At 43.1% G+C, this 72089-nt stretch overlaps 2 protein-coding genes and 1 pseudogene across 6 annotated transcripts in view; all 3 read left to right on the forward strand.

The window, feature by feature from the left end:
• LILRA1 (leukocyte immunoglobulin like receptor A1) overlaps nt 1–4329 on the forward strand; it is an 8475-nt gene extending 4146 nt beyond the window's left edge. Inside the window, 4 exon segments of the mRNA XM_054463771.2 lie at nt 1440–1490; nt 2708–2746; nt 2895–3002; nt 3005–4329. Of these exon segments, the coding sequence (XP_054319746.2) occupies nt 1440–1490; nt 2708–2746; nt 2895–3002; nt 3005–3087 (281 nt within the window). The 3' untranslated portion in view covers nt 3088–4329.
• Nucleotides 4330–19177: 14848 nt separating this feature from the next.
• Nucleotides 19178–40455, forward strand: LILRB1 (leukocyte immunoglobulin like receptor B1). 5 transcript variants are annotated; one of them, XM_054463770.2, is made up of 17 exons: nt 19178–19613; nt 33169–33233; nt 33406–33522; nt 33914–33995; nt 34156–34191; nt 34376–34663; nt 34811–35113; nt 35341–35637; nt 35893–36195; nt 36515–36565; nt 36854–36904; nt 37520–37633; nt 38018–38060; nt 38140–38177; nt 38429–38481; nt 39366–39524; nt 39604–40455. In XM_054463770.2, exons 3-17 carry the CDS (start codon nt 33520–33522, stop codon nt 39748–39750), a joined length of 1968 nt encoding a protein of 655 aa, XP_054319745.2. In that variant the 5' UTR covers nt 19178–19613; nt 33169–33233; nt 33406–33519; the 3' UTR covers nt 39751–40455. The 5 variants fall into 5 exon arrangements, with proteins under 5 accessions (XP_054319745.2, XP_054319741.2, XP_054319742.2 ...); XM_054463766.2 differs by having other exon boundaries at nt 19179–19613; nt 37985–38060; XM_054463767.2 differs by having other exon boundaries at nt 19180–19613; nt 37985–38060; nt 39369–39524.
• A 9977-nt stretch (nt 40456–50432) lies between these two features.
• LOC129021280 (U6 spliceosomal RNA) lies at nt 50433–50532 on the forward strand (annotated as a pseudogene).
• The last annotated feature ends 21557 nt before the right edge of the window (nt 50533–72089 follow it).

Genomic DNA, 72089 nt, shown 5'->3' on the forward strand with positions numbered 1-72089 from the left:
CTGTGATGAGCGTGAAGTCCACCCCGAGTAGAAATGAGTGATACACAACATGTGCTGTGAATAATTCCCTAACTTGCCAGGGAGCAAGTGCATGGCCCCTCCTTAGTCTCAGGGGTGCCCTGAGCTTGAGCCCACCAGGTGAGCACAGGAGGAGCTGTGTGAGCGGCACCCACAGCTGGGGTGCTTCTCTCTAAAGGAGCATGCTTGGGGTGGACTCAACCCTCACCACAGTCAGATCCCACCAAGGCTCTGTGCTCAGGGCACCCGGAGACTAAGGAGGGACCATGCACCTGCTCCCTGGATGAGTTAGGGAATGATTCATAGCGCGTCTTGTATGTCACTCATTTCTACTCTGTATTTTCTATACGCCTTTGTCCATTGTTGCTCTCTCCTTTACTAAAACTTTTAAAGCAATACTTCAGTATATAAATTTATATTTTTTATTTCAATTATATGAACCTATTATTTAAAAATATGTAATTCTACTTCGCCTTCATTGGGCCTTGATTTAATTTATGTATTCAATGTAGACATCCATTTTTCATTAACCTCAAGTATTACTCCCATACATATTAAAAATTGAGGTTTCCTTAATGAACTTCAGAAGTGTTTGGATGTTTCAAAGCACAATTGCCCGAGGGAAACTGACCGGGCGGCTCCCTGTAGCATGGGAAACCTGGGGGAGGTCAGCAGGGGCTACAGTGCAGCTCAGCCCTGGGCCTGGGTGGGTTCATGTCCAATCTTGTCCAATCACTGGATGAGTCTAACATCTAACTAAACGTCTTTTATATGAAAAAAGTGCTTTAAATTGTTAACTTAGATTTAAATTAGAACGGGGCAATTTGGTAATGAGTTAATATGAAATAAAATGAATATACCCAAACCAGTAGCTTTCTCATGAGTACTTATCTCTTGTTTTAAAAAATGTAAAGGAATCAAATACTTCACTTATAAATTGTTAAAGGTGTTGAATAATTCTTTAAATTAGTATGAATATAATTAAAAAAAATTTTTTTTGACGTGGAGTTTTGCTCTTGTTGCCCAGTCTGGAGTGCAGTGGTGCGATCTTGGCTCACTGCAACCTCCGTCTTCTGGTTTCAAGCAATTCTCCTGCTTCAGCCTCCCGAGTAGCTGGGATTACAGGCGCCCGCCACCATGCCCTGATAATTTTTGTATTTTTAGTAGAGACGGGGTTTCACCATGTTGGCCAGCTGGTCTTGACCTCCTGACATCGTGATCCGCCCTCCTCAGCCTCCCAAAATGCTGGGATTACAGGCGTGAGCCACTGTGCCTGGACTGAATATAACTTTTTAAATGTCTACCCAGGACACCCATCTCTCCTTGACAGGGAGGTTATATAAGTTATATATAACCTTATATAGAATTTATTATATAAGTTACATCTGAATATGTCTCTTCTCCTCTGTTTTGATTCTCAGGAGCAGCTGAGACCCTCAGCCCACCACAAAACAAGTCCGACTCCAAGGCTGGTGAGTGAGGAGATGCTCACGGTGATGACGCTGGACATAGAGGGTCAGGTCCTGTCAAGGGGAGCTGGGTGTCCTGGGTAGACATTTAAAAAAATTACACTCATTCTAATTTAAAGAATTCTTCAAAACCTTTAACGATTTATAAGTGAAATATTTCATTCCTTTACATTTTTAAAATAAGAGATAACTATCCATGAGAAAGCTACTGCTCTGAGTATATTCATTGTATTTCATGCTAACTCACTACTAAATTGCTCTGTTCTAACTGCTTTTCAATGGATCTCCTCTAATTTACTAATACAATTTGTATAAACCATAAGACAATGGGAAATTTTACTTCTTTATTTCTAAATTATGTGCCAATATTTCTCACTTTAAATGTCAATATGTATGTAACTACATCTTAAATAAATATCTGAAGTTTTACATATATACATAGTTATGTGCGGTTATGTAAGATACATTTGAATATGTGTGTAAGTATATCCAAATTCATTTGATGTATATTCATGCATATGCTTAATATATTTGATGTGGTAGGTGTTTACATGTTTGTTCCTGGTCTAGATTCACCTAGATTCACACTTCATAAAAACAAATACTGATTTATGAACCTTGAGAGACACCTCCATTTAGCATATATATTTGTATGTGTGTGTGAATATGGGCATGTGTATCGCATTCTAGGTGTTACTGCCTATATGAGGAATTAGTTAACTAGAGATTAAATGGAAGATGAAACCCCAGGTGAACTGGCTGAGGCTGTGTGAAGACGAAGCACCCCCAGACTTTTACCCCTTTGTGCTTCTGACACAGGGGAGCCCCTGCAGACCAACCTCTCATGCATGGAGCCTGGGTCCTCAGCTGGTGGATAAGTGAAACTCTCATCTCTGGGGGAATTGGCTTATGTGCTCCTGTGTCCCTGGCTGCACAGACAGCGCACAGGGCTCAGTGACTTCTGTATTCCCTTGCAGATCCTGAGCTCCCAGAGTGCAGGAAAACGCCCTCCCCAAATGGCTCAGGAGCAAGGTTTGGATGTGTAGAAGACAAGAAATCTGAAATAATTCAATAAGGAGACTGGAGGGAACCCTGCTACACAGGAAGGGTTTATTGAGGAACTCCCTAGAACTCATGTCAGGAGACACAGGGGGAGATAAGAATGCACAGCCCAGGGGAGAGGCTGGCTCAGGGCTCTTCCCCTCTGTTTTTATTCTCAGGAGCAGCTAACACTCTCAGCCCATCACAAAACAAGACTGGTGAGTGAAGATATGCTCTCATTTATGGTGCTGGGCACAAGGGTTGGGTCCTGCCAAGGGTAAGGAGGTGCTCTGGGTGGGCATCCAGGGGTCCTGGGTGATGTTGATCTGCCCTGACCTCTGTGGTCTCTTTGCCCACCATCCCCAGCTTCACACCCCCAGGATCACACAGTGGAGAATCTCATCCGCATGGGCTTGGCTGGCTTGGTCCTGGTGGTCCTCGGGATTCTGCTATTTGAGGCTCGGCACAGCCAGAGAAGCCTCCAAGATGCAGCCAGGAGGTGAACAGGAGAGAGAAGAATGTACCCTTCAGAGTGGTGGAGCCTCGGGAACAGATCTGATGATGCCAGGAGGTTCCAGGAGACAATTCAGGGCCGATGCTATCTGGACTGTCTGCCAATCATTTTTAGAGGGAAGAATCAGTGTTGGATTGCAGAGACATTTTCTGGAGTGATCCATGGAGGACCATTAACATGTGATACCTTTCCTCTCTATTAATGTCGACTTCCCTTGGTTGGATCCTCTTCTTTTCCCACCCCCAGACATGAGGCTACATCCCACATGGCAGCGTTGGGTCCACACCTCTGCACACCTGTGTGCTCTGGTCCATGGCGTGTAACACAGTCTTCTTTATTCCTCATTGCCACACTCCCTGGTGTGCTTTACTGAGGCTCCATCTCTTCAATTCAGAGTTCTAAACGTGCTTCAGTAACTAAATCAGTGGGAGAGTATCGGATTTCAACCAGGAAAAGATAAATCCACCCTGATGCCCTGACACCCTCTCTGAACCCTACGAGCCGTTCCCTCCTTCTCAGATGCCACCTGTGTAACTTCTCCTCAGATCATTGTGTAACCATCACTGCCATCCTGTTCCACACACTGTTATCACCCTACACCCATTCAGCAGCCACTCCCCATTCCCTCTTCCCTCCAGTACCTGCTAACCACAAGTGTGCTTTCTGTCTCTACTGATTTGCCTATTCTGGCTGAAAACATTTCAATCTGCCTTTGACCTGTGAGCTCCTCACTTCCAGATTTCCTGCCTTTCCAGGCAGAACCAAAGTACACCATGTCAAAAGCAATGATATGCATTTGCAGTGTGTTGGTGATCCATGAAAGGAAAATCAGGGAAGTAGGATAGAAATCCAGCTGCAGACAAGACCTCAGGTCAATGAATCTTGACAAGCAGTTGAGCTGTTTCTTTCTACTCAACTGTGACAGTCAGACAAAACTATGCAAATTGACTGGGGTTGATTCTTTTCTGAATTGTCCCAAACAGCAAGAAGACTTGAGTCCTAGCATTAAAGAGTTCAACATGTCTAGGTCCAAGACCACTGTTGTGTTTGAAGGATGTAGAACCCTGCTGCGTAGGATGGAATGTTTGGAGGGAGGATCCTGAAAAACATGAGGGATCAAATAGTCCTGAACTTTCTAGGACAAAGGGAGCAGCTATTTGCCATCTACCCTCTAGAATAAAGAAATCTTATCATTCACCATCTACCCACTAGAATAAAGAAATCTTATTGTTTGCCATCTACCCTCTAAAATAAAGAAATCTTATTATTCATCATCTACCCTCTAGAATAAAGAAGTCTTATCATTCACCATCTACCCTCTAGAATAAAGAAATCTTATCATTCATCATCTACCCTCTAGAATAAAGAATTGTTATCATTTGCCATCTACCCTCTAGAATAAAGGAATCTTATCGTTTGCCATCTAACCTCTAAAATAAAGAAATCTTATCATTCATCATCTACCCTCTAGAATAAAGAAGGTGGGTGCAGCGCACCAGCATGGCACATGTATACATATGTAACTTACCTGCACGTTGTGCACATGTACCATAGAGCCTAAAGTATAATAATAATAATAATAATAATAAAAAGAAAAAAAAAGAAATCTTATCATTCACCATCTATCCTCTAGGATAAAGAAATCTTATCATTCATCATCTACCCTCTAGAATAAAGAAATCTTATCATTCATCATCTACCCTCTAGAATCAAGAAATCTTATTGTTTGCCATCTACCCCCTAAAATAAAGAAATCTTATCATTCATCATCTACCCTCTAGAATAAAGAAATCTTATCATTCATCATCTACCCTCTAGAATCAAGAAATGTTATCATTCACCATCTACCCTCTAGAATAAAGAAATCTTATCATTCCTCATCTACCCTCTAGAATAAAGAGATCTTATCATTCCCCATCTACCCTCTAGAATAAAGAAATCTTACCATTCGCCATCTACCAAAGAAATCTTATCATTCATCATCTACCCTCTAGAATAAAGAAATGTTCTCATTCACCATCTACCCTCTAAAATAAAGAAATCTTATTAAGGACATTTTCGAATCCTTAACAGAATATGAATGATTACAATATTATGTTTTACCTATACAGCATCTTCCAAGTTCTAGTTTGATTCTGCCAGGCCAAACATTTGAGCCAGATTTCGGCAAGATCAAGGAGACTCTGGCATCTGTCGCTGATTACCTTCCCGCCATACCCGGCCACCAGCCTTTCCCATAGACCCCACGTGTGTCTCCAGACTCTCGGGTATGAATCATGTGAACCCACTGGCCTCTGCCTTCTACATGACTGACAAGCACTATGAAATTTGCATAAATATGAATAGAAAATATACTGTCCCCACATCCCCTAAAATAAAACTGAGTCCTCACCCATGGGCTTTTGCTGGATTATACTAACAAAAGGCAGGTCTTACAACACACATTCCATAGACTCACATCTCAGAGAAGATTCCTTCCGCAGACTCAGGGTCCTGAACACACTGCTCCACTCTCAGGGCTCGGAGACGCTCTGCATGTGGGTCTTCACCCCATCCAGGAGCCCTAATTCCTTCTTCCTTAGTTTTTCATACAGTGATTTTTCCCAGTACTGCTGTCAACTTTCCTCTGCCAGAAATTCCTTGCTGGATCCACGGCAATCTCCTCAGGTCTTCTATTTCATAAAATGGAAACGGAATTCTTCACGTGCCTTAAAAAGTAAAATAATTATCCAAACAGTATAAAATACAAACACCCATCTAGCAAAATATTTCTTAGTACATCATGAATTCAAATATATATCATTCATCTACCCTTTTTATTGTTTTTATTGTTAACTGCAAACTAAATAACAATCATATCTGGGAATAAAATGTATAAGATAGCCTTTTAGAAAGATTTGGAGATTTTTCCTTCCTTGTCCAGTAAATACTTAACATTTTATGCGCAATGTATGCCATAAATATGGGCATTCCCCGCTTTGAGGTATGTGTTCCTTAATATACACACATATATACACTCACACACATGTATATACTGCACAGTAGCATCTACACATACTATATATCCACACATAATGTATTTGTATGCAATATGTAAATATATATACACATAACACCTAGAGTAAGTGTATGTATACAATATATCCGAATATATATATGAATTCTTTTTCCATACAAACTGTATAACATTTCTTTACACATCTACACACATATATACCGTGTGTGTATATATATAGTGCTTATGTACATAATAGGTAAATATATACACAAATTAACATATATATGTATACATACATATGAGAATTTGTTTTTCTATATACAAACCCTATAACATATATAACTAGAAAGTTTTACCATATGTATGTAATTCAGATTGAACATTAAGTTATATACTCATTCATTTTTTTCTTAACCTCTCAGTTCTTGATAAATATTTCTTTGAATTGCCAAACATATATAAATTTATGTTGTATATATTTCAATAACCCATGGCTAGGTGAATGAAAGTTTACAATTATTTTATCATTTTTTATACCTTCTCTCTTTTTATTTTTATTTTTTAACACAGATGAGTCTCACTATGTTGCCCAGGCTGGTCTTGAACTCCTGGGCTCAAGTGATCTTCCCACCTTGGTCTCCCAAAGTGCTGGATTACAGGCGTGAGCCACCGTGCCCAGCACTTAATACCTTCATTAAAACATAAAACTTTACTTTTTTCAAAAAAGTTTTGTATTATGTTACATTTTGTGGAATATTAATATTTCCAATAGATAATTTTAACAGCATATCTTTCTTCCCTTACTGATTTTAAATTATGATTTTATATTAGATGATACTATTGTGTCTCATGTCTAATGTGTTATTGGGGGTGTTGGGCTATTTAACTCATCCAGAGTAGGTGAATTACTCTTTAACATATGGGGTAAAAAATGAATAATTTGGAATAATTTCACGAATTTAGTTAAGTATTCAATTATATATTTTTGAATGAGGATTAATTTATCCTTGTCCTTTAGAAAAGACATGTACTCGTATATGTGTGTGTGGTTACATTCATGTGTGTGTGTGTGCATGCGATTTTCAAATACTTGCCCGTTTCCCACTTTTCATCACTGTGGCATCTCATATCTTACATTTTGGATTCACTGATCTTCTGTCTGGATAACATCATTTAAAATTGCTTTCGGTTTTAAATTGAGTATGAAAATGGTAATATCTAGTAAGTTGCAGCTCAGAAAATGCTTATTTTTCCTCCCACTCTCTCTATCAAAACAGATGAAAACATTTCTATATTAATTAAAAGGTAAGATATAACACCTGGAAGAGAAAGCACATCTGATGATTGAGGGATCCACCCTCCAATCCCTCCTCAGCCCTCACACAGGGGAAGCCCAACCTGAGGGGCTTCACAGGTCCATCTTGCCCTGAGCCTTCTTCTGCTTAGGAATTGGTCCCCTGCTGACCCCTTTACCTTTTAGGTATTCACTTGAGTAAGCATAGAATCCCTCAGTTGCAGTTAATCCCTTGAGAGTACTTTTTCAACATTTCCTTGCCTTTCATTTTTCTATTGGGAAGTCAGATCCCAATGATCATGCTATTCTACTGACATGTTGAGTTGAAAATCACAGGTCACAAAAATGCATTTTAAACTATGCAATTTATGCTAGACAATTTCAATCTAGCATATATACTTTTTAATCTACTTCTGGTATTTTTCAATTTATCATGGTAGGTCAAGATTTACATTTCATGTTTAAATGTTTGCATCTTAGCACTTAATTAGTCTTTCCTCATCTCTGTCAAATGTTCAACTCTTTAAATCGTGAGCTGTTGCCAGACATCATTCTCTCTTCTTTCCTTCTGACACGTACAATAGATATGAGGTTCTCCCTTCTCACAATATTCCCCCAAATATGGTGAATTTTCTCTTTTGGTGTCTCCATAGTGCATTCTGGAAAATTCTCTTGATTTTGTTTTCCAATTTAATAAATGTCTCTTCAGCTGTATCTTGACCTTGATAGAATAAATATTTTCAGTGTGCTTCTTCAACTGAATTTTCACCTCTAGGATTTCTAACTCATTTCTCTCATGCTCATTTTTTGCCAGTATAATCCATATTCTTGTCTCCAAACTTTAATTTCCTCTTGTACTTTTTTCAGATATTTAAACATGTTTAATTGAAAACGTGTCTCATCCGTTCCTAGTATTCTATTTCTTTGCACATAATAATCCTTATCAACAAGTGTGTAGACTGATGATCATAGCACTTTTTATCATTAGAAGGATGACTCTTGGTTGTCTATTTTTGTTGGACACTCACCTCCCACACACCTGAGCTACCATGGAGGGATCCTCTCAAGGCTGTTTTTAGTAATCCAGGTCTGAAAATGGAGGATTGTTGCAGCTAGTCATGACACATGGCATTCATTTCCCAAACATAGTGTCTGCTCAGGTTGCTCCCAGAAGGAAAAAAATCCATGTGAAACTCACACTCACGGCCGGGCATGGTGGCTCATGCTTGTAATCCCAGCACTTTAGGAGGTCGAAGTGGGTGGATCACTTGATGCCAGGAGTTCGAGACCAGCCTGGCCAACATGACAAACCCCCATCTCTACTAAAAATACAAAAAAATTAGCCAGGCATGGTGGCGGGCACCTGTAATTGCAGCTACTCGGAAGGCTGAAGCAGGAGAATCACTTGATCAGGAGAATCAGGCAGGAGAATCACTTGGGAGGTGGAGGTTACAGTCAGTGGAGATCGTGCCACTGCACTCTAGCCTGGGCAACAAGAGCAAAACTCCATCTCAAAAAAAAAAGAAACTCATACCCACACGTGATACAGATGCCCACGTGTAAGAACTCTGCAGTGAATGAATTTGTTTCACACACACCCAGGGGAGTTGGCTCAGTGGTGGCCATGGGCCTGGGTCAGTAAACAGACATATTCCATCACAGCTTTCAGCCTTGCCCAGAGCCCTGGCCCTTCTCTGCCTGTGAGAACCCAGGGCCCCTTTTCTGTTCTGCACAGAAATGGAAACTTCCTCCCTAATGACCCCTAATGGCACCAGACACAGATGCCCTCTCTGTTTCATGTGTATCCTTCTCCTTCTGATGAGCTTTCATTTCCCATTTTCTGCACATGACTGTGATAACCGGGGTGCTGACGAAATATTATGAGAAGCATCTCTCAAGGGCAGGAACAAAGGGGCTCTCCTTAGTGGAAACATCAATCTCAGGCCTTGATGGTGGGCGCCAGCAACCCCTCATGCCCCCACCCCTCCTGTCTTCAACTGCTCTGGAAATGACCCATGGCTGAGCCCCCTGCAGCCCTCAGGCTCCAACGACCCAGCTCCCCTGTGATGAATGGGGTTCATGACAGGCTCCAAATGAGGAAACCAAGGCTCAGAGATGGGAGGTTACTGCCCAAGGTCACACAGGCAGGGGGTGACACATGAATATTTAAATAAAGACAAGATTTCCCCTCAAATCAGAGTGCTAACCCCATGTATTGTCCTAAAACCTTGAACTCAGGAGCACAGGATGGGAACAGGAGTGTTTGAAAGAAGACGGGGGCACCAGGAAGGCAGAGTCAGGTCAATGTTGTTTCCAGGGAGACAGGGGTGGATGCTGTTGTGATGAGTGAATGAGAAGTTCGTGAAGGGAACGTTTTTGCATAAAGAAAATCCACACTCCAGTTCTGGGAAAAGGGTCATGATTCCTTCCCTTGTCTCTGTGTATTTCCCCTTTCTGTTCATCGCCACAATAAAGCTCAACTGAAACTGCACAGCCAGATGTGAGATGAGTCTCTGCTAATGTGAGTCTGCCCTGCAGCCTGAATTCGCATCTTTCCTGAAGCTTCTCCAGGACTGGTGAGAAGACTGGCCGTGGTAGGTTCCCCACAAGGGTGTGTTTATGGGTGACCTGAAGGAGAGAGTGAGACCCCATGAGGAGGCTCTGAGAGGAAGGAAGAACCCTCCGTTGCCTTCACCTGGAAGGGACCAACTCAGGAAGGCACCACGTCTATTTGCAGCTACGTCCCGGCCTTCAATGAGACGAGGACATGTCAGTCAGACAGTGAAAGGAGATCAGAAGAGATCCCATTGTGTCTGAAATATCAGCAGAAAACCTGGTACCTGTCTCAGGCCAAGCCCTAGGAAAACAAGAGCCAGGCTCGTGGCAGGGTCCGGGACAGTACACTACCCATGGAGATGCTGGTGGGAAAATCCTGTGAGGGAGAGAACCCTTCCTTTGTGTGTGTGTTCTGTGGACACCATGATCTTATTCACCCACACAGCCGGGGCCAGTAGGAGGAGACATCATGACTCTCACCTACATGGCCATGGTCTACTCCACTGAGATTTGACAAGGGGAATGGGAGATTCTAGCAGGAGAGGGACCCTGCCCCACAGGTAGGCCCTGGTCCAGTAGGAGACCCCAGGGGATTAGGGAGGATCTCAGGAAGGAGAGGAACTGCCCAGGTTTCAAGGGCAAATCTCTCCCAGGGAACTCTCTTCCAGGGCTGAGCCTGGGCCCCAGGAGCTGCATGCAGGCAGGTGAGTCTGTCCCCAGCTGTCCCAGGTCCCCCCTCCTCACCGGGGACAGGGGCCCACCCCCGGGCAGCTGGGGCTGGAGAACAGCAACTCTGGGCTGACTGAGGGGGATCATGGGGGATCTTGGGCTGAAAGCTGGGATCCAAGGGGTGGTAAATGATATAGGACCCAGTCTCTGATTTCCTTCCAGGGACCCTCCCCAAACCCACGCTCAGGGCTGGACCAGACTCTGTAATAACCTAGAGGAGGCCCATGGCCCTCTGGTGTCAGGAGACCCTAGAGGCTCACGAGTGTGGTCTGGATAAAGAGGAAAGCCCAGTGTTCAGGAGCACACAGAGCTCGCTGAAGCCCAGGACAGGGCGAGTCCTCCGTCTCACTCAGGACAGAGCACCATGCAGGGGAATATTGCTGTGAGTATTTCAGTCCTGCTGGCAGGTGAGCACTCGGAGACCCCTGGAGCTGGTGGTAACAGTGAGGGGACACTCAGGGGCCCCAGCCCCAGGCTCTGCCCTCAGGAAGGGGGTCTGCTCTTCGGGGCTTCTTGCCTCTCAGATCCCAGGCCTGGGGGATGATGTGGGAGGTGTGAGCCCCATTTAACACGATGCCTCCTTCTCTCCTAGAATTCCACTAATAAAGGTCCTATTTGACAGTTCCAACATTGGAAATAAGAGTTCCATCTTCGGCCAGGCACAGTGGCTCACACCTGTAGTCCCAGCACTTTGGGAGGCCGAGGCAGGCAGATCACTTGAGGTCAGAAGTTCAAAAGCAGCCTGGCCAACATGACAATAACTCGTCTCTACTGAAAATACAAAAATTAGCCGAGCGTGTGGTGTGCGCCTGTAATTCCAGCTACTGGGGAGGGTTTGCTTGAATCCACTTAGCACCTGGAAAGCCACAGCACGGACTAGGCTGACCCAGCCCACACCTGGCCCTGCCCATATCCCCACCCTGGTGGGTTAACACAAAGGACAGGGACTTTCGGGAGCTCTATGGCCTCGCCCTTTGCCTGAGACACCGGACAGCCTCCCTTGAGTAACATGAGGAAGGCGAAAAGCCCATGAAGACAAACACGGCAAAATTCATAATTGCAAAGATGTGGAGCGCTTTTGCAACCACTGCCTCCGGGCTGGAGGCCAACTGACACAGTGCAGGACAGCATCTGCAGGCTCAATAACACAGCACCCAGGAAGGAGAACATGCGTGCATGTCCTCAGTTATCACCATTGCCAGCAACCCCCTGGATAACCAAGAGGTCCTGAGTCTGTTCACACGGCTGGTTCATTACTAAAGCTGGTGTTTGAGAAAGCCAAAACCCCAAGGCTATTTATAACCGAGGAAATCTCACATAGTGTATCTCACTCTTGCAAACTTCACCAGCCCGCCCCACTCCCTTGCCCCACCTCAGCATCCCCTGAGCCACTTTGCTTGCACTCGCTCGCCCACAGCCACTGCCCCCAGGGCTTTGCCAGCATGATGTGCTTCTGAGCGGACCTTCTCTCCCCTCCCCAACAGCAGGTGTGTGCACATGCACCTCGCCGTGCCACAGCTGCCAGTGTGAATTCACTCACTCACCCAATGATCCCCGAGCACTGGGATTGCTGTCAGAGCATTCGTGGGTACAGAGATTGCCTGTCCAGTGTCCACCTGCCCTCTACCCTCCCTGCGCCAACACTACCACTCGTGTGAACACACACAGGGAGACCAGCGGATCCACCCCTACTGCAAGCAGCAGCTGCCGCCAGCATGGAAGTGCACACAGAGGGTGCACACAGTCCTGTGAAGCCAGAGCCCTGCCACCGTGCTAATACCACTACCGGTGCAAATGCACACACCAACACCTGCGGGGCTCCCGCCCACCCAATCCAGCCTTGCTGACACCACTGCATTGAACACCGACATGGAGGCCAGCACCCCTGCACCCACCAGCATCCCAGTGCAGCCAACAAATGTGTACATCCCAGAGGAAAAGACCTCATTACATCAGAAACACACTTGCATACAAATGTTGATTGCAGCAAAATTCATAATTGCAAAGATGTGGAATCGACCTAAGTGTCCATCAGCCGATGAGTGAATGTGGTACATATACACAAGAAAATACTATTCAGCCGTTGAACAAAATGAAATAATGCCTTTTGCAGCAACTTGGATGAAGCTGGGGGCCATGACACTAAGTGAACTAGCTCAGCAACGGAAAGCCAAATACCATATGCTCTCACTTTATAAGTGGGAGTTAAGTTATGGGTAATCAAAGACATGTAAAGGGGTGTAATGAACATTGGAGACCCAGAAAGGAGAAAGGGGGTGGAGAGTGAGTAATGAAATACTATGTACCAAGTACAATGTACACTACTTGGGTGACGGGTGTATTAAAATCTCAGGCTTCACCACTATACAATTCATTCATACAACTAGACACCACTTGTACCCCAAAAGCTATTGAAAGAAAATACATTTTTTTAAAAAAACTATAATACAAGGCTACACTAACCAAAACATTATGGTACTGGTACAAAAACAGACACACAGACCAATGAAACAGAATAAAGCCACACACTTACAACCATCTGATATTTAACAAAGCCAACAAAAATAGGCAATGGGGAAAAGACTCCCTATTCAAAAAATAATCCTGTGATAACTGGCTAGCCATATGCAAAACAATGAAACTGGACAGACCCCTACATATCACCATATACAAAAATTAAATCAAGGTGGAATATTTTAATGTAAGATTTCAATCTATAAGAATCCTAGAAGAAAACATGGTGAAACCCAGTCTCTAATAAAAATACAAAAAAGAAAAAAAAATAGCCTGGCATGGTGACAGGTGCCTATAATCCCAGCTACTTGGGAGGCTGAGGCAGGAGAATCGCTTGAACCTGGGGGGTAAAGTTGCAGTGAGCCGAGATGGCACCACTGCACGCCAGCCTTGGCAGCAGAGCCAGACTCCGTCTCAAAAAAAAAAATAGGAAACATCTTCCTTAATACAGGCATTGGCAAAGTGTTTACAGCTAAATCCTCAAAAGCAATTAAACGAAAACAAAAATCGATGAGTGGGACCTAATTAACCTACAGATCCAGCGAAGGTCTAATATTCAGAATCTAGAAGCAACTTACACAAATCAAGCACAAAACAAACAGCCCCATTAAAAAGTGGGCAAAGGACATGAACAGACACTTTTCTAAAGAAGACACACATACGCCCAAGATGCATATGAAAAAATCTTCGATATGACTAATCCTTAGGGAGATGCAAATTAAAACTACAATGAGATACCCACACCACTCAGAATAGTTATTACTAAAAAGTCAAAAAATAACAGATGCTGGTAAGGCTGCAACGAAAACAGAACAAGTGTTGGTGAGAATGTAAATTAGTCATCCACCGTGGACAGCAGTTGGGAATTTCTCAAAGAACTAAGAGGTGAACTACCATTCGGCCTAGCAAACCCATTGGTAGGTATATGCCCAAAGGAAAATAAATTATTCTACCAAAAAGGCAGATGCACCTATATGTTCATTGCAGCACCATTCCCAATAACAAAGATGTGGAATAAACCCAGGTGTCCATCCAACAATGGATTGGATATATGGACCATAGAATACTACACAGCAATCAAAATGGAAGTCATGTCCTTTGCAGCAGCATGGATGGAGCTAGAGGTCATTAGCGTAAGTGATGTACTGTGGAAACAGAAAGCCAAACATAGCACGTTCTCATAAACAGGAGCTAAACACTGGGCACATGTGGACATAGATAAGTGTCTGTTCATGTCCTTTGCACACTTTTCAATGGGGCTGTTTGTTTGTTGCTTGCTGATTTGTGTAAGTTGCTTCTAGATTCTGAATATTAGGCCTTCACTGGATCTGTAGGTTAATGAGGTCCCACTCATCAATTTTTGTTTTTGTTTAATTGCTTTCAAGGACTTAGCTGTAAACACTTTGTCAATGCCTATAACAACAGGATGTTTCCTGTGATTTTTTTTTTCTTTGAGACAGAGTCTGGCCCTGGCACCGGAGACACTTAGAGTGGGGAGAGAGGGAGGAGAGCAAGGGCTGAAAAACTGCCTGTTGGGTGCTATGCTCACTACCTGGGTTTACGGATTCATTCGTTCTCCAAACCTCAGCATCACGCAATATACCTTTCTAGCAAACTTGCGTTATGTGCCCCCGCATTCTAAAATAAAAGTTGAAAATAATAATAATAGTATGGAACTAAAAATTAATAGGCAGCATCTTAGCAATATAAACTCAAGTACAAAATGGAAGAGGCCCACGTTTTAGAGATTTTGAAATTTAAAACAACTATAAATGTGGTTCTATATATAGGCATGTAGGGACAACTGGGCTTCATCTGTAAGAACTATAGGTGGAAAGTGGAGACTCGTTACTGGCCTGAGAGGAAGGAGAGAACCCTGAGTCTTGGTGTCTGAGGAGAAGAAGTATGTGTTTCTGTTCCATTCTTGGTCAGAAAAAGATGTTATAAAGAAGAATCTTGGTTCCCTGTCTCTTTTCTCCTGCCAGATAATTGTAATAGTAACTATACATGTGTGTATATATGTGTATATATATATTTGTCTTTATAAAAGCTCACATCTCCCAAGTATCACACAAAACCCTTTTTGTCTTTTTTTCCACACCCCATGGGGAAGTACAAACAGGATGTGATACTCTAATATCACTCACTTTTCTAAAATAAGTAGATTGCAATTTCCCATGAAGTGAAACTATTCCTAGTTCACATTGAGAAAGTACCAGATTCAGTTTCTCATAGGACCAACAATTGTCTGGACCAAGGGAAATTACAAATGGTCTGGTCTTACACTTTTCTCCAGCTACCTGTGATGATCTGTAAGAGTTTGTGGTTGCAGGTAAAAAAAGTATATCACTCGAGGCAGGGTGCGGTGGCTCACGCCTGTAATCCCAGCACTTTGGGAGGCAAAGGCTGGCAGATTATATGAAGTCTGGAGTTTGAGTCCAGCCTGGCCAACATGATGAAACCCTGTTTCTACTAAAAATACAAAAATTAGCTGGGCATGGTGGCAAGCACCTGTAATCCCAGCTACTCGGGAGGCTGAGGCAGGAGAATCACTTGAACCTGGGAGGTAGGAGGTTGCAGTGAGCCGAGACTGCCCCACTACACTCACAGCCTGGGCAACAGCGCGAGACTCCGTCTCAAAAAAAAAAAAAATGTGTATCACTCAAACTGACACCTTCATGGATCTTAGAACCTTGATCATGTTCCCATGAGAATTCCATTCATTCCATTCAAGAAGATCTAACTTTCCTAAATATCTATGCATCCAACACAGCAGCACCCAGATTCATAAAAGAAATTTGTAAAGACCTTCAAAGACACTGAGACTCCCACACAATAATAGTGGGAGACTTTAATACCCCACTTATAATAGTAGACAGATCATCAAGACAGAAAATTGACTAAGATAATCAGGACCTGAACTCAGCACGATAGATATCTACAGAACTCTCCACACCCCCAAACCAGAATTTACATTCTTCTTATCACCACATGGCACATGCTCTAAATTCAATCACATAATTGGAAGCAAAACACTCCTTAGCAAATTCAGTTTGTGACAACTGAAATCGGCACAAACCACTCTCTGACCACAGCATAATCAAATTACAAATCGAGACTAAGAAACTCACTCAAAATCATACAATTACACGGAAATTAAACAACCTGCTCCTGAATGACATCAGGGTAAATAATGAAATTAAGGCAGAAATTAAGAAGTTATTACAAACTAATGAGAGCAAAGATACAACATACCGGAATCTCCGGGACACAGCTAAGGGAGTGTTAAGAGGCAAACGTAGAGCCCTAAATGTCCACATCACATTAGTTGTGATGACCTAACATCCCAACTAAAAGAACTAGAGAACGAAGAGCAAACAAGCCCCAAAGCTAGTAGAATACAAGAAAGAAACAAAATCTGAGCTGAACTGAAGAAGATTGGGACACACACAAAAAATCATTCAAAAGATCAGCAAATCCAGGAGCTGGTTTTTTGAAAAAAATAATAAAATAGACTGCTAGCTAGACTAATTGAAAAAAGAGAAGATTCGAATAAACACAATCACGAATGACATGGGGAATATTACCATTGACCCCAGAGAAATACAAACAACCATCAGAGAATATGATGAACACCTGTATGCACATAAACTAGAAAATCTAAAAGAAATGAGTAAGTTCTCAGACACATGCAGCCTCCCAAGACTGAACCAGGAAGAAATTGAATTCCTCAACAGGCCAATAATGAGCCTGAAATTGGTTCAACATACACAAATCAATAAACAGATTCATCGCATAAACAGAACTAAAACAAAAAAACCACACGATTATATTAATGATGCAGAAAAGCCCTCTGATAAAATTTAACATCACTTCTTGTTAAAATCTCTAATTAAACTAGGTATTGAAGGAACATACTTCAAAATAATAAGAGCCATTTATGACAAGCCCACAGCCAACATCATGCTGAATGGGCAAAAGCTGAAAGCAATCCACTTGAAAACTGGCAGAAGAATGCCCTCTCTCACCACTCCTATTCAACAGTATTGGAAATACTAGGCAGGGCAATCGGGCAAGAGAAAAAAATAAGGCATATTCAAATAGGAAGAGAGGAAGTCAAACTATCTTTGCTGCAGATGACGTGATCCTATATCTAGAAAACATCATAGTCTCAATCCAAAAGCTTCTTAAGCTGATAAACAACATCAGCAAAGACTCAAGATACAAAATAAATGTGCAAAAATCACTAGCATTTATATACCAATAACAGTCAAGTTGAGAGCCAAATCAGGAATGCAATCCCATTTACAGTTTACACACAAACACACACACACACAATACCTAGGAATACAGCTAACGAGGAAGGTGAACAATTTCTTCAAGGAGAACTATAAAACACTGCTCAAAAAATTAGAGATGACACAAACAAATGGAAAAACATTCCATGATCATGAATAGGAAGAATCAATGTCTTAAAAATGGCCATAGTGCTCAAAGCCATTTAGAGATTCATTACTATTTGTATTAAGCTGTCATTGAGATTCTTCACAAAACTAGAAAAATCATATGGAACCAAAAATTTAAAATTTAAAAATTCATATGGAACCCAAAAAGAGCTCAAATAGTCAAGGCAAGCCTAAGCAAAAACAAAAACAGAAAACCAAAGCTGGAGGCATTATGTTACCTGACTTCAAACTATACTACAGGGCTACAGTAACCAAAACAGCATGGTACTGGTACAAAAACAAACACATAGACCAATGGAACAGAGTAGAAAACCCAGAAATAATACCACACACCTACAACTATCTGATCTTTAGGAAACCTGACAAAAAGAGCAATGGGGAAAGGATTCCCTATCCAACAAATGGTGCTGGGATAACTGGCTAGCCATATGCAGACAATTGAAACTGGACCCCTTCCTTACACCATATACAAAAAAATTAACTCAAGATGGATTGATTGATGGATGTAAAACCTAAAACTATAAAAACCTGGAAGACAACCTAGACAATACATTCAGGACACAGGCACGGGCAAAGATTTTATGACTAAAATGCCAAAAGAAATTGCAATAAAAGCAAAAATTGACGAATGAGATCTAATTAAACCAAAGGTTTTCTGCACTGCAAAAGAAACTGTAAACAGAGTAAACTGACAATCTACAGACTGGGAGAAAGTTTTTGCAAACTATGCATCTAACAAAGGTCTACTGTCCAGTATCTTTAAGGAACTTAAACAAATTTACAAGAAGAAAACAAACAACCACATTAAAATGTGGGCAAAGGACATGAACAGATGCTTTTCAAAAGAAGAGATGCATGCGGCCAACAATTATATAAAAAAAGCTCAACATCACTGATCGTGGGAGAAATGCAAATCAAAACCACAATGAGATACCATCTGATACCTGTCAGAATGGCTATTATTAAAAAGTCAAGGGACACATGTTCTCAGGACCTCCTGAGGGCTGATCACTCATATTTGGCTCAGAAAAATCTTTTAATATATTACAGCGTTTGACTTTTTGTCCACAATAATTTGGTGCCTGAACACGTGAGTCCTCAGATAAGACTCAGGACCCCAAAGGAGTTGTCTCAACCTGGAGCTAAGGTACCAGCAGGGGCCCACTGAAAGCCTCCAGGATTTTGAGCTTCTTCTCTGCTGGAAGTGGTAAGTCCTCCTGAGCCCCGACCTCCCTTTTGTTGACGGCCCTTTATTTATTCTGAGCTACTATTTCTTTTTCTTTCTAGGAAGTTGTTGTTTAAGGATCCTACTTCTAGTTGGGAGATACATTCTAAAGGGTCTTCTCCATTGCTTTTCTCCCCAAATTAATCTCGATTTGGCTTGTCTGTTCACATTTGCATGAGGAACTGAACTGTTGTTTTCATAGGGAAATGAGAGACTGTGTTTCCTCAGCTTAAAAAAGAAAGGGCATTTTGCTCCTCCCAGCCGAAATGTGGGAAGTGATGAGGGGAGCTTGTGGGAGTGTCTGGGGGTGGGTGGACCCCACCGTGATGTGAGTGGCCGACAGGGAACACCCAACAAAATGAGCTTTAAAAAGGTTTGTTCAGGAAGCACATATGGGAGCTGGTCACTCCGCATTTTGAGCCCTCCTGGAGGTGCTTAGACCTTCGGAGAGAGAAACTGAGACACATGAGAAGGGAGAAATGACTCAGTGGTGAGACCCTGTGGAGTCCCACCCACAACCAGCACACTGTGACCCACTGCACAAACCTCTAGCCCACAGCTCACTTCCTCCTTTAAGAAGAGAAGAGAAGAGAAAAGAAGAGGAGAGGAGAGGAGAGGAGGAAGAGAAAAGAAAAGAAAAGAAAAAGTGGGAAACAAATAATCTAAGAATGAGGAGAAAGCAAGAAAAGTGACCCCCTTGTGGGCACTCCATTGGTTTTATGGCGCCTCTACTTGCTGGAGTTTGTGTAAAACAAAAATATTATGGTCTTTGTGCACATTTACATCAAGGTAAGAGAGCCCTAATGGCGGCTTGCACACTATAGAGTTCTTAAGTTCTCTCTTCCTCTATTTTCTTTTCTGCCTGCTTTACATCTGCTGTTACTTTTCTACTGAGACAAAAACCACTGTTTAGATCCAAATTTTTTTTTGCAAGCTGGTAAATTTATATTAATATCTCATGGCTAGAGTTTTGAAGTAAAAGCTACAGGATGTCTGTGTGTGTGTGTGTGTGTGTGTGTGTGTGGTGTGTGTGTGTTTAAAAGCCTTTATGATAGATTTCTATAATTTTATGTTTAATTGGCAATGAACCCATTTTAATTTCCCTCTAACACACCAGACTTCTTCCTCTGTACTTTGAGATGTAAGCTTTGCTATCTGATTTTTTTCTCCTAAAAATTGTTTCCTGTAATATGGAAATTTAGGGCTATTTAGCTGACAACTGCCTGGGGTAAGGAAACAGGTTATGAAGAGTTTGAAAGGGTTGGGCGCGGTGGCTCACACTTGTATTCCCAGCACTTTGGGAAGCTGAGGTAGGTGACTCACGTGAGATCAGGAGTTCAAGACCAGCCTGGCCAACATGGTGAATCCCTGTCTCTACTAAAAATGCAAAACTTAGCCAGGCAGTAGTGGCACACTCCTGTAATCCCAGCTACTTGGAAGACTGAGACAGGAGAATCACTTGAGCATGGGAGATGGAGGTTGCAGTGAGCTGAGATCGTGCCACTGCATTCCAGTCTGGATGACAGAGTGAGACCCTGCCTCAAAAAAAAAAAAAAAAAGAAAAAAAAGAGTTTGAAAGTTTGAGATAGAAAAAAAAAGAGGTTTTTTGAATCTATAAGATGTACTTCTATCAGCATGCCTAATGCATCCACGAATCTGTGTGTGGTGTACACAATGTTTCACTACTAAAAATATACAAAAGAGCTCTAATTAATTGGCTTAAAGAAAATAAAAGTGTTTAAATCAAATACTTTATCAGAACAAGATTCTTCTTCAAGTTCACCTGACTTAAGTAAAATCTTTAATAAATAAGCTGGCTTTAAAATTATTGGTAAAATAAGATTGGAAATGTCTTAAGAATTGTTAGCGTTTTTGTTTGCATTTATTGCACAAGTGGTTTTGTGCTTATCCCTGCAGAATAGTATGAGATTTGCCATAAGGGTTATAAAACTATAAACCTGGCCGGGCATGGTGGCTAATGCCTGTAATCCCAGCACTTTGGGAGGCCGAGGCTGGTGGATCACCTGAGGTTGGGAGTTCAAGAGCAGCCTGACACACACAAAACAAAATTATAAACCCAGCCCAAAACAGAATGATCTTTGCTGGTATAATTTTTAATAAATAAGCCATGTAATATTGTTGGTTAAATGAAAACAGCGAACTACTGAGATATTGGTTAAAAAAATTACTTTATATTTAACCATAAGTTCCCTTACTTAGGTAAACACCTGAAATTCATAGTTTATAACATTGGTTAACAGGGAATTAACTTTAAGTGATGACTGTCACAGGGTTCATAAATAATCTAGGTAAACTATTAAATAAATTTATCAGGTAAATGCAATGGAATAAATGCCTATAAACACACTTGTCACATAATTTACAATCTAACGTTATATTAAATAACAGATATTAATTGACTATCTGGGTAATTTATAATTTAAAAATTATAGGAAAACATTTCTTTTTTTTTTTTTTTTTCTTTTGCAGATTAGTTACATATGTATACATGTGCCATGCTGGAAGGAAAACATTTTTTAAAAAACAATTCTTATTAAAAGATAAATATCTGTGTTTAATTCAAAGCTTTTTTAAAAGTCGTGTATAAAACAAGATAAATGGAACCAGGAAATAAGAGATGTAAAGACAGTTATAAATATAAAGAGGGATTTTGGTAAAAAAGATGAAAAGGAAAGTAATTTTACACAAGAAAGTGCCTTATGTAGTGAATTTTTGTCCTGAAATAAAACAACTGATAGTTCAAGAAAGAGGGATATTTAGGACAAAACAGGCAGTTTAAGCATGTTGTAAGTGGTCTCTGTAAGTCACAATAAGACTTTTTTTTGAAAAGGAAAGGTTGTGTAATGTAGTTGGTTATGATTAAAAAATAAATTATAATAGTCATTCTACAGATGGGTCTTTGATATTTAAAAAACACACACTAATACAAAACTAAATAATTGGTTAAAACAAGGTTTTACTAAAATATTAACTTATTCTTAATGCAAAAAGTTTTTAATTTTTAAATTCTATAATCTGTCTTTTTGAAATTCTTCCGATGAATGTATCAAAGTTCGGCTTTTTCTCTTTTGACAGGCCTTAGATGATAGCTCTCTCCTTCACCTTGTGTTGGCTTCTGTAACTTTTATTAATTATCTAAAGAGAGGAATTTTTATTTAAAAACAGAAAAATGAAATATCTTTTAGATCTGCTCTTTTTATTCTGTATGCCCGTTATATCTCTATCTTCATATGTATTATCTGGAAGTGATATTTCACTACCAAACTACATGAAACAGCTCATCAATTGTCTTTTTTTAAAAAAAGTAAGTGCTTATCAGATTGGCAGACACTAGCTAAGATGCCTTTGAATTCACCTAACTTTAATATTTAGTAAAATTAATTTAGTAAATTTAATCTTAAAACTCTCTCCAGTAATTAGAGCTATGTTACGTTAAACCTCGTTTTTTTTTTCACTTGAAATTTGGGTTACTAAATTAAAATAGTAGGAGTATAAAATGTTTTTGGTGACGCATATAAAACACAAGGATATGGGTTTTGAAAAAAAAAAGTAGGTTTTTTTCTAGTTAAGAAACTATTTAAGAGTTGCTTTAAAATGAAGAAAAAATTACGGAGATAAAACTAAATAAAAAGAACAATTTAGCCAGGACAACAAAAGTTAACTCTGAGACCTGTGATTATGAAGAAGATAGCTGATATAGAGGAAGGGCAAAAACAAGTAACTATTAAAAGTAGAGGGTATAATGCAAAGGAATTGTTCTACTTTTTAGATTGTTATCATCAGTTTCTTAAAAATAATCTATATAGTAGATTGTAAAAAATAACCACTTTAAGGGCCAAATTCTTAATTTTTTTTTTTTTTATTTTTTGAGATGGAGTCTCGCTCTGTTGCCCGGGCTGGATGGAGTGCAGTGGCGCGATTTCGGCTCACTGCAAGCTCTGCCTCCCAGGTTCACACCCACATTCTTAATTTTAAATGCTTCAGAATTTAAGAGCTTGTTTGGATTGATGCAGGACCTGTAGCTCACTATTAAACAATCACTAATGAGTATATGAGATCCAAATGCACAGGAGGTTATTCCAGAGAGAACAACCAGCTTAGTGGACCAGACAAACGCCACTGAAAGGTCTGTTGGCCCTGAGAAGGGGACTAGCCAACTCTCCCTATAAAACAAGTGCAGCATCCCAGATGAAGCAGTGAATATGCTTTGTATGCGAGCCAGGTAGGGCTGGCGTATGAAGCATATGAACCAAGTAACTATTAAAATCAATCAACCGTCGGTGGACACTTAGTTTGGTTTCATCTCTATGCTGTTGTGAATAGTGCTGCAACAAACATAGTGAGTGCAGTTGTCTTATTTATTTATTTATTTATTATTTTTTGAGATGGAGTTTCGTTCTTGTTGCCCAGGCTGGAGTGCAATGGTGCCATCTCTGCTCACTGCAACCTCCGGCTCCTGGGTTCAAGCGATTCTCCTGCCTTAGCCTCCCAAGTAGCTGGGATTACAGGTGCTCGCCACCATGCCTAGCTAATTTTTTGTATTTTTAGTAGAGACAGGGTTTCACCATGTTGCCCAGGCTGGTCTCACACTCTCAACCTCAGGTGATCTGCCTGTCTTGGCCTCCCAAAGTGCTGGGATTACAGGCGTGAGCCACCACACCCGACCCAATTGTCTTTTTAATATAATGAGTTTTCCTTTGGCTGGATACCACGTAATGGGATTGCTAAGTGAAATGGTAGTTCTATTTTTAGTTCTTTGAGATAGCTCCATATTATTTTCCATAGAAGTTAAACTCATTTACATTCCTACCAACCATGTATCTCGCTAACATCTGTTGGTTCTGACTTCTTAAAAGTAGCCATTTTGACTGGTGTAAGTTGATACTCAGTATGGTTTTAAGTTGAATTTCTCTGATGATTAAGGATGTTGAGCATTTTTTAATGTGTTTGTTGGCCACTTATATTTGTTGTTTTGAGAAATGTCTGTTGATGGTCTTTACTCAGTTTTCCATAAAGTTGTTTGTGGTTTTTTTTTTCATGTTGAATTCTTTGACTTCCTTGCAGATTCTGGACGTTAGTCTTCTGTTGGAGGCATAATTTGCAAATATTTTCTTCCATTGTGTAGGTTGTCTGTTCATTCTGTTGATTGTTTCTTTTGCTGTGCAGTAGCTTTTAATTTTAATCATGTCTTATTTGTCTATTTGGGGGTTTGTTGCATTTTTAAGGGTCTTTACCATAAGTTCTTTGCCTGGACTAATGTCCAGAAGAGTTTTTCCTAAATTTTGTTTTAGGATTTACATAGTTTCAGGTCTCACATTGAGGTCTTTAATTCGTCTTGAGTTAATTTTTGCACATGGTAGGAGATAAAGGTCCAGTTTTATTCTTTTGCATATGGCTACCCAGTTTTTCCAGCATCCTTTATTGAATAGGGTGTCCTTTCCCCATTGTTTACTTTGTTGACTTTAGCAAAGCTCAGTATGTTGTAGGCATGTATCTTTATTTCTAGTTTCTCTATTCTGTTCCCTTGACGTCTGTGCATATTTTTGTACTAGTAAATGCTGTCTTAGTTACTATGGCCTTATTGTATAACTTGAAATCAGGCAATGTGATGCCTCCTGTTTTGTTCTTTTTGCATAGAATTGCTTTAGCTGTTCAGGCTGGTTTTTGGTTCCAAATGAATTTAAAAATTGCTTTTTCTCTAATTCTGTTAAAGAAATGACATTCGTAATTTGATAGGAATTGTGTTGAATCTGTAGTATGCTTTGGGCAACATGGTCATTTTAACAATATTGATTCTTCCCATTTGTGAGCAAGGAATATTTTTCTATTTGGTTGTGTTGCCTACAAGTCCTTTCATCAGCGTTTTGTCATTCTCTGTGTAGAGGTCTTTCACCTCCTTGATTAAATATACTCCTCAGTGTGTGTTTGTGTTTGTGTGTTCTTAATTTGGTTCTCAGCTTGAATGGTATTGATGTATAGAAAAGCTACTGATTTTTGTAGCTTGATTTTTTATCCAGAGACTTTACTGAAGTCACTTATCAAGTCTACGAGTCTTCTGGAAGAATCTTCAGGGTTTTCTAGGTATATGATCGTGTCATCAGCACACACAGATAATTTCACTTTCTCTTTTCCAATGTGGATGCACTTTCTTTCTTTCTGTTGCCTGATTGCTCTGGCTAGGACTTCCAGTACTGTGTTGAATAGGAGTGGTGAGAGTGGACATCCTTGTCTTGTTCCATTTCTTGGGAAAATGCTTTCACTTCTCCCCATTCAATTTTAATGTTGGCTGTGGGTTTGTCATATAAGGCTCTTATTTTGGGGTATGTTTCTTTCATGCCTAGTCTGTTGAGGGATTTTATCATGAAGAGATATTGGACTTTCTTGAATGCTTTATCTGCATCTATTGAGATGATCATATGCTTTTTGTTCTTAGTTTATGTCATAAGTCACCTTTATTGACTTTGCATGTATTGAGCCATCATTTCATCTCTGGAATCAAGCCAACTTGATCATGATGAATTATGTTTTTGATACACTCTTAGATTCTGTTTGCTAGCATTTTCTTGAGGATTTTTGCACCTATGTTCCTCAGGTTTCTTGGCCTGTAGTTTTATTTTTCTGTTGGATCCTTGTCTGATTTTGCTATCAGGGTGATATTGGTTTCATAGAATGAGTTAGGAAAGAATCCCACCGCCTTGATTTTTTTAGAATACTTTCAGTATGATTGGCACCAGCTCTTCATTGTATGTATGGCAAATTTCAACTGTGAATCCATCTGTTCCTGGGCTTTTTTGCCGGAAGATTTTTAGTATTGATTCTTTTTTGTTACTTGTTGTTTGTCTGTTTAGGGTTTCTATTTTTTGCCTGTGCGATCTTGGGAAGTTTTATGTGTCTAGGAATTCATCCATTTCTCTAGGTTTTCTAGTTTACGTGCATAAAGGTGTTCATAGTAGTCTCTGATGGTCGTTTGTATTTCTGTGGCATTGGTTGTAATGTCAACTTTATCATTTCTGATCATGCTTATTTAAATCTTCTCCTTTTTTTGATTAGTATAGTTAGCCATCTGTCAATTTTACTTATACTTTCAAAAAACCAACTTTTTATTTAACTGATTCTTTGTAATGTTTTTTGTCTCAATCTCATTCTTTATCTGCCCTTTCAGAGTTTCCATTGTTTTCAGCATCCATTGCTAGCTAGTGTGATCCTTTGATGGTGCCACAATATTCAGATTTTTCACGGCGTCAGAATCCTTACACTGATTCCTTCTCTTCTGGAGAGGCCTCCACTTACTCTCTTCGAATTTATTTTCATCTGGATGGGACTCGTTTTGCACATTTTCCCCTGGCCCCACAGGGAGCGTGACTGTAGAGCACGTTGGGAAGGGTCTTTTGGCTTTTTTCCATAGCTTTGGGCGCTTCTGCAGCAGGGTTTGTGTTGGGCTTTGCAGCTCAAATTGCAGGCCAGGAGATGGTGCTTAAGGGTAAGAGCCACCCTCAGCACAAGCAGGTGGATATGGACCTGGTGTGTTTCCTGTGAGGTGCTGACTGTTGTTTCAGGGGGAGGGCTGGACCGTGGAGTGTCAGGTGCCCTGAGCTTTGTGTTCCACAGGGGCAAGGGAACACAGCTGGGCAGAGCTGGAACCCCTGGCTTGCCTACAGATATCCCAGTGATGAGTGCAGGCACTAGTCCTGATGGACACGCCTGGAGCAGCTCCTAGTGAAATACCCTGAGGTCTCTGCGGGAGGTGAAGGAACTACACCCACTTCCAGTCCCACAGGGAGGAAGATTGTCTGTCTCCCTATCACACCCGTGCTCCAGGGCTCATGAGTCTCAGTTCAGACACACACCGTTGTCTCCCCCCAGGCCACAGTGTGGTTGGGAGCCGTGGGAAACACCGGCCTTGCCACTCTCTGCAGGCTTGGTTCCAAGGCAGAGCCTCCTCCCTCAGCCCAGTGCAGACCCTGAGCGGCTGTCTGTTGTCTGACGTGGTAGCTGCTTCATGTAGGTGGGATGTGGGGGTTCTGCCTCTCTGGATGGGAGAGTGGACGTCAGTTGTGGTGCTGTTGCTGGCTGGGTGGGCCCGACCTCAGGCCCTGGGGCGAGTGGTCAGGTACCAACAGGGTAGGAAAGGGCAGGCAGTTCCCGGATCGCAGACCCCCAGGTGGCCGGCTGGACAGCGCGTGTGAGTCCTGAAGGGGCTGGACTGGGTTTCGGCTGCTCCGGGGTTCAGGTGCTGGCTGTGATGGGGAGGGATGGGCTGGTCCCCAGGTCACAGGCAGAACCCTCAGGCGGGACAGGCAGAAGGCTCAGATGGTAGAGCCTGGGGGCAGATCACAGGCCTGTGGGGACTGGGCTCTCAGAAGGGCTGGGGGCTGCAGCCGAAATGTCCAGGTGGGGGCAGGGCGGCTGTGCTGTGGGCCTGTCACTAGGGAGGGCAGGGCCCCTCGGCTGGGGCACTGGAGACTGGCAGCTGTGGGGCACAGGGCCTGCTCACACTTCCCTCCTGAAGAAGCGTCACTCGGTTTTGCTGTTGGGGACACACGAAAGTGCCAGGCCTCCCCACACCCTCCCTAGGCCTGGGGCAGCAGGGGTGGAGGCAGAGGTGGCCGTGACTGCAAAGGGCTTGTCAGGGGCCTCTGAGCATTGGGCTTTCAGAGGAACCGAGCCAGGGCCACGATGTTCAGGTGGGGGCAGGTTGGGTGCACTGGGGCCCTGCAGCTGGCAAGCCCCATTAGCAGGAAGGAAGCCCCATTTAGCAGGAAGCAACAGAGGTGGGGAGCTGTGTGGTGCTCAGCTTGGCTGCTCCTGTGCCCCAGCTGTCATACTTATTCTGGGGCCCACAGAGGTGCCTGGCCCGCTCCCTCCCTGCTAAGGCAGTGGCAGCTGGACCCAGGCAGCTCAGGGGTCAGAAGCCTGTGGGATTCCACGTGGGCTCCGGAGGCGCCTCTGCATCATCTCCAGGAGCTCCCTATGTGCCTCTGCAGGCCACGGGGGTCAGGGGGTCAGGGGCTCTCCCGTGACCAGGATTGTAAAGGGCCAAGACAGGGGTGTGGATCCCAGGGGCCTCATACCCACTCACCCCTTCCCCGTGTTAGGAGCCTCTCACTCACTCACCCCTTCCCCGTGTTAGGAGCCTCTCACTCACTCACCCCTTCCCCGTGTTAGGGAATCTCTCACTCACTCACCCCTTCCCCGTGTTAGGAGCCTCTCACTCACTCACCCCTTCTCCGTGTTAGGGAATCTCTCACTCACTCACCCCTTCCCTCTGTTAAGGAGCCTCTCACTCACTCACCCCTTCCTCGTGTTAGGGAATCTCTCACTCACCCCTTCCCCGTGTTAGGAGCCTCTCACTCACTCACCCCTTCCCCGTGTTAGGGATCCTCTCACTCACTCACCCCTTCCCCGTGTTAGGAGCCTCTCACTCACTTACCCCTTCCCCGTGTTAGGGAATCTCTCACTCACTCATCCTTTCCCTTCCCCGTGTTAGGGATCCTCTTACTCACTCACCCCTTCGCCGTGTTAGGAGCCTCTCACTCACTCACCCCTTCCCCGTATTGGGAGCCTCTCACTCACTCACCCCTTCCCTGTGTTAGGGAATCTCTCTCTCACTCACCCCTTCCCCGTGTTAGGGAATCTCTCACTCACTCACCCCTTCCCCGTGTTAGGAGCCTCTCACTCACTTACCCCTTCCCCGTGTTAGGGAATCTCTCACTCACTCATCCCTTCCCTTTCCCGTGTTAGGGATCCTCTCACTCACTCACCCCTTCACCGTGTTAGGAGCCTCTCACTCACTCACCCCTTCCCCGTATTGGGAGCCTCTCACTCACTCACCTCTTCCCTGTGTTAGGGAATCTCTCACTCACTCATCCCTTCCCTTCCCCGTGTTAGGGAATCTCTCACTCACTCACCCCTTCCCCGTGTTAGGAGCCTCTCCTGGCTCCCACCTTTTCTCTTCTCTTCTCTCCATGTCCTCATGTTTCTCAGGTGAACCCCAGCATCCTCTTGGAAGATCCACCTGACCTGTTGGTATTTATTTGCTATTTTGGATCCTCTTTGTGAGTAGGCACACTCCAGCTCTTTCCACTCAGCAACTTGAACTTCAGCCCACAGTCATTTTCTTGTCACTTTTTACTCTTGGGAAATCCAGTCCCAGTGTGCTTGTCTTTCATTGGAGAATAATTTTCATTTTCTCCAGGAGTTTTAAAATTACTTTTACTCTATTCTAGGTATCTTTTACTCTATCATAGTTAAGACATTGATGTTATTTATGAATTTGTTCACGTTAAACTCATGTTCTTTCTTCATTTCTGTAAAAATGTCAACCATTTTCTTTGCAAGTATTTACTGAATAACATACTCCTTATTTCCTTCATTCTGAAAGTGTGATCCATAGAAAGATATCTGTTTCCTCTTCTCATTCCTTTTCTTGTGTGCATTAATTATGTTTTCTACTTTATTCATTTCTAGTTTTTCTCTGATGACTAGTGAAAACTTTAATAGATATTCCACACCAATACAATGTTCATCATTTCAGCTGTGTCTTGTTCTTGATGCAATTATTTCTAAATGTGTTGAGGTGATTTACTATTTTTCACCTCACAATAGCTTCCTAATTCATTTCTATAATTGCCTGTTTTTTCTGTAATGGACTTTTTGATTTTTATTTCTCTTGGGTGAGTTTTTCTCCCACACACGTGATCTTCCGTACAGTTTCTCCCAGGGCTGACTCAGGAAGGAAAGCTGATGAGGGCATTGCTATAGCCACTCCTGCCCTGAGGTGTCCACGCTCCCAAGCTTAGAATCAGCTCTGTGTTGCGTCCTGCATGGTGGGGCCCATGTGAGCCTCACACTCATGTGCGAGAGATGCCCGGTCCAGCAATGATAAAGCGAGTCTGTGTCATGCACACCTGGGAAGGTGGCTCAGTGCTGAGTGTAGCCCGGGTCACTGAGGGGAGCTATCCCAGGGTCTGTCCACAAACACAGAAGAGGGGAAACAACAGTCTCTCTAAGGTCCCATGGTTTCCTCCACTTTTTGCTTTGTTCTGAGAGAGAGACAAAGGGCCATGACTGCTCTGTGAGTTGGACAGATGCATATTTTCACCTGCAGGCTGGAACCCAAGCTGAGGTCTTGAGCATCCCCAAGTACTGATAAAGCACTTTAGGTTATTTTTAGAAAACACTGAAAAATTAACCCTTTTGCTAAAGAGGTAGAAACAAGCCCTCCCCTGAACCAAATTCCTGAAACTCTCAGGTTAAACTTTGTGAGCCAGTCCCTTCACTGCAGACTCCCAATAGGAAAGTCATCTGTGCAAGGATGAGATTACTTTGGTCAAGCTCAGACCACACAGGGCCAAGAAGGCCTGAAGGAGAGGAGGCTCATGCTTCCAGCTCTCAGGTAAGAACTGTTTCTAAGGACTTTTTAAAAACCCCACAAGAAGCTCTTCCATGTCCTTCACCCATCTCCTGCTTTGACAAGGTTTATCACTAGATAGTCTTTAGGACGTCAGGAATTCAGATAAGATGCTCTCGAGAGAACACTTGCCCAGCAATGGCATCTCCTCCAATGGACTGACAGCAACTCTGGCTTTGAACCTCCGGAACCAGAGAACTCTGTTTCTAAGCAGCTTTGTCAGCCTCTCTCTTGTTGCTGATAAGAACTTCCTTTACCTCTCTATGTCAGAGAGCTCTCTCTACGGTGCTTTTCCTCTACTCTCACACCACAGGAATCATCAACACAGAAGAAGACTTCTAGGACCAGATGTGTGGGATGTTTTTTCCTAGACCCAGTAGCGGACACCAGCTGAGTGTTTAAATGCTTCTTCCCCAGTGCTGTAAAGAAATAGCACTTGAACATAAATTTAATTTACTCAGCAAGGCCATTTTTACTTTCTGCAGCAAGGGTACGCTCGCCAGCAGTTTTGCTGCGAGAGTACACAAAACAAAAGAGACAGGGTCATTTATAACCTGACACATCCACCCTACTGCTCTGTCCAGTTTCCATTGGCTGGAACGGGACCTCACACTCTGTATTTGTCCCGATTGGCTAGTAACTTAGAACTTTTGAAAAGAGGCAAAGGTAGAGGAGAACAAAGGAAGGAGGAAGTAACTTGTGGAATGCTGAGAAAGGTGAAAACACCTTCAAATAAGGAAGAGGAACAGGCTATGACCTAATGCTTGCTTGGACCAGTATAAGCATGCCAGGGCAAATATTTAGGCTAAATTGTGGGGGCTAATAACATAAAGTACATTGATTTATTTATCACAGCTAGCAGATATTTGAGAATGTTAGCACAGGTCTTTGAATAAATTTTGCTTCTAAGAGAAGTTATTATTTATTCCTAATTAAATTGGGGAGGAAAGTCTTCAAAGAAGACCCTCTACTTTACTTTTTACATGAGTGTCCTCTGAGTCAGCTCTGATGCTGTCTACCCAGAGATAGTCCCAGATCCCACAGATTGAAAGTTCAGTCCCCAACATTGCCCCCCTACACCATTCCCAAGTCCAGACCTCCAGAACTTCTGACTGACAGGCTTCAAGTTGGGGATCCTGTGACCACCTCTTTGGGTTTGATTAATTTGCTGTAGCAGCTCACAGAACTCAGGGACACTGACGTTTCCTGGTTGAATACAAAGCACACTGCAGAGGACACAGATGAAAGGACTCATAGGAGGAGGCATGGGGGAAGGGACGTGGGGCTTCCATACCCTCCCTGGGTGTCGCCCTCCAGGAACCTCCGCATGCTCAGCCACCCAGAAACCCATGAAACCCAGTCCTCTTGGGTTTTTATGAAGCTTCATGACGTCACCATTTCCTCCCACAAGGAATAGGCTGAGACCGTGTTCTGGGAGGGTCTTAAGATCCACCATCAGAAAGGCAGGGACATTCGAGTCTTGCCTTGGGCAGGTGAAGGAAGGGCAGGAGGAGGTCAGAGGCCTCCCCTGAGGCCCAGCACAGCCAATGTTATAACAAAAGACTGTAACAAGGGCTATGGGAGTTATGAGCCAGGAACCGCGGGTGAAAACCAGCATATATCACAACATCACACTTTCCTCTCCGGACACACTGTGGCTTGCCATGCCATGCACTCCAGATTGTAATCCTTGCTTCTCACTCCCAAATACACTCAAAATCCGGGCAACCCTGGAGCAACACAGCCTTGAATTCCTGGGGTCTCTTATGTGCACACTTTTTTCAACCAAACGGGCGTCAAAACTATGGCATTTATGGGATGCAAGACTTGCGTATATGAACTGCAGACTTTTCCTATATGCAGGCCGAGCAGAGACAATGTCAGGGCTGGAGGATGAGCAGGTGTTGGTACATGTAGAGGGTACTGAAATGAATTGCCTGTGTATCCCAAGAAACAACTGTACTGAGAGATCATGTTCTTTAGGGGTTTATTTTTGTTTTTATTTTTATTTTAAGTTAAAGCTTTGGGTAGAACACCCAGTGTCTCCTTGTCCATCTGAAGAAGATGCTGCTATGTGGAAGCACATCCTTGAGATCCACAAAGAGACACTGGGCAAGGAGACAAGGGCACCCCACTCTGTGGCAGTCCCCCTAATAAGTGCTCTATGAAGACCCTGGTGTTTAGTGCTTCTTTCTTTGGAATCCCAGCAGCTCTATCACTGGGCGGTTTGGTGTACTCCCTTGAGGGAATTCCCCTAGGCTGCTTGGGTTCCACTCTAGCCTCAGGTGTAGCTAGAGGACGCAGTCTCCCACCTTGGTCTGGAGCCCTGAGCCCCTCACTGTTATTGCAGATCCCGAGGTTCCTCTCCCGGCTCCACTCAGTGGTGGAAACCTCCACCCTAATGAGCCCTTGATGGTCTCGGGACCCTGTGGCATCTCACCTCTGGCCTCTGTTCTTCCTTGTGGATCCATCTACACTTGGGAACTTCCACACCTCTTTTTCTACTCATGACATTGATGCTCTGAGTATTTCAGAAATAGTACATGTACATCTATCCATTAGAGTCGGATGTGAGATCCAGAGTGGACACATCAATCACCTACGTAGACTGTGGAGTCCAACACCAAGATCCTCTCATGTCCCAAACACCTCAGGTCTTACCCTGGTCTGGAAATCAAGCACAAATGAGCCCCTCCCAATGTTCCAGCACCACTGACCCCACAACCACTGTCATGAGTGGGATTTGTGACAACAGTCGGCAAAGGAAGAATCTGAGCCTCAGAGATGGTTCATTACCGCCCGAGGTCACGTAGGCAGTGGATGATAACCAGTCTTTGAATAAATATCAGCTCCTTCCCCCACTCCCCAAATCAAAGCTCAAACATAAGTCATTGTTCCCAAAACGTTGAACAGGGATTGAGGTGCAGAGGGACGGCCAAGGACGCAACGGGCACCGAGAAGGCAGGAAAGACTCAGAGGTTTGTTCTCAGTGGGGTGGGGGTGGACACGGTAGCAAAATATTTTAAAAGGGGGAAGTTGAGAGGGGACTATTTGGTTGAAAGAAAACCCACAATCCAGTGTCAAGAAAGAAGTTAACTTTTCTTCCCTTATTTCCCTGCATTTCTCTTCTGTGCTCACTGCCACATGCAGCTCAGCCTGGACAGCACAGCCAGGTGTCAGGTGCGTCTCTGCTGATCTGAGTCAGCTTGCAGCATGGACCTGGATCTTCCTTGAAGCATCTCCAGGGCTGGAGAGACGACTGCCATGGTAAGGACCCCACAACGCTGAGCTGATGGATGGGCTGAAGGAGAGAGGGAGAGCTTGGGGGAGGCTGTGAGAAGGAAGGAGATGCCTCCGCTACCCTCATCAGGAAGGACAGACACAGGAAGGCACCAGTTTTATTTGCTGCTACATCCCAGCTCTCAGTGGGATGAAAACAAACCAGACAGACAGTGGCTGGGGGTCAGGAAATGGCCCATTACTGTCTGAAATGATGCAGAGGGCCTAGTGACTACCCTCACCTCAGCCCTAAAGGAATGAGAGCCAGGCTTCTGGGGAGGGCAGTTCCACTTCCTGTGTGGCTGCAGATGACAAAACCCCATGACAAGAAGGACCCAGCCTCTGATTGGCCACACCCTGTGTGTCTCTGTCCTGCCAGCACCAAGGGCTCATCCATGCGCAGAGCAGGGCAGTGGGAGGAGACGCCATGACCCCAATCCTCACAGTCCTGATCTGTCTCGGTGAGATTTGAAGAGGGAGGGGAGCTTCTAACCTAGGAGAGACCTGATCCCACAGCAAAACTCTGTCTCTAAGGAGACCCCAGGGGCTCACAAAGATCCCAGGGAGGGGAGGACCTGCTCAGGCTTCAGGGGACAAATCTCTCACAGAGAACTCTTCCAGGGCTGAGTCTGGGCCCCAGGACCCACGTGCAGGCAGGTGAGTCTGTCCCCAGCTCTCCCAGGTCCCTCCTCCTCAATGGGGACAAGAGGCCACCTCTGTGCAGCTGGGGATGTGGAATAGCAGTTCTGATGGGGGCGTCTGGAGGGTCCTGGACTGAGAGCTGGAATCTGTTGGGTTGGGTGGGAAATGAGTTAGAATCCGACGTCTGATTTCCTTCCAGGGCACCTCCCCAAGCCCACCCTCTGGGCTGAGCCAGGCTCTGTGATCACCCAGGGGAGTCCCGTGACCCTCAGGTGTCAGGGGAGCCAGGAGACCCAGGAGTACCATCTATATAGAGAAAAGAAAACAGCACGCTGGATTACACGGATCCCACAGGGGCTTGTGAAGAAGGGCCAGTTCCCCATCCCATCCATCACCTGGGAACACGCAGGGCGGTATGGCTGTTTCTACGGTAGCCACACTGCAGGCTGGTCAGAGCCCAGTGACCCCCTGGAGCTGGTGGTGATAGGTGAGAGGACACTCAGGGGTCCCAGCCACAGGCTCTGCCCTCAGGAAGGGGGTCAGCTCTCAGGGGCGTCTCCCTCTCACAGCCCAGCCCTGGGGATGATGTGGGAGGTGTGAGCCCCATTTAACACGGTGCCTCCTTCTCTCCTAGGAGCCTACATCAAACCCACCCTCTCAGCCCAGCCCAGCCTTGTGGTGACCTCAGGAGGAAGCGTGACCCTCCAGTGTGTCTCACAGGTGGCATTTGGTGGCTTCACTCTGTGTAAGGAAGCAGAAGATGAACACCCACAATGCCTGAACTCTCAGCCCCGTACCCGTGGGTGGTCCTGGGCCATCTTTTCCGTGGGCCCCGTGAGCCCAAGTCGCAGGTGGTCGTACAGGTGCTATGGTTATGAGTCGAGCTCTCCCTATGTGTGGTCTTTACCCAGTGATCTCCTGGAGCTCCTGGTCCCAGGTGAGAAATTCACAGCATTGCCTGGAGTTCCCTGAGTCTCCAGGCAGATGGGGAGGAGCCGCGTCTCAGGGCAGCTCCAGGTGGGATGATGTTGGGGCAAGAGGGCTCAGGGCTCCTGGGGCCAGAGACACAGGAAGATCAGCAGTGGTGAGGCCCCCGGGGAAGAGGGAGGATTTGTGGGGAAGCCTGAGGGTCGGCGTCTGGAAACCATGACCACCTTTTCCCAGGCGTTTCTAAGAAGCCATCACTCTCAGTGCAGCCAGGCCCTGTCTTGGCCCCTGGGGAGAGCCTGACCCTCCAGTGTGGCTCTGATGTCGGCTATGACAGATTCGCTCTGTACAAGGAGGGAGAACGTGACTTACTCCAGCGCCCTGGCCGGCAGCCCCAGGTTGGGCTCTCCCAGGCCAACTTCACCCTGGGCCCTGTGAGCCGCTCCCACGGGGGCCAGTACAGATGCTACGGTGCACGCACCGTCTCCTCCGAGTGGTCGGCCCCCAGTGACCCCCTGGACATCCTGATAGCAGGTGAGGAGCCCAGTGGGTTCAGTCAGGGACCCAGGCTCTGCACAGGCCCTGCCGGGGGAGCCCAGGTGGTGATGGCCGGGATGAGGGGTGGGGGGCCCAAGGGAGGGAGAGACAGACAGAGACAGGGGATGGGTGGGGAGGGGGACACTCAGAGAAAACAAAGGCAGAGAGACTGAGGGTCCCAGATAGAAGCCTGGGGAGGTCTCAGCTCAGAACAAGGTGGGGCAGCCCCTCACCCATCTTTCTTCTCCCCAGGACAGATCCGTGACACACCCTTCATCTCACTGCATCCGGGCCCCACGGTGTCCTCAGGAGAGAATGTGACCCTGCTGTGTCGGTCATGGTGGCAGTTCCACACTTTCCTTCTGACCAAGGCGGGGGCAGCTGATGCCCCCCTCCGTCTAAGATCAATACATGAATATCCTAAGTACCAGGCTGAATTCCCCATGAGTCCTGTGACTTCAGCCCACGCGGGGACCTACAGGTGCTACGGCTCACTCAGCTCCAACCCCTACCTGCTGTCTCACCCCAGTGACCCTCTGGGGTTGGTGGTCTCAGGTGAGGGTCCGGACCATGTCCTCTCTGAGCTCAAAGGCTCAGCTCAGGCCCTGCCCCCAGGAGAGCTCTGGGCTGGAACAGAGTGAGCGGGGGTCTGAGGGATCTCAGCCAGTGGCAGACTCACCCCTCAGAGGGGAGGGGGAGAACGGCTCTCTCTAAGGCATGCCCACCCTTAGCGGCATCGCCAGCATCATGAACAGGAGAGGTGGGTGGAAGGAGAGGCTGGGGAGGCCACAGGGCCCATGTAGAGAAATTTGGTTTGAGGTGGAGACTTCAGGGAAGCCCTGGCTCCTCAGCCTCCTCTCATTCTTTTACCCAGGACCCTCTGGGGGCGCCAGCTCCCCCACAACAGGCCCCACCTCCATACCTGGTGAGTCACTGAGGCTTCTGGACTCAGAGGGAGCACGGCCTCCCCCAGGGCAGCCCTGGGTCTCCCCGAGGATCCCATTCCCCTCAAGGACTCAGGCATGAGCTTCCCTCCAGGGAGCTGGGCAGAGCCAGAGGAGGGGCCACAGGTTCCCAGGGGCTCTGAGGCTGGGCTGGTGAGGGGCGGGGGGTCGAGGCAGAGGGAGATGTTGGAGCCCAGCCTGGGGGAGGAGCAGCCGGGCTGACGTGGGGAGCAGGGAGCCCCAGCCCTCAGTGCCCTGTCCTGACCCAGCAGGCCCTGAGGACCAGCCCGTCACCCCCACGGGGTCGGATCCCCAGAGTGGTGAGGGCTCTGAGTGGGAGGTGGGCGGGGTCCAGGGGAGGCAGGGGTGGGTTCTGTCCTAGGTTCAGGCTCCTCTGGAGGTGGCGATGTGGACGGGCCCCTCCCCTGCCTGGGCCTCAGTTTCTCCAAGTGTAAAGGAGAGGGGCCTGCGGGTGGGAAAGCTCCTTTCAGCTCTGACTCCCAGCTGTGACCTCCTGGGAGAGGAGGCCTCCCAGGGAACCTCCCAGACCGGATTCCGCGGGGGCCTATCCTGTCCCACCTGCAGCAGAGACGGTGACCTGGGGCAGGGGAGCGGAGCAGGGCCGTGGTTCAGGACGGTCAGGCTCTTTCCCTGGAGCTCTGGGGCTCAGCTCTGGTGCAGGGAACAAGGGCTGCAGGTCAGAATCCCGGGCTCCCTTCCCAGTTCTGCCGCTTCCTGGCTGGGGGCCTGGGGCAGGCAATTCCCCTCACTGAGCATCAGTTTTTCATCTGTCAAGTGGGTGGGGTGGATGTTTCTGTGCTGCATGACTGTTGTGGGGGTTGGAGGTGGTGAATAGAAGGTCCAGCAGTCACCTGCGCACAGAAGGAGCTCATTTCAATGACATCACCCCCATTCCTGACATCATTGTGCTCAAGGTCTGGGAAGGCACCTGGGGGTTGTGACCAGTGTATTGGTGGCCTTCGTCCTACTGCTCCTCTTCCTCTTCCTCGTCCTCCGACATCGACGTCAGGGCAAACACTGGACATCGGGTGAGTAAGGAATGGGGGAACCCTGTGGGCCGACCGAGGGTGGGCTCAGGGCACAGCCAAAAAGAATCCAAACCACTGGGCAAATGCAGCTTTGAAAAACTGTTCCAGCATTTCTCACCAGGAGAATGGAGAAAGCACTTAATGTCAGTCCCATCTACAAATGTAAAGTGTCCTCCGGGCTCAGTCCCATCTACAAATGTAAAGTGTCCTCCAGGCTCCATCCATCCTATGAGGCGTTTGGAACATGGAGGCAGGAGTGTTTTCAGGTTTCCTTCCTCACCTTCGAGCTGTGTGTGCGGGGCAGGGGGCTCCAATGTTCCCAGGGCTGAGGCTCTGTCCTTCTTCCCCCAGCCCAGAGAAAGGCTGATTTCCAACATCCTGCAGGGGCTGTGGAGCCAGAGCCCAGAGACAGAGGCCTGCAGAGGAGGTAATTCTGCCCAAAGACCCCAGACTCCCACCCGCCGCTCGCCCATACACTGCCCCTAAAGCTCCCGTTCCTCCCCCAGGTCCAGCCCCGCTGCCGACGCCCAGGAAGAAAACCCCTGTGAGTGAGAGGAAGAGGTGACCAGCCAGGAGGGAGATGGGGGCCCCGAAGTTTCCGTAGCAATGGGGAAAGGGGCGCCGGCTGGAAAGGGTCTGGGGCTCAGGGTGAGATGATCTCACCCCACACTGTGGGACCTCGCAGCCCCTCCCTGCATCTCAGTGGTCCCATCTGGGAGCTGGGCAGGGGCTGGCGGGGCTGAGAGGTCCCAGGGAACCTTCCCAGGAGATGAACCCCTTGCTCTGCCCCAGCAGATGCTACCGTGAAGGACACACAGCCTGAGGATGGGGTGGAGCTGGACACTCGGGTGAGACCCCGCCCCTGTCCCGGGCACCAAAGGCCTCCTGGTGCCAGATCTAATCCTGAAGGACTTCTCTGTCCTCCTTCCCCCGGCTCTCAGCATCGTCACAGTGGACCCCTCCTTGTCCAGCACGCTGCCTCCCGCCTGCTGTGACGTCACTCTCTCCTGGTGTCCTGGGACCTCGTGGGCCTCCTCCTGGGTCCCCTTCCTGCTCCTCATCCTCTGTTTGGCCCTCTGGTTGTTAGAGCGCTCCCCAGGCCTCAGGAGGATGAGGAACAAATGAACCACCTTGGTCCCCTGGGCTCCCCTTCATTCATTCATCCAGCGAGTGTTCCCGGGAACTCACTGTGGATCGGGCTCCCCGTGGGAGCTGCAGACACAGCAGGGAGCAAAGCCGCCCCCGCCTCCTGAGCTCACCTCACGGTGGGAGACAAAATGCAAATAAATGCGCCATGTCCAGGAGTGCAATGTGCTGTAAGGAACATAAACCAGGGAAAGGGCAGAGAGTGTGGGGCAGTGGGGCCAGTCTGAATGGAAGGGCAGGGCTGTCTGCTCAGCTGTCATCTGAGAAGCCTGGACGGAGGGGGCCACACGATCCTCTAATGGACAAGCCCCTACAGGCAGAGGAAACAGCCGTGCAAAGGCCCCGAGGCGGCAGCGAGCCCTTGCAGGAAGGCTGCGTGAGGCTGCAGCCAAATGGGCAAGGTCAGAGTGAGGAGGAGGGGCCAGAACCACAGGGAGGGAGCGGACAGACCCTCCACGGCCTTAGGGCGTCCCTGAGATTCCATCAGGAAAGGGATGTAATCGGATCACCCTGGGAACAGTGAGGAAAATTGACTCCAGGGGGTCAGGGGGACTCAAGGACACCCCCCACCACTGTCTCTCTCCAGCAGAGCCCACACGATGAAGACCCCCAGGCAGTGACGCATGCCCCCGTGAAACACTCCAGACCTAGGAGAGAAATGGCCTCCCCTCCCTCCCCACTGTCTGAGGAATTCCTGGACACAAAGGACACACAGGCAGAAGAGGACAGGCAGATGGACACTGAGGTGGGTCCTTTCCTCTCCAGGCCCCCAGGCCTCCCCGACCCCCACCACGTTCCTTCCCTCTCACTCCCCCCCACTGCAGGCTGCTGCATCTGAAGCCCCCCAGGATGTGACCTACGCCCAGCTGCACAGCTTGACCCTCAGACGGGAGGCAACTGAGCCTCCTCCATCCCAGGAACGGGAACCTCCAGCTGAGCCCAGCGTCTACGCCACCCTGGCCATCCACTAGCCCAGGGGGCACCCAGACTCCACACTCCATGGAGTCTGGAATGCATGGGAGCTGCCCCCAGTGGACACCATTGAACCCCAGTCAGCCTGGATCTATGCCAGGAGACTCTGGGAATTTTAGGGGTCACTCAATTCTGCAGTATAAATAACTAATATGTCTACATTTTTGAAATAAAGCAACAGACTTCTCAATAATCAATGAAGTAGCTGAGGAAACTAAAAGTCAGAAAGTGCATTAAACTGAATCACAATGTAAATATTACACATCAAACGATGAAATTGGAAAACTACAAGCCACAAATGAATGAATTAGAAAAGGAAAAAAAGTAGGAAATGAATGATCTTGGCTTTCCTACAAGAGATTTAGGGCCAGGTGAGGTGGGTCACGCGTGTAATTCCATCACTTTGGGAGGCCGAAGCAGGCAGATCACGAGTTCAGGAGTTCGAGACCATCCTGGCCAACATGGTGAAACCCCGTCTCTCCTAAAAATACAAAAATTAGCGGGGCATGGTGGTGGGCGTGCCTGTAATCTCAGCTATTTGGGAGGCTGAGGCAGGAGAATCGCTTGAACCAGGGAGTCAGAGGTTTCAGTGAGCCAAAATCGCGTCACTGCTCTCCAGCCTGGCGACAGAGGGAGACTCCATCTCAAATTAAAAAAAAAAGAGAGAAAGAAAAAGAGAAAAAAGAAATTTAGAAGAATAACAAGTTATTCCAAATGAAGGCGTAAGAAAGGGAATAATAATAATAATAAGAGGAGTTGTTCATGAGGAAAAACCAAAGCTTGAAAATTCAACAAAGCCAGTGAAGCTCATTCTTGAAAACATTAATTACACTCATGAATTCTAATTACAATGAGCAAGAGAAAGAAAGAGCAGGCACGCATTTCCATATGGGAGTGAAGAAGCAGACAGCCCTGCAGATCCTACACATGTTTTCAGAAACTAACAATGGAACAGGTGGCAAACCTACGCCAATATACTAGAAATTGCAGATTAAATAGATGAAATATTCTAAACTGGAGTTTACATAATGAACATAAGAGTAATCAGAGAATCTGACTCATTTTAGGTGTGTGTGTGTTTATGTGTGTGTGTGAAAAACATTGACTGTAATAAAAATGATCCCATGGTATAAACTGGAGTTCACAAAGCTTCATTGGTGATTTCTTACAAATATTGACACACTAACGAAACACACAAACACACCCAGAGCATCACAAATGTTTCTTGAGAATAGAAAAAGTGGCAATGTGCCCGGGTGCGGTGGCTCACGCTTGTAATCTCAACACATAGGGAGGCAGAGGCAGCAGATTACTTGAGGCTGGGAGTTCAAGACCAGCCTGGCCAACACGGCAAAACCCCATCTCTACTAAAAATACAAAAATTAGTCAGACGTGGTGGCGCACACTGCAGTCCCAGCTACTTGGGAGGCAGAGGCAGGAGAATCACTTGATCTCAGGAGGTGGAGGCTGCAGTGAGCTGAGATCCCACCCCTGCACTCCAGCCTGGTCAACAGAGCCAGACTCTGTCTCAAAAAATTAAAAAAAAAAAAAGTCATCACATATAAAATAGAATTTTCCATTCTATAAAAGGCATGTTTTAAACTCTACAGTTTTTCTGTTTCAAAATAATATTTTTTTAAATTTTATTTTAATGTTTTACTTTATTTAGCAATTTAAAATTCTACATATTTAGGGTGTGCAACATGATATTTTAATATATCCTGTGAAATCGCTAGGTCAAGCTAATTAACATCTGTAACATCACATAGTTATCTTTCTGTTAAGAGAACATTTAAAATCCACTTTCTTACCAACTTTTGTGTATACAATCCATTGTTAGCAACTGTAGTCACCGTATTGTACAACAGATCTGCTAAACTTACTCCTCCTGTCTAACTGAAATGCAGTATCCTTCGATGCAGCTCTCTGATTCCACCCCAGCCCAGCTCCCGGGGACCACCTTCTACTCTCTGCTTCCATGAGTTCAACTGGGGCAATCCACACATAAGTGAGATCAGGCAGCAGGTGTCTTCCCGTGCCTTCTTTATTCCACATAGCATGATGTCCTCTAGGCTCATCCATGTTGTCACAAATGAAACAATTTCCTTCTTCTAGAAGGTGGAATGGTTTATCGCTGTGTATATACTGAGTGCTTCACTTTCTGTATCCATTCGCCTGCTGATGGACACTTGGCCGGGTTCCATGTCTTGGTTATGGTGGCTAAAGCTGTCATGAACATGGGAGGGCGGACATCTCTTCAGCGTACTGATTCCATTTCCTTTAGATACACACCCAGCAGTGAAATTGTTGAAACATAGGGCGGTTCTGATCGTTAACTTCTGAAAATCATCTATAGTGTTTTTGTGGTCATTGCACTCATATTTACATTACCACTAGCAGAGTGCAGGGGTTCTATTTTTTCTACATTCTCACCAACACTTGTTACTCCACTCTTTTTCATAGTAACCATCCTAACAGATGTGAGGTTATAGCTCCTTAAAGTTTATATGTATGTAAGTGTATGTGTATATGTATATATACAAATGTATGTATACATAAACATCCATAAGTACATATGTACGTATGTGCAGATACGTATGTACATATATATGCATGTGTATTTTATGTATATATGTATACACATATATGTACGTATATGTGTAGAAAGTGAAATTTTGCAGTGAGATATCACCTCACAGCTGTTAGATTGCCTATTATCAGAATGGTGAAAGATCAGTGCTGGTGAGGATGGGGAGAAAAGAAAATCCTTACACACCGTTGGTGGACATGCAAATTAACACAGCCATTTTAGAAAACAGTATGGAAGCTCCTCAAAAAACTAAACGTGCAACCACCATATAATCCAGCAAGCCCACTGCTGGGTGTATACCCAGAAGAAACGAAATCGGCCACAGAAGAGATGTCCACACTCCTAAGCTCATTGCAGCACTATTCACAGTTGCCAAGTTACAAAAATAATTCTATATTTTTGAAAAAGGATTCATTTCTCCTTTCCCTGTAGAGAAAATGGGCTCTAATTACACATTAGCTGAGCTCTGAGTACTCACCCATGTATGTATCTATGAGGGTGCATGTTCACATATGTGTGTGTGTGTTTCAGTATGTGGTTTTTCTATTCTGAGTACTCACCCATGTATGTATCTATGAGGGTGCATGTGCACACGTGTGTGTGTGTTTCAGTATGTGGTTTTTCTATTCTGAGTACTCACCCATGTATGTATCTGTGAGGGTGCATGTGCACACGTGTGTGTGTGTTTCAGTATGTGGTTTTCTATTCTGAGTACTCACCCATGTATGTATCTGTGAGGGTGCATGTTCACATATGTGTGTGTGTGTTTCAGTATGTGGTTTTTCCCATTCCGAGTATTTACCCACGTGTGTATCTATGAGGGTGCATGTTCACATGTGTGTGTTTGAGTATGTGGTTTTTCTATTCTGAGTACTCACCCGTGTGTATCTATGAGGGTGCATGTGCACGTGTGTGTGTGTTTTTCAGTATGTGGTTTTTCCCATTTTTCCTCCCTCAAGGATATCACATTGTATGTTTTGGATTCTTTGATCTTCCAATTAAATTACATCATTTAGAATTGCTTTCACTAAGTGTGAAAATAATAAAAATTTTTTTTAAATTGTGGCTCTGGAAATACCTTCCTTTCCCTTTCACTCTGTATCAAGATTTGTAAATTTTTTAAAATTTTTATTCTTATTTTAAGTTCTGGGGTACATGTGCAGGATCTGCAGGTTTGTTACACAGGTAAACATGTGCCATGGTGGTTTGCTGCACCTGTCAACCCATCATCCAGGTATTAAGCCCAGCATGCATTAGCTATTGTTCCTAATCCTCTCCCTGTCCCAACTCACCCTCCTCCAACAGGCCCCAGTGTGTGTTGTTCCCCTCCCTGTGTCCATGTGATCTCATTGTTCAGCTCCCACTTATAAGTGAGAACATGCAGTGTTTGCTTTTCTGTTTCTGCATTGGTTTGCTGAGAATAATGGCTTCCAGCTCCATCCATGTCCCTGCCAAGGACATGATCTTGTTCCTTTTTATGGCTGCATAGTATTCTATGGTGTATATGTATCACATTTTCTTTATCCAGTCTATCGTTGATTCCAGGTCTTTGCTATTATGAATAGTGTTGCAAAAAGCATATGCATGTATGTATCTTTGTAATAGAATGATTTATATTCCTTTGGGTATATACCCAGGGATTGCTGGGTCAAATGGTATTTCTGGTTCTAGATCTTTGAGGAATCACCACAGCATCTTCCACAATGGTTGAACTAATTACGTTCCCACTAACAGTGTAAAAGCATTTCTATTTCTCTGCAACCTCACCAGCATCTGTTTCTCCTTGACTTTTTGATAATCGCCATTCCGACTGGTGTGGGATGGTATCCCATTGAGGTTTTGACTTGCATTTCTCTAATGACCAGTGATGTGGAGCTTTTTTCCATGTTTCCTGGCGACATGAATGTCTTCTTTTGAGAAGTGTCTGCTCATGCCTTTTGCCCACTTATTAATGTTTTATTCTTGTAAATTTGTTTAAGCTCCTTGTGGATTCTGGATGTTAGACCTTTGTCAGATGGACAGATTGCAAAAATTGTCTCCCATTCTGTAGCTTGTCTGTTTGCTCTGATAATGGTTTCTCTTGCTGTGCAGACGCTCTTTAGTTTAATTTGATCCCATTTGTCAATTTTAGCTTTTGTTGCAATTGCTTTTGGTGATTTCATCATGAAGTCTTTGCCCGTGCCTATGTCCTGAATTATATTAAATAAAGCATAAGGGAAAAGATGTAGAAAGGAAAGTCTATGTAATGGTTAAGGCGTCTACTGCCAATCCCTCCCCGTTCCTCAAGATGAAGCCTGACATGCTGGATTTAATGTGTGAGACAAGCTGCCGCCAGGTCATTTGCCTTTGTCTTTAATAATTTGGATTAACATAGAAGTCTTCACCATGAATTTCTGAAGGCATTTCTTTAGTATCTCCTGGTGTTGAATTTGCTGTTGGAAGGTCCAATCCCAGTGAGCATGCAAATCCATTGGAAATAATTTGCATTTTTACAAATAAATAATTTTAGGATTTTTTTTTTTGTTACCAGGCCAGACTTCCTTGTATTTTTTTAATGAGTTAAAAATTATATAATATAAAAATAACATTTAAAAATCCACAATTCAGGCCGGGCACGGTGGCTCATGCCTGTAATCCCAGCACTTTGGGAAGCCGAGACGGGCAGATCACTTGAGGTCAGGAGTTTGAGACCAGCCTGGTCAACATGGCAAAACCCCGTTTTTACTAAAAATACAAAAATTAGCCAGGCATGGTGTCAAGCACCTGTAATCCCAGCTATTCGGGAGGCTGAGACAGGAGAATTGCTTGAACCTGGGAGGCAGAGGTTGCAGTGAGCAGAGATTGCACCACTGCACTCCAGCCTGAGTGACAGAGCAAGACTCTGTCTCACACAAAAACAAAACCAAAAGCAAAAACAAACCCCCACAATTCAGCCTAGGATATGTTTATTAAATTTACATTTGTCTTTTTGCTTAAGATTGCTTTGGTATTCATCCTCTTTTTGGTTCCATATGAATTTTAGGATTGTTTTTTCTAATTCTGTGAAAAAAATGATGTTGATATTTTGATGGGAATTGCATTGAATCTAAATATTGATTTGGGAAGTATGATCATTTTCACAATATTGATTCTTCCAATCCATGAGCATGGGATATATTTCTGTTTTGCTGTGTCATCTACGATTTCTTTCAGCAGCGTTTTGTTGCTCTTCTTGTAGAGATATTTCACTTCCTTGGTTAGGTATATTCTTAGATATTTTTAATTTTTTGCAACTGTTGTACAAGGGATTGAGTTTTGCAGCAACTTGGATGAGCTGGAGGCCATTATTCATGATGCCACATCCAGCTAATTTTTGTATTTTTTGTAGAGATGAGGTTTTGCCATGTTGCCCAGGCTGGTCTTGAACTCCTGGGCCCAAGTGACCCGCCCACCTTGACCTCCCAGAGTGCTGGGACTGCAGGCATAAGCCACGGTGCCCGGCCTATCACAGCACTTTTGATCATTAGGATAATTCCTCCTCCTTGTCATTTTTGGACACATGCTTCCCACATGCCTCATCTTCCAGAGAGCGTTTCCACCAGGGCTGTGCTGGAAATTAAGGCTGGAAAAGGGGAGATGGTTCCATCTGCCAGTGCCACATGAGTCTGCTCAGGGCTGTAACCAGCAGGGATGGTCCAGTGTGAGCCTCAGACTCGCATGTGGGACATATGCCCATGTGTGACAACACTGCAGTGAATCTGTTTCACACACATGGAGGGAGGCGGCTCAGGGCTGACCATGGACCTGAGTCAATGAGCAGAGATATCCCAGTGCCATCCACAAACACAGGGGAGGAGCCACAGCTTCCCACTTCTATCCAAAGCCATGACCCCTCCCTGTCTGTGAGGGCCCTGAGGTTCTCCTCTGTCTCATACAGAGGCAGAAACCTCCGCCTTAGTGACCCCTGACATTGCAAGTCACCAGCAGCCACTCGGCTCTGACCTCTTCTGCTTCTTAAAGTTTCCTGCCTATGACAGGAAGTTTCATTTCTCATTTTCTTCATAGGACCATGGCTACATATTTCAGACACATTATAAGTAGGTTTTCTCAGTGTTAGGAGCAGATGTACGCTGTTGAGCACGTAAGTTGCTCACCGTGACTGTGCAGTCCAACACCAGGATCCACTCATGTTTCAGCCCCTCAAGTATTAACCAGGTCTGGAAATGTATGATGACTGACGCCCTCCCATGACCCAGGCACCACTGGCCCCCAAAATCACTCAGGAGGGGGATTCATTACAACAAGCTCCAAATGAGGAAACCGAGGCTCAGAGATGGAGCTTACTGCCCAAGGTCATGCAGGCAGGGATGAAGGTGAGCAATTCAGAAAAAATTAACTCCCTATCCCACCCCCAAATCAGAGCTCAAGACAAGTACTTGTTCCCAAAACCTTGAAGGCAGACTGAAATGCAGGGGAATGTCCAAGGAAGCGGGGCTGGGGGTGGGAGGGACACCGAGGAGGCAGGAATGACTTAGAGGTTACTTTTAAGAGAGGCGGACCTGAACACTATTAAAAAATAGGAAGAAAAAAAAGAAGGGAAGTCTAAGAAGGAAACTGGAAGAAATAAAACCCATACTCCAAAGACAAAAGAAGAGTCAGCATTTCTTTATTTCTCCTTTTTTTCTCATTGCCGATTGCAGCTCAACTTGAATTTCACAGCCCGATGTGAGATGCATCTCTGCTGATCTGAGCCTGTCCTGCAGCATGGACCTGCAGCTTTCCTGAAGCATCTCCAGGGCTGGACTGCCATGGTAAGGATCCCGCAATGCTGTGTTGATGGACGGGCTGAAGGAGGGAAGGGGACCCCACAGGGAGGCTCTGAGAAGAAGAACAAGCCCCCAGTCACCCTCACTTGGACAGGACAGACTCAGAAAGGTGCTTGGTCTATCGGCTCCTATGTCCTGACCCTTGATGAGATGAGGACAGATGAGGCAAATCGCAGAAAAGGGTCAGGGAGGTACCATTTCTGTATGAAGTATCTGAAGAGAGCCTGGTGCCTTCCCCAACCCAACATCGGGGAAATGAAAGCCAGGCTCCCGGAGAGGGCAGTTCCCCTTCCTGTGGAGCTGATGATGGGACAACCTCGTGATGGAGAACCCAGGCTCCCGGTAGATTTACTCCATCAAGGAACTGTGGCCTCATCCATCTGCACAGCCAGGGCTGTGGGAGGAGACGCCATGACTCCCACCTGCAAACCTCTAATCTGTCTTGATGAAATTGAAAGAGGGAGAAGGGAGACTGTAGCCTGGGAGGAATCCTGCCTCACAACTTGGTCCTGATTGAATAGGAGATCCCAGAGGTTCACAGAGATCCCAAGGTGGGGAGGATCTTCCAGGGTTCAGGAGGCGAATCTCTCTCAGGAAGCTCCGTGACCCCCTCCTTAGTGTCGCTCCTGCGCCTCAGTGGTATTTGGAGAGGATGCCTTAGATTAGAGGGTATTGTGTCTTCCAGCAACAAAACCATACAAAAAACACCTGGACGTTTCACATCAGTGGATAAAGCATATCTTGTGCCAAATCAGGACCAAACTGTGATGAAATTTAGGATTCACACTACAGTTAATCACCTTTGAGGAAAGCATTCCAGGTTGGTGCCTATCTCTGTGATAAACGTCTCCCTTCCTGGCTACAGGTAATGGATTAAAGTAACACTGGCCGAACAGACACTATATTCACCTGATGATTATACTGAAAAATAGCCATAAAATTGTTCCCTCCAAATCCAATTCCCCTTTTGACTTTAGACAATTCTCTAAACAAGATATACAAATGGCCAACAAACATAAAAAACATGTATATGTATGTATATATACATATATATATACACACACACACATACACACACACACACACACACACCCCATGGAATACTTCAGCCATAAAAAGGAACAAAATAATGGCATTCACAGCAACCTGGAGGCAGTTGGAGACCATTATTCTAAGTGAAATAACTCAGGACAGGAAAACCATCATCATATGTTCTCGTAAGTGGGAGCTAAGCTATGAGGATGTAAAGGCATAAGAAGGATATAATGGACTCTGGGGACCCAGGGGGAACAATGGGAGGGGGTGAGGGATAAAAGACTACACATTGGGTACAGTGTACACTGCTCGGGTGATGGGTGTGCCAAAATCTCAAAAATCACCACTAAAAAACTTATGCATGCAACCAAACACCACCTGTTCCCCAAAAACTACTGAAACTTAAAAATAAATAAATAAATAAAAATAAATTCACCACATTAACAATGACAACCGCTGAAGCCCCAGGGGGCGCATGTTACAGGGTGCTCTTTTAGTTTTGGCCATCCATAGGCAGCTTGTGTGTATCAGCTCCATTAGACCCCTGCCTTCCTGCAAGGACAGATGGCTCTCTGTATCCCGGGGTTCTCGCCTTGGTGTACCGGAAGAACCGTATCACATGAGGGCTTGGAGAATGAGTGCAAGGTTTGATTGAGTGGAAATAGCTCTCAGCAGAAGGGAGATGGTTTTCTTCTGGAGTCGGGCCCCTGGCGGCCCGGGATCCTCTCTGACTGTCCCAGCCAAGCTCCATGTCGTTCTGCCAGTCGGTGGCTTGCGGTGTGCTGGTTCCCGTCATTGCGTTCCTCTCGACATCCAGCCATCTGTGTGTTCCTGCACTGATGTGCTCCTCCACTGATGTGCTCCTCCACTGATGTGCTCCTCCACTGATGTGCTCCTCTTGATGTGCAGCCGCCAGTGTCTTCTTTGGCTGATCTGCGCCTCTGGACGTCCAGCTGCTTATGTGTTTGCCTGCTCAGGTCTCGGAGTTTTTTTTTTTTTTTTTTTTTTTATTATACTTTAAGTTTTAGGGTACATGTGCACCATGTGCAGGTTTGTTACATATGTATACATGTGCCATGCTGGTGTGCTGCACCCATTAACTCGTCATTTAGCATTAGGTATATCTCCTAATGCTATCCCTCCCCCCTCCCCCCACCCCACAACAGTCCCCAGAGTGTGATGTTCCCCTTCCTGTGTCCATGTGTTCTCATTGTTCAATTCCCACCTATGAGTGAGAACATGCGGTGTTTGGTTTTTTGTCCTTGCGATAGTTTACTGAGAATGATGATTTCCAATTTCATCCTTTTTTTTTTGAGACGAAGTCTCACTCTTTCGCGAGGCTGGAGTGCAATGGCGCGATCTCGGCTCACTGCAACCTCCGCCTCCCAGGTTCAAGCAATTCTCCTGCCTCAGCCTCCCGAGTAGCTGGTATTGCCGGTGCCTGCCACCATGCCCCGCTAATTTTTTTTTTTTTTTTTGTATTTTTAGTAGAGATGGGGTTTCACCATGCTGGCCAGGCTGGTCTGGAACTCCTGACCTCACGATCCGCCCGCCTCGGCCTCCCAGGGTCTCGGAGTTTTTATAGGCACAGGTTGGGAGCGTGGTGGGCCAGGGTGGTCTTTGGAAATGCAACATTTGAGCGTGAAGGTAGGAGTGCCTGTCCTCGCCTAGGTCCGCGGGTACAGGCCCAGGGGTGGAGCCCTTGCCAGGGACCCCCTCTTCTCCTCCCAGCACTTCCGTGTCTCCTTCGGTATCACAAGGAATGCTAAGAATTGCCAGCAAGGACCAAAATCTAAGAAAAAGGCACAGAAGTTTCTTCTTCATGGCCCCTGGAAGGAAGAAGCTATAGCAACATTTTGGTTTTTTATTCTCGGCCTACAGCACTCTGAGAGAATAAATTTATCTTGTTTTTAGCCAACCATTTGTGATAATTTGTTATGACAGCTTCCAGGAAGCTAATGCAATGGGCAATTGCAACAAGAAAGTCTGAGAGGGGCACGAGAATAAAGTGCTCATATCCCTAAAAGTTTAAATTCATGTTTAAATCATCGAGCTGATAGTTTAGACAAGTAGTTTCTGATGCAAACTCTGATGAAATTTAAGCAGAATCTAGAAAGGGTGTTAGACGACAAAGCTGGTAAATATACAGGATGACCTCAGGGTCAATTACAGCAGAGAACACTGCACTTTTTCCCATTCACATTCATATGTTTTGCTTGTCTCATTTTTAGATAAATGTGTCCAGCATGTTCTTGCTCTGGTGGAAAATATACTAACATTGGAATGATCCAGAGATTCACATGACACCTGCACAAGGAGGTACACAATTTCATGAAGCATTTTATATATATATAATACATGTAATATGTAAATATAAATATTAATATTAAATAAATATAAATGTATCTAATAAATATTAAATATAAATGCATGATTTATATTTATATATTATATATTTATATAAATTATATATTATGTATTTATATAAATATACATTTATATATTTATATATAATTATATATAAATATTTATAATTATATATATAATTATATATATTTATATAATTATATATATAATTATATATTTATATATAATTATATATATATAATTATATATATATAATTATATATATAATTATATATATTTATATATAATTATATATAATATATATTATATATTATATATAATTATATATAAATATATATTATATATTTATATATTTGTATATTATATAATATATAATTATATATTATATATTATATATTTATATATTTATATATTATATAATATATAATTATATATTATATAATATATATTTATATAAAATTATATTTATATATAATTATGTTATATAAAATTATATTTATATATAATTATGTTATATAAAATTATATTTATATATAATTATGTTATATAAAATTATATTTATAATATTAAATTATATTTATAATATTACATTATATTTATAATATTAAATATAATTATATATATTATATATTTATATATAAATATATGTAATATTTATATATTTATATATAATATATATAATAATATATAATATATTATAATAATATATATAAAATATATTATATTTAATATTATTATATATTTATATATAATATATAATATATTATATATTATTATATATATTATATATTATTATATATTATACATTATACATATTATATATGTATTACATATATTATACATTATACATATTATATATGTATTACGTATATTATACATTATACATATTTTATATGTATTACGTATATTATACATTATACATATTATATAAGTATTACGTATATTATACATTATACATATTATATATGTATTACGTATATTATACATTATACATATTATATATGTATTACGTATATTATACATTATACATATTATATATGTATTACGTATATTATACATTATACATATTATATATGTATTACGTATATTATATATTATACATATTATATATGTATTACGTATATTATATATTATACATATATAGTACATATTATATAATATATATAATATTATGTTATGCATATTATATATTATACATTACACATATATTATACATATATGTATATATTATATATTATACATATTGTATATAATATATAGGCTTAAACACTATATAATCTCACATTTCTCAAAGGCTTTGTTCATTTCTTAAATTCTTTTTTTTCTTCAAGTATTATCAGATCAGCTGGATCATATGGCCTAGGTGGCAAAGTAGCTTACACAACAACCTGGATTTGTTGCAGGGCCTTCCCTTGTTCCCAGCCTCTTTCAAAACTTTTGGGGTCAATTGGCAAGTAGGCTAATGCGGCACCACCAAATGAGAAATGTGTTGTCTTCAAAATCCAAAGAGGACCACTAGGCATTATGCATTTTTGTTTGTTTGTTTTTGGTTGTAGGAAGTATCCAATGTAACAACTTATTCTTCACCTTGGAATAAATATTGTAGCATGTTCCACACCAGTGGAACCCTAATAACCTCACTATATTGGAAAGTTCCAGAATTATTGTGGGATTTATTTCTCACTTTCTGGAGTGCAAAAACCAATAAATTTAGAGTAGTTGCTACTTCTTGCTCAGTAGGTTCAATCAGTATAATGCCATCAATGCAATAAACCAATGTGATATTTTATGGAAGGGAAAGGTGATCAAGATCCACATGAACTAAATAATGACATAAGTCTGGAGAGCTGATACACCTCTGAGGTAGAGCAGTGAAGGTGTATTTTTGGCCTTACCAACTAAAATAAAGCAGTTTCTGGTAGTTCTTATTAACAGTGATGAAGTAAAAAGCATTTGCCAGATAAATTGCTGAATACTGGGTACTCGTTAATATATTAATTTGCTCAAGCAACAAAACTATATTTGGTACAGAAGCTGCAATTGAAGTCACCACATGATTAAGCTTGCAATAATCCATGGCCATTATCCAGGATCCATCTGTCTTCTGCACAGGCAAATAGGGGAGTCGAATGGGGATGTGGTAGAATCACCACTCTGCAAACTTCAAGGTTGATTGTGCTCATTATCTCTGTAAAATCTCAAGAAACACAGAATGCAGTATTGCTTTTGGTTTGCTATTTATATAGAGGGAGTTTTAGTGTCATCTACTTGGCTTTTGCCACCATAATAGCCTTGGCTCCACAACTCAGGGTATCAGTGTGAGGATTCTCATACTTGTTGAGTATGTCTATTCCAATTACACATTCTGGAACTGAGGATATAGCCGCAAAGTGGGTTTGGGAATACACTGTGTTTGTTATGAAAAAACCCGAGTTCAAACACCATTGACCACCTGACTTTCATAAGCCCCTAATCTGACTGGAGGATCACAGTGATATTTGAGGTCTCCTGGAATTACTGTCAGTTCAGAGCCAGTGTCCAGTAGTACCAAAATATCTAATTATTTCATTTTCCCAATGCACAGTAACTCTGGTAAAAGGCCATAGGTCCCCAAAGTCAATTTTTGGCCATGTGCCTGGGGCAGTGTCCTCAAGGAGATGTGGGTTTCCATTTAATTTGAGTTCTGGGTCTATAAACAAGCTTCAGCCTAGGAATAGATTGAGGAACAGAGACTCTCTGCTTTTATACTTCAGGTTAGACTTTTGTTCACTTGACCTAGAACTTATCTCATACCAATTGAACAAAAAAATGAGTGTGTTTCCTATTTATTTCATTGCGTGGAACACAGTGACCTACTAGCCAACATCGTACTTCTGCAAGAGTCAAACTCTTGCTATTGCTCCTCTGACTGCTCTTCATTATGGTTAATACATTCACCTTACACTTTAGCAGTTAAGTTGCAACACTTGGCCCCTGTCACTCAGGGACACAATTATTCCCATTACATTTAGGTTTATCAATTTAGTGGCAGCAGTTCCCAATGTAAGTTCTACTGTACTGAGAAGAACAATCACAGAACTTTTCAAGGATACTGAGGCTCTACTCAAATTTATTTCTCACAATATTGTTAGAAGGTATATCTTCTGGACCCCTCCACTGTGTGTGAGTAGGTCTTAAATGATAAATTCTTTCTAATATTACAATCTCTCTAATCTGTTGAATTGTTTCTTATACAGTAAACCAAGATTGGTCTGGCATTTTGAGCTCATTTACTGTGGGCCAACTTTTGTTCCATGTTTCAGCCAACCAACCAGACAAACTATTAGAATCATTTCTAACTCCCTAAGATGCAATGGTAAATACAGAATCTCTGTTTAGTGGGCCCACATTAATAAACCTGGCCTGACTCAACTTTATGTTCCTTTCACCATTATGGCACTCCCTTGATATCCAGTCCCATATATGTTCCCTCAGATTTCTATGTGTTTATACACATAGAAATTTATATTAGAAACATTTATATTAGAAACATTCGGTAGTTGCTTTGAAGTATAGAACGTCTCCTCATGGGACACACCTTGCACTACACATTTCGTGTCCTGCAGGATGTAAATCTAGATACAGGTCTAGAAACATGAGGGGTAGTGTGGGTGAGTCCTGAGGAAAATCAGCACAGTCTTGATCGCAACTTTCTCAGGGGAGGCAGTATTTTTTTCTAAAACAATTCAGGGTTAATCTCTTCAGCTGGGTGTGGGGAAAATGCTCCTATTGATAATAAATAATCATCAGAATTTAGAGGGACATGACTTCAAATTATACTACAAGGCTACAGTAACCAAAACAGCATATCATTGATATAAAAGTAGATACTCAGGACAATGGAAAAGATGAAAAATCCCAGAAATAGAGCCAAATATTTACAACAAACTGATATTTGACAAGGCATACAAAAACATAATTTAAGGAAAGGACACTCTACTCAAAGCAATGGCAACTGGGAAAACTGGCTAGCAATGTGTAGAAGAATAAAACTGGGTCTGCGTCTTTCACCATATACAAAAATTAACTCAAGATGGATTAAAGACTTAAATTGAAGATGTGAAAACATAAAAAATTCTAGAAGAAAACCTAGGAAAAACTCTTGTGGACATTGGACTAGGCAAATAATTTATAATTAAGACCCCAAAACCAAATGCAACAAAAACAAAAATAAATAAATGAGACCTAAGTACACGAAAAAGCTTCTGCACAGCAAAAGAAATAACCATCAGAGTAAACAGACAACCTACAGAATGGGAGAAAATATTTGCAAATGATACATCTGACAAAGGACTAATACTGAGGGTCTACGTGGAATTCAAACAAATTAGCAAGAAAAAACACAAATTTCATCAAAAAGTGAGCAAAATACATGAATAGGCATTTCTCAAAAGAGGACAGACAAATGGCCAATAAACATATGAAAAAAATGCTCAACATCACTAATCACCAGGGAAATGCAAATTAAAACCACAATGAGATACCATCTTCCCCAGCCAGAACAGCCATTATTAAAGTCAAAAAACAATAGATGTTGGCATGGATGTGGTGAAAAGGGAACACTTATAACCTGCTGTTGGGAATGTAAACTAGTACCACCTCTATGGAAAACAGTGTGGAGACTTCTCAAAGAACCAAAAGTAGGTCTACCATTCGATCCAGTAATCCCACTAGTGGGTATCCACCCAAAGAAAAGCAAGTCATTATATTAAAAAGACACTGTACATGTTTCGTTTTCATAACACAATTTGTAATTGCAAAGATGTGAAACCAGCCTAAGTGTCCATCAATCGATGAGTAGATAAAGCAAATGTGGTATATATATACACATCATGGAATAGTGCTCAGTCATAAAAAAGACAAAATAGTGTATGTTGCAGCAACTTGCGTGAATCTAGAGGCCGTTATTCTAAGTGAAATAATTCAGGAATGTAAAACCAAATACTGTATGTTCTCACTGATAAGTGAGAGCTAAGCTATGGGTATGCAAAGCATACAAGTGGTATAATGGACATTGGAGACTCAGAAGTATGGAGGTTTGGAAGGAGATAAGGGATTAAAAAGACTACATATTGGCTACAGTATACACTACTTAGATGATGGGTGCATTAAAATCTCAGATTTCACCACTATGCAATTCATCCACATAACCAAAACCCACTTGCACCCCCAAACTTTTTGAAATAAAAAAGTGTATATATAACAAAAATAACAATATGGAATTCTGAAATAAAAAATAAAGGACAGTCATGGAAAAACTGGTAAAATCTGACTAAAACATGACTTTAGTTATTACAATAAAAAGAATTTAGCAGGTCAACGTTTCCAGCTCCATCAGCGTATTACCACATATCCTCATTCCAACTTTGAAGATCCCACTCCTTCCCAATAAATGCCAGTTAGAATCGTAGACACTGTGAGGCTGGTGACTCAATTTGTGTTTTAATTGAGCTGCTTGAAGCATGAGATTCTGGGTTTGAATTTCAGCAGTCTCAGCCCTGTCCTTACCAATGATGGATCTCTTTCAGGACAAACACAGAAGCCTCATGTATTTATATGGTGCTTGAATTGAGGATTTGAATCTGTGAGCTCATCCTTTTTCTCTTCTCACTTTGTCAAGTGACAAACCAGCCAAGATAATTACACTTATTAGTTAGAGAAAATGTTAAGAGATGCTATCTGCATGGTCACCCTGGTCCTTTGCTTAATATAAGTGCTTGATTTGAAGTTTCCAATGATGACTATTTTGTGTATCCCTGTTTCCACATCACGTCATGGACTATCAGTGCTCTCATTATGATTGAAAATAGAGTCATTAGTGTAGTTAAATCTAATAAAACTAGACAGTCAGTTTCAGAAACTTCAGAACCAATTTAGAATATGTGTTTTTAAGTTTTTTTTTCTAAAATCATACCCAGGATTAAAATATGTCTTGTAAGTGTTCTTTAGAGAAACAGAACAAAAGTATGTGAGTGTGTGTGTACTTTTTATCTATCTGTCTATCTATCTATCTATCTATCTATCTATCTATCTATCATCTATCTATCATCTATCTATCTATCTCTGGGAATTTGTTCCTATGATTGTAGAGGCTTGGTGAGTCCGAAATCTGCAGGACAGTCAGGCATCCTGGAGACACAGGAAAGAGTGGCAGTTTGGGTACAAAGGCAATCTTCTGGAAGAATTCTGTCTTACTTAGGGGAGACCACCAGCTCGTTTTCTTCTCACAATGCACATATCATCTTATAACATATTTCATGTCTTATTTATTATTTCTTGTCATCTAATATTCATCTTTCTTGGCTATAATACTGGCTCAATAAAAGCAGGTTCTTTGGTAGTCTTTCTTTCTTTTACTCTAATAAATCTTGTACACCAGTATTATGCTTGACATACATTAGATGATTCAAAACTGCCTATGGAGGCCAGGCACCGTGGCTAACGCCTGCAATCCCAGCACTTTGGGAGGCCTGGGCAGGTGGATCATCTGAGCTCAGGAATTCAAGACTAACCTAGGCAACATGGTGAAACTCCATCTTCCCAAAAATACAAAAAATTAGCTGGGCACATTGGCATGCACCTGTAGTCCCAGCTACTTGGGAGGCTGACATGGAGGATCACTTGAGCCTGGGAGACGGAGGTTGCAGTGAGCTGAGATCATGCCCCTGCACACCAGCCTGGGCGACAGAGCTAGACTCTGCCTCAAAAAATAGTTGCCAAGACCAATATCAAGAAGTTTATTCACATTTTCTTATAGTAGTTCTATGGTTGTAGGCCTTTAATCTATTTTGACTCTTTAATCCATTTCGAGTTACTTTTTGTGAATGGTGTAAGATGAGGGCTTAATTTTTTTCTTCTGCATATGGATATACAGTTTCCACGAGATAATTTATTGAAGAGACTGTATTTTCCCCATCGTTTATTTTCAACCACGTAGGCTTTTTTCATTCTGTTTTTTCATTTCTCTCTTCTGAGTGAGTAATTTTAAATAAACATTTTTCAAGTTTGCTGATTCTGCTGCTAAGTCAAGTTGAATATTAAAGCTTTTTATCGATTTTTTTTAGTCCAATCATTGTATTCTTCAGTTCATTGTGCTCTTGTTTATGGTTTCTATTTTTTTATTTAACTTTCCATAATGTTCATAAACTGTTTTTCTGATAACATTGAATTGTCTATATGTATTCTCTTGTGACTAACTGAGCTTCTTAAAGATGATTATTTTGAAATTTTTATCATGTAATTTATACATCTCCATTTCTTTGGGGTCAGCCACTGACTTTTTTTTTCTTTGATGGTGTTATGTTTTCTTGTTTCTTCATCTTTTTAAAATTCTGGTTTTGTTATCTTTGCACTCAATAAAGCATTTTTCTCAGCCAATTAGTAAAGACAAGAGAACACCTTCACCAGCCAAACTATCTGGAGATTGTGGAGTATATCTCAAGCGTTTTTTTTTTAATTATACTTTAAGTTTTAGGGTACATGTGCACAGTGCATGTTTGTTACATACATATACATGTGCCATGTTGGTGTGCTGTACCCATTAACTCATCATTTAACATTAGGTATATCTCCTAATACTATCCCTCCCCCCTCCCCCCACCCCACAACAGGCTCCGGTGTGTGATGTTCCCCTTCCTGTGTCCATGTGTTCTCATTGTTCAGTTCCCACCTATGAGTGAGAACATGTGGTGTTTAGTTTTTTGCCCTTGTGATAGTTTGCTGAGAATGATGGTTTCCAGCTTCATCCATGTCCCTACAAAGGACATGAACTCATCATTTTTTATGGCTGCATAGTATTCCATGGTATATATGTGCCACATTTTCTTTTTTTTTTTTTTCTTTTTTTTTCTTTTATTATTATTATTATTATTATCATTATTATACTTTAGGTTTTATGGTACATGTGCACAATGTGCAGGTAAGTTACATATGTATACATGTGCCATGCTGGTGCACTGCACCCACCAACTTGTCATCTAGCATTAGGTATATCTCCCAATGCTATCCCTCCCCCCTCCCCCCACCCCACAACAGTCCCCGAAGTGTGATGTTCCCCTTCCTGTGTCCATGTGTTCTCATTGTTCAATTCCCACCTATGAGTGAGAATATGCGGTGTTTGGTTTTTTGTTCTTGCGATAGTTTACTGAGAATGATGATTTCCAGTTTCATCCATGTCCCTACAAAGGACGTGAACTCATCATTTTTTATGGCTGCATAGTATTCCATGGTGTATATGTGCCACATTTTCTTAATCCAGTCTATCATTGATGGACATTTGGGTTGGTTCCAAGTCTTTGCTATTGTGAATAATGCGGCAATAAACATACGTGTGCATGTGTCTTTATAGCAGCATGATTTATAGTCCTTTGGGTATATACCCAGTAATGGGATGGCTGGGTCGAATGGAATTTCTAGTTCTAGATCCCTGAGGAATCGCCACACTGACTTCCACAAGGGTTGAACTAGTTTACAGTCCCACCAACAGTGTAAAAGTGTTCCTATTTCTCCACATCCTCTCCAGCACCTGTTGTTTCCTGACTTTTTAATGATTGCCATTCTAACTGGTGTGAGATGGTATCTTCTTAATCTAGTCTATCATTGTTGGACATTTGGGTTGGTTCCAAGTCTTTGCTATTGTGAATAGTGCCGCAATGAACATACGCATGCATGTCTTTATAGCAGCATGATTTATAATCCTTTGGGTATATACCCAGTAATGGGATGGCTGGGTCAAATGGTATTTCTAGTTCTAGATCCCTGAGGAATCGCCACATTGACTTCCACAATGGTTGAACTAGTTTACAGTCCCACCAACAGTGTAAAAGTGTTCCTATTTCTCCACATCCTCTCCAGCACCTGTTGTTCCCTGACTTTTTAATGATCGCCATTCTAACTGGTGTGAGATGGTATCTCATTGTGGTTTTGATTTGCATTTCTCTGATGGCCAGTGATGATGAGCATTTTTTCATGTGTCTTTTGGCTGCATAAATGTCTTCTTTTGAGAAGTGTCTGTTCACATCCTTTGCCCACTTGTTGATAGGGTTGTTTGTTTTTTTTTCCTGTAAATTTGTTTGAGTTCTTTGTCTCAAGCATTTTTATGAATAATTTGCCTCAGTTTTCTTGTTACCTTTTGTGGGCACAAACTTACTTTTATTTTTTGTTTGTTTGTTTATTTGTTTGTTTTCAACCTACAAAGTCAGGCCAGGAGCTGGGTGTCTCCTGTTTATCTTCCCAGGCCAGTGCCCTAAGTTTTACAGAGTTGTGTGCCCTCTCTTCATCTGGCAGAGTTGAGCTGGTGCTGATATCTATGTGCTGTCTCTGGGATTTCGGTGTGCACTTTGTAGGGGCTCATGCTCATTGTCTGCAAAGTCTCATGGGGCTCATCTTTGGAGAGCACACAGATTGCTGAGGACCATGCCAGCCAGTTCTAGGGGCTGCAAGTGAGGCATTCCATTTGATTTATGCATGGGTTTTTTGGTAAGTTTTGCAAGTCAGTTAGTGGGATCTGCAGCCTGTTTTTGAGACCTATGTGTTTGGTACTGTGAGCTCTTGCATCTTTTACTGCTCCTAGCCCCTCCAAACTATTCAGTCACGCCATTGCGTTCAGTAATCTGGGTGGGGCGTTGGTGGAGTTGGTATCTTGGGCAATTTCCCCTGAGACTGAGTAAGCAAGGTGCTCAATCTGTTCTCAATTTCCCCTGTGGGAAGAGTGGCAGGCTGTAGGGCCTCTCTTGACTCCACAAGCAGTGCCACCTTGGGGAAGAGAGGATGCATGTAAATTAACTGTTATTTTTACCCTCTTCAATAACATATTATTCAATTTCCTATTCAAACATGGTGCTGGAATATCTCCACTGGACTCCTGGATTCTCAAAGAATTATTTCTGTTCATGTATGGTAGTAAAAATTGATGTTTCTGTAGAGGTATGTTGGCCAGAATCATGTATTCCACCATATTAATGGTGTCACTCCTCTTGCCTTGTGTTTTAATTATAATTTCCTAAAGAAAATTAATGATTTTGAAAAAATATGGATTTGAAGGTGTGATAGCACAAAGTTATTTTGAAATGTCAGAACTGAGACACAATGACTCATTTGCTTGTGTCTTGCATTCTCCACTCTGCAGTTCTGCTCCCATGGCTGTAGCTTCAGTCGGATCCACCCATTTTCATATTTACCACTGATGTGTAATTTAGGGGTTTTAGCAGCCATTCATGTTTATTGCTTGCAAACTCAACATACAGACTATCCAAGTCTGTCCTGCCGTTGTCATTATTAGGTGGGAAATCTCTACAGAGAAAAGAAAGTTTCCTAAGGAATATTTTGGACAGAAAAGAGAGATCTTGATTCTTGCGTTCATTTTCACTTTTTCAATGTAGTAATTTGGTTATTTACTATTACTCAAATGTGAAGTGTCGTTAGTTTGCTTGTTTTATTTTTAGCATTAGTAAACACATAGGGTTTGCATAGGTTCATTAGTTTTAATCCATTACACATATTTTTTGATACTGTAAATATCCCACCCTTTGCCGTTTGGAATCCTTCATGATGGTCTTTCTGTTCTGGTTACAGGAATTAGATGGTATCTGGTAACTTCTTTTGCTTTCTTGTACAATAAGAGGTTCTAAAATCATCTCCTACATTAACTGTTTTAAATGTGAATTGAGCTATTTCTTCAGGGAGAAATTTAAAATTTTTACTGCATGTATTTTTAATATTAAATGTTTGATGATATACTCATATGAGTAAACTCATGTTTACTATATATAGACAAAATTATCTAGTTAGTTTAATCATTATCATAAATTATTATAGAATATGTTATACAATATACTAGGCAATTTATTTTTAAAATTATAAATTTATAATACAATAGGATATACAGCATAATATATGTTATGTATAAAACATATAACTGAATAAATTTGCTTCAAATTCAGTGGAAATAATTTCTCTTGCTTAGTAAAGCCTTAATTTGTTATGACGTTAGCTTCACTTTTTTCCTATTTAGGTTTGTGTTAAGTTTATTAATTATACCTGAAAATATTTTCATATCAGATATATTCAAGAAAATACGTATATATTTCCAAAACAAAACAACAAACAAGACACAATAAGATGAGTCTAGTTTCATCCTGTCTCTCTCTCTCTTTTTTTTTTTTTTTTTAAAAAAAAGGAGCTTCACTTTGGTTGCCCAGGCTGGAGTGCAATGGCACGATCTCAGCTCACTGCAACCTTCGCCTCCCAGGTTCAAGCGATTCTCCTGCCTCAGCCTCCCGAGTAGCTGGGATTACAGGCGAGCGCCACCACACCCTGCTAATTTTGTATTTTTAGTAGAGATGGGGTTTTGCCATGTTGCCCAGGCTAGTCTTGAATTCCTGACCTCAGGTGATCCTCCCGCCTTGGCCTCCCAAAGTGCTGGGATTACAGGCATGAGCCACTGCACCCAGTCCATCTTGTCTCTTTTGTGCTGTTTCCTCTCTTCCTCACAAGTGTCCACTTTTAAAGATTTTGAGGTATTATTTAATTTTTTAAGTAGAAAAATATAGACACACACACACAAACATAACAATATACTATTTACCTCTAGTTCATCGTAAACCTAATTGCACATGATGTTCAGAGTATTTTGTTGCTGTTCTCATTCCTGCCTCCCATAGTCGTGAGGGTCAGCTGTAAAACGAACATCCTCATCACATCCACAGCTGCTCAGTGCTCCATTGTGGGGACACCCAGGGGTTTATTCAGTCTCTCTTTGATTGACACTGGGTGGGATCTAGTCGTGGTGGTGTTACAAATAATAATTCGGCACGTAATATCTCTGTATTCTGAAAGTTGCTCTTAATGTTTGTATTCCCTTGAGATAATCAGTCTTGTAAGAAAAGGCATTTTATGGATGCAATGAGAATAACCCAGTTTTCTTCTTTATGTCTCTAGCTTCCTCTGATTCAAATAAAATCAAATTCCAACATCAAGATAATTAATATGTTAGTCACCTCAGTTAGTTATTATTTCTGTGTGCATGTGTGTGTGCAGTGAAAATACTTAGGTTCTACTCTCAGCTAATTTTAAGTGTACAATACAGTATTGTTACCTATAGTTTTCATTCCATACATTAGTTTTCCAGAATTATTCATCCCGGAGAATTGAAACTTTGCACCTTTTGACCAACATCTCATTTTTCCCATTTCCAGCCCCTACTAACCACCATTCTACTCTCAGCTTCTATGAATTTTACTATTTTAGATTCCACAATTATGTGAGATTATAAGATATTTGTCTATTAAGAGCTGGACTCATTTCACTTAGCATAATGTCATTTGGGTCCAATCCTGCTATCGAAAATGATCTGATTTTCTTCTTTTTAAAGATTGAATAAAACTTTATATTTATTATACTATGTTATCTTAATCCATTCCTCCATCAATGGGCATTTATGTCGTTTATTTACCTCGGCTATTGTGAATACTGGTGCAATGAATTCATCAGTGCGGATATCTCATCAAGATCTTGATTTGAGTTCTTTTGGATACTTATCCGGAAGTTGAAATCTCGTGGCTTATAGTTCAATTTTTAACATTTTGAGGAAGTGTGATACCGTTTCTATAATGGATGGATTGGTTTCTGTTAACTTAAATTAGGGTATTGTCTTTCTCACTCAGACTGCTGCTGGAATCCTTGGAAATTCTTCACTCCTTTACTTTTTTAGCTTTACTTTTATCACTTCACAGATATTGAGACCCAGAGACCTGATTCTCAGCCAGCTGATCTTAGCGAACAACCTGGTTCTTTTCTCTAAAGGAATCCCCCAGACAATGGCAGCTTTTGGAATGAAATCCTTCCTGGATGAGGCTGGATTAAACTTGTCTTCTATCTATACACAGAGTGGCCAGAGGGGTTTCCCTCAGCACCACCTGTCTCCCAGTGGCTTCCAGGCCATGAAGCTTCACCTCAGTATCTCTGGGAGGATGGAACTCCAAATTAGGTCCACAAAGTGCATTGTTTTCTGCTGCCCCCTCTGCTGGATCTTGCAAATTGTGGCAAATACCTACATTGCAATGCATGTAACTGGCCCAATGAAGAGCAAAAAAGTGAGTATGGAATAAATGTATAGGTACTGCTCCTCACCCATTCTAGGATGATTGCTATTCTTAGTAAAGGCAGTTATTTTCTCCCTTGTGGATGGTATGTCTTTGGCCCTCGTGGACTACACCAGCAGCTCCATGATCCTCTTCTTATATAGACACAAGCAGACAGTCCAATGCATTCGCAGCCACAGCCTCTCCCCCTGAAAGTCCCATGAAACTAGAGCCACACACACCATCCTCATCCTGGTGAGCATGTTTGTCTCCTCTCATGGTCTAGCTGGTATTTTATCATTGTGGGTAACCTGGATTCAGAACCCAAGCCATTGGCTGAGAAGCATCTCCTTCCTGGTGTCTGCAGGATTCCCGACATTCAGCCCCTTTGTGTTCATTGTCAGTGACACCTGCGTCTCACAGGTCTGCACTGTCTGCTGGACAAGGAAGACAAATGCTCCAAGTGTGGTCTCTGGGCTCTAAGTTCCCTCTGGACAATTGCGTCCTTTATTTAATCACTTCTCCTCACAATATTTGTTGGATCATACATTATGCCAGTTAATATGCAAGGACCTTGGGACTCAGTATTGAATAAAAATGATAATAACCATAGCCTCATATTGCTTCTTAGACGCTCAAAAAATGAACACAGTATAAAAATTACCCAAATGTATGTCAGTTCCTCAGAAGATTAAACATAGAATTACCATATGACCTGGCAATTTCTGGGAAAATTAAAGCAAGGATTTAAAGGGATGCTCATATACTCATGTTCATACGGCGTTATTCACATTAACAAAGAGTAGAAACAACCCAAAGATGGATAAATGGATAAACAAATGTTATACAAACTACAAAACACTGTTCAGTCTCTAAAAGAAATGAAATTGTGACTGACATACACTATAATATGGAGAGCCTTGAAGATATTATGCTAAGTGAAATAAGCCAGTCTCATAAAGGACAAATATTGCTAAGATTCTATCTATACAAGCTACCTAGATTGGTCAAACTCGCAGACTCAGGAAGTAGTGTCATGGTTAACAGAGGCTTGGGGGCCTGGAAACGGAGAGTTGGTGTTTACTGAATATAAAGTTTCAACTGGGAAAGAGAAAACATTTTGGGGATGCTGATGGTGATGGTTGCACAGCAATGTCAAACCACTTCACACTACTGTACTGTAGAGTGAGAAATAGTAAATACGGTAAATTTTATTTTATGTGGTTTTTTTACGATAATTTAAAATGAGAAAGAGTAGTAAAAACACACAAAAGAGAGGAGCTAACAGATAAAGTGCACTAAGTTAGCCAAGCCAGAGCTTTAAGAACCATTATCACTTCTCTCTCTCTTTCACCCCACAGTCAACATTAATCAGGTCTGACCATGTGTTCTGCCTTCTTAGCACTGCTCACGTGTGTCCCCTCCTCTGTTATTTCCGTAGTCTCTGGCCCAGCTGGGCTTCTTCTCTCTTTGCCTGTGATTTGCTCTGTTCTCCTCCCCGGCTCAGACGTGCAGTCCCAGTCTCTCCTGATGCTTTGTCCCCACATTGAGGGCACTGCTGTTTCCCCACAGGTCACTCTGGTTTTGTTTGTTTGTTTTGAGACAGAGTCTCACTCTGTCACCCAGGCTGGAGTGCTGTGGCGCAATCTCGGCTCACTGCAACCTCCACCTCCCAGGTTCAAGTGATTCTCCTGCCTCAGCCTCCCGAGTAGCTGGGATTACAGGTATACGCCACCACGCCCAGCTAATTTTTTGTGTTTTTAGTAGAGATGGGGTTTCACCATGTTGGCCAGGCTGGTCTTGAACTCCTAACCTCGTAATCAGCCCACCTCGGCCTCCCAAAGTGCTGAACTCCTAATACACCCTCTGTCTTTTCCCGCCTTGTCTGTGCCCTGGAGGCTGACTCTATGGATTGCATCATCAGTGTCTCCTTGCCTTTAGTATCTGAGTTCAACCATGGGAGGCACTGTCAGGAGAGCAGAGGGTGAGAGGAGAGAGAAGCCAGGGAATCTATTCCCACACGTACCTCCTGCCAGGCTGTGGTTTGTCAGCAACTGTGCTCCTCTACCCATGACATCAGCTCCCACGAGGTACCTCCCATCTCCCACACAGAGCTCTCTCCTCCCCTTGACCTCCCATCTTGGGAGTGGCAGTGGCTTCCTGGGGTGCTTTATCCCTCTCATTTGCCCACATCTTCATACACTTGTTTTCTTTCTTTCTTTTTTTTTTTTTTTTTTGACGGAGTCTTGCTCTGTTGCCCAGGCTGGAGTGCAGTGGGACGATCTCGGCTCACTGCAAGCTCCGCCTCCCGGGTTCACACCATTCTCCTGCCTCAGCCTCCCAAGTAGCTGGGACTACAAGCACCCGACACCACGCCAGGCTAATTTTTTGTATTTTAAGTAGGGACAGGGTTTCACCATGTTAGCCAGGATAGTCTCGATCTCTGACCTTGTGATTCGCCCGCCTCGGCCTCCCAAAGTGCTGGGATTACAGGCATGAGCCACCTGTGCCTGCCCTATACAATTCTTTTTCTATTTTCATTTTCATTTTAGATTTGGGGGTACGTGTGTAGGTTTGTTACCAAGGAATATTGTGTCGCATTGAGGTTTGGAGTAAGACTGAGCCCCTCACCCAGGTAGGGAGCATGGTACCCAACAGGTAGTTTTTCAGCCCCAGCCTCCTCCCTCTCTCCACCTTCAGTGGTTCCCAGCGTCTACTGTTGCCATCTTTATGGGAAGATGTGTACCTAATATTTAGCTCCCACTTATAAGTGAGAACATGTGGTATTTGGTGTTCAGTTTCTACATTAGTTTACTTAAGATAATGGCCTCCAGCTGCATCCATGTTGCTGCAAAGGACATGAGTTCATTCTTTTTTGTGGCTGTGTCCATGGTGTATATGGACCACATTTTCTTTATTCGGTTCACTGTTGATGGGCAACTGGGTTGATTCCATGTCTTTGCTATTGTCAATAGTGCTGCAATGATCATGCAAAGTGCATGTGTTCTTGAGTAGAACGATTTATTTTCCCTGGATATATAGCCAGCAATGGGATTCCTGGGTCAAATGGTAGTTCCATTCCTAGTTATTGGAGATATCCTCAAACTGCTCTCCACAGTGACAGTTAATCCCAGCTCTTTGAGAAGCCAAGATGGGAAGATTGCTTGAGGCCAGGAGTTTGGGGCCATTCGATTCTCTAACTACTACTGCTGCTGTATAGAAATGTCATTGATTTGGATTTGTTTTTATTTTCTTATAAATCCTAATGGACTTTGAATTTTCTATTTAGAGAATCTTATTGCCTACAAGTAATGAAAAAAATTATCTCTTTAGGCCTCATATATCTTATTTTTAGTTTTTTACTTTTACTGATATTATTACATCAGTTAGGACACCTCAGTAGAAAGTGGAATAAAAGTGGAGAGAGCATTAAGCCTTGTTTTGTTCATATTTTAGTGGAAATTGATCTAAGCTTCATCATTAAATATAATATTTGCTATTGGTTTGTCGCTGGGCATCCTTTAACATGTTTATGATGTTTCCCTCTATTCCTAATTTATTAAGATTTTTTAAACCATAAATAAGAGGTACAGATTATAGTAATATTGAGCAAATATTTTCTTCTCACCTCCAATGGGCCATCCTCATAGATCCCCTCCCCTCACCCTCATCTCCCCTACCTCACCGTGGGTCTCTCTCCCCAGACCCCTTCTGCAGGGGGCCCCCGGAGGTGACGTATGCTCAGCTGGACCACCAGGCCTTCACTTGGAGGACAGCCCAGGCTGTGTCCCCAGAGTCCACGGTGCCCATGGCTGAGTCTAGCACATACACAGCCCTTGCCAGGCACTGACTCCGGGACAACTGCCCCCTGTTCCTGAGGAAATCTTGCTTGGAAAAGCCTCAAGAAGCCATCTGGAGGGCTTCCCTTTGCAATCATCCTGGTCTGCAAAACCAGTCAACTCTTCTGGAGATAAGAGATAGAGCCCAAAGTTCTCTAATCGGCATCTAGACAGTTCATTAACCAGGTGATTCCTTCCACAACTGACCAGCACCTCAAAGAGGTGGTGTTGCAGCTACTTCTAGAAACCCAGCTGCAATCACTTGGCTGTTTCCAGACACCTAGCTCCAGTCACCTGGTTGTTTCCAGTGACCCAGCTGCTGTCACTTATCTGTTTCAAGACACCCAGCTCCAGTCTCCTGGCTGTTTCTTGAGTCTCAGCTATAGCCATCCCAGCCAATTCCATTAACAACATTGCATCCCCCTGCAGTTTCCAAATGTCTTCTGTAAATCCCCCCAGCTGCCCCAGCAATCATCTACTCAGCCGATCCTGAACATCCTCCTAGAGTTTAGTTGTTGATCTTGAGAATGAGCTATACATATGGATCTGAGAGCTGAGACCAGTCCTCTGGGTCATGCTTTACTTCATGCACCAATTAATAGTTTAAATACCTCACATCTGGCAGTCCTGTGTCATGTTCTGGGGTGTACAGATCACTTGGACCCAGTCTCTGCCTTCATGTTGTTCAAGGCTACATGGGGTTAAAAGAGCTACAAAGGAGGTGTCAGTATTTTTTTAAGGATTTCATTGGCAGTGATTGCATATATTCAAGATGCACAAGGTGATAATTTGATATACATATACATTGTGAAATAATAGCCACGATCAAATGAATCAGCACATCCGTCACCACCCACGCTGTACATAAGATCCCCTGAATGTGCTCATCTTAGGCCTCCAAGATGGAGCATTAAGTATCAGGGATGAATTAAGGTGTCTGAGGGGAGGCATGGATGGGTGAAGTTAGAGAGCTCATCCCACTTATGCACTTACACACATATGCACATGTACTCACACATTCACACATGCACACACATGAACGCACTCACACGTCTGGAGACCTCTGAGTCATCTGTGCGCTGAGACTTGGTTGTCTCCACCCCTCTTAGAAAGTTAGATGCTCTCCCTATTCAGATTAAAACGGAAAATTACTTGAGAACCACTAGGGGGAGAGAGTGTCTCATTTGAATTAATTTTTGTGCACATTTAAAATAAACAATAACACACTTACCATGGGCATGCCTTTGGCCGGATTGCAAAGGTAAACATATATCAAAGCATCTCATGATACCCAATAAATATATGCAATTATTATTTTTCAATTAAATTTTAAATAAAAAATAACATACTTACCATGGGCATGCCTTTGGCTGGATTGCAAAGGTAAACATATATCAAAGCATCTCATGGTACCCAATAAATATATACAATTATAATTTTTCAATTAAAATACCATAATAAAATAACAGAAAAGAAACCTGCATACATGTAACAGGGTGGATTTTTAAATGTCATTTTATACAAGAAAAAGAATATTTTTAAAAAAACTCAACAATAACTCAGCTCATCCTATGGAGCAATTACTAGTTGAATACTACGCAAACATCAACACATTCACTAGTCTTACATGTGCCCCACAGCTCGTCCTATTTTTTCCCCACTTGTGGGGATTTTGATAGTTGTTGAGTATGTCTAATCCAATTATACATTCCAGAGCTAGGAATAAAGCCACAGGATGCCTTTGGTGGCCAAGAAAATTCAATAGGAGACAAATCTGAGCTAAAGCTTCATTGACTACCTGACCTCCATAAGCTTAAAATCTGACTGGAGGGTCACCATGATGTTTTGGGTCTTCTGAATTTAGTGTTAGCTCAGAGCCAGTGTTTAGTTGTACCCAAAATATCTGATTATTTCCTTTACCCAGTGCACAGTTGCCATGATAAAGGCCATAGGTCCATTTAAGGGAAGCTGAGAGAAATATAATTGTATAACTTTTTATAGTATATACTGGGGCAGCGCCTTCAAGGATACCTGGTCTTCCCTTTAATTCAAGGGGTTCTGGGTCTATAACTGGTGAAATTCTAGTAATTGATTAAGAGACTGTAACTCTCTATGTTATGATTCTAATTAGATTCTTGTTCTCTTTGCCAAGAAATGTTCTGCTTATACAAATCCAGTAAGAATGAAGTAAGTTTCCTATCTATTTCATGTCTTAGAACGCTGCAGTCAACTGGACAACACTAAAGGGCTGCATGAGACAGTCTATTCTGATTACTGCCTTGATTCTGATGTCCATTATGATCACCACACCCAGTTCTATGATAACCACACCCAATTCAACACACCAGATTCTCACCTTTATCGACTGACTTCTGACACTTGAGTCCTGCCACTCTAGGATCCAACTACACCTCTTACATTTAGGTTTCTCAGTTCAGCGGCAGCAGTTCCCTCTGGAAGTTCTGGCCACTCCTAATACACCCTCTGTCCTTTCCCACCTTGTGTGTGCCCTGGAGGCTGACTCTATGGATTGCATCACCAACATCTTCTTGTGTCTAGTGTCTGGTTGAGTTCAGCCATGGGAGGCACTGTCAGGAGAGCAGAGGGTGAGAGGAGAGAGGCTGGGGAATCTATTCCCACACGTACGCACTGTCAGGCAAAAAACTGTGCTCCTCTACCCATGACATAAGCTCCCACGAGGCACCTCCCATCTCCCAACTCAGTCCTCAAGGTGACTTTCCAGAGACCCAGTTACATTCGGCTGTTACTAAAGAGTCAGCTACAGTCATCTAGCTGTTCCCAGTGACCACCCCTAATCCCCCATAGCTGCCTGCCTGTTTGCAGAGACCCAGCTACATGCACCTGGCTGTTTCTACAGACCTGGCTACATCCACCTGGCTGTTTCCAGAGACCCGGCTACATCCACTGGCTGTTTCTAGGGACCCAGCTACACCCACCCAGCTGATTTCATTATCACTGACGCAGTCCCCAGCTGCTCCTATGTCTCCTGGAAATCCCCAATTGCCCCAGACTTTGTTGTAATTTTCTGCTCAGCTGACTCTAGGGATCTTCCTGGAGCTTAATTGCTGACCTTAAGAATGGGCCATATTTATGCAACTGAGAGCAGAGCCCAGTTCTCTGGGCCATGCTTTCCTTTGAACATCAACAAATAATCCTAAAGACCTAAAGTCTGGCAACCCCATGCCAGGTCCTAGGGTGCACAGGTAACTTGCATCCAGTTTTTGCCTCACAGTTGTTCAAAGCTGAGCAGGGAAAAAGAAGAGCCACAAAGAAGTTCAGTGTTTTCCTTTTTATCTTTTTAAAAAATCCTTTTTTTATCCTTAAAATGATTTAATCAACCAAGATTGTGTATATTGAGGTGTACAACATGATTATTTGATATACGTATACATTGTGTAATGATTGCCACAATCAAATTAGCACGCTCAGGACAACCAGTGCCCTAAATAGATCCCCTGGATTTGTACACGTTATGCCTTAAAGTTGGTGCCAGAGTTCCATTTATTTATTTTTATCCATATATAATAGTTGTATATAGGTTTTGGGTACTTATGATATTTTGATACTTGTATGCAATGGGTAATAATAAAATCAGAGTAATTAGAATATCCATCACCTCAAATATTTATCTTTTCTTTGTTTTGGGGAGCATTACAATTCTTTTATTCTAGTTGTTTTGAAATATACAATATATTATTGTTAACTATACTTTCTCTACTGTACTGTCAAATACTCAAAGTTATTTCTCCTATCCAACTGCATTTCTATACTCCGTAACGAACATCTCCTTATCCCCCACCCTTTCCAGCTCTAGTAACCACCAGCCTACACCTTTTTTTTTTGAGACAGAGTCTCGCTGTGTCACTCAGGATGGAGTGCAGTGGCGTGATCTTGGCTCACTGCAACCTTTGCCTCCTGGGTTCAAGCGATTTGCCTGCCTCAGCCTCCTGAGTAGCTAGGATTACAGGTGCACGCCACCACGCCGGGCTAAAGACAGGGTTTCACCATGTTGGCCAGGATGGTCTCAAACTCTTGACCTCAAGTGATCCACCCACCTCAGCCTCCCAAAGTGCTGGGATTACAGGCGTGAGCCACCGCGCCCGGCCTTTTTTTTTTTTTTTGAGACGAGGTATTGTTCTGTTGCCCAGGCTGGAATGCAGTGACACAATCACGGCTCACTGCAGTCTCGACCCTCCAGGGTTCAAGCGATCCTCCTGCCTCAGACTCCTGAGTAGCTGGGACCACAGTGCACACCACCTCGCTCAACTAATTTTTGTACGTTTTGTAGAGAAGGGGTTTTGCCACATTGGCCAGGCTGGTCTGGAACTCCTGACCTCAAGTGATCCACCTGCCTTGGCCTCCCAAATCACTGGGATCGCAGGCACGAGCCACCACATCTGGACAACCAGTCTACTCTCTCTGTTTAGGAATCCACTTCTTCAGCTCCCACATATGAGTGAGAGCATTTGAGATTTGTCTTTCTGTTCCTGGCTTATTTCACTGAGCATAATGACCTCTGGTTCCAACTATGTTGCTGTAAGTGTCAGGATTTCATTCTTTTTT

Source organism: Pongo pygmaeus, chromosome 20, assembly GCF_028885625.2.
Source record: "Pongo pygmaeus isolate AG05252 chromosome 20, NHGRI_mPonPyg2-v2.0_pri, whole genome shotgun sequence".
NCBI lineage: Eukaryota > Metazoa > Chordata > Mammalia > Primates > Hominidae > Pongo > Pongo pygmaeus.

Excerpts from the sequence above, each read along its gene's own strand:
- LILRB1 (XM_054463766.2), top strand. Across the intron at positions 35,114-35,340 it reads CCTGGAGCTCCTGGTCCCAG|GCGTTTCTAAGAAGCCATCA; the intron begins GTGAGAAATTCA and ends ACCTTTTCCCAG. Across the intron at positions 38,482-39,365 it reads GGGTGGAGCTGGACACTCGG|CAGAGCCCACACGATGAAGA; the intron begins GTGAGACCCCGC and ends GTCTCTCTCCAG.